The sequence below is a fragment of the Pelophylax lessonae genome (assembly GCF_965119305.1).
Source record: "Pelophylax lessonae genome assembly, chromosome: 9".
NCBI classification, from domain to species: domain Eukaryota; kingdom Metazoa; phylum Chordata; class Amphibia; order Anura; family Ranidae; genus Pelophylax; species Pelophylax lessonae.
This window is the reverse complement of record NC_138776.1, coordinates 58,672,300-58,744,388: the sequence shown is the minus strand read 5'-3', so window position 1 is coordinate 58,744,388 and position 72,089 is coordinate 58,672,300.

Here is a 72,089-nt window from a genome sequence, read left to right as displayed (position 1 = left end):
GTAGAATGTTTGTGTCCACTAATAATGATTTTCATGTCTTTTTTTTTGTGAAAATATTGTTTTGACGTATTCGTATGGGGGGGGGGGGGGGCAGCGAACCCTTGGTGGGGTCTGTCAGTTAGGCTGTAAAGGGCCCTGTTATTTCCAACAGCGGCCCTGCTTGGCATAGTTGTTTTAAAGTCTAGAAGCAATTGAAGGGATTAGCCGATCAGTTTGTAGCTCCAGTCCAGGTTTTGCTGAGGTTTTCCAGGGTCAGTGAGAGCTAGCCCCGCCCCCTGCCAGTTGTAGACACGGTGTGCTCCATGCTTCTCTCTCATCTGCACACAAGAGAAGCACTTTGTGCCAATTACCATCTTGTAAAGTGAAGTGGCATCAGGTAGTGGCACTAGAGGTGGGGGGGCCCCAAATAACACACAAAGGTACGTGCCAGGCTCTGCTAACCCCTATACCAGCCTATAGATGTATTTATGTGGGGGCTGAGCATATCGGCTGATCGGCTCCACTCAGAAGAAAAAACATTTTTTTATTTTTATTTTTTTTATAAATATTTTCCTGTTTTACACAATTTAATTTTCTTTGTTCATAAATATATTTTTTTAATTTTTTTTTATTTTTTCCCTATCTAGCTGTATGTGACTGTCGGGGGTATTGCCTCTTATCTGGAGTGACAGCGGATTGTTACTTTCTAACTATAAACACACATTATATACTCTCTGTATCTATGTGAATTGTATACATTGGCACTTTTTTGCAACAAGGGGCTCTGCAAAGTATAACGGTATGATAATAATAAAATAAATAATACAAAATTAATATATATAATTTATTATGAGCATATATATGAGCATTGCACACTGTATAGGGCAGGGGACATGCTGGTGTATAGCTATAATACTGTATTATATATCATACAATCATATATTATACAGTACTAAAGAACATAAATAATGCACTACTATAGCCAGCTCAAATGCGATACTCTGCTATAGAGGATATACATTAAGATGCTATAAAACACACACACACACACATATATATATATATATATATATATATATATATATATATATATATATATATATATATATATATTTTTTTTTTTAATATATTTTTTTCTTTCTTTTTTTTCTTTGTGTATGTAATTTATAGTACCATAACATCTATCTATCTATCTATCTATCTATCTATCTATCTATCTATCTATCTATCTATCTATCTATCTATCTATCTATCTATCTATCTATCTATCTGTCTATCTATAGTGAGAATGAGAGTACACACAGAGGTATATAGACACCAAGGGAATTATAATGTACAGCACAGAGAGCCCTGAACAATGACTTATAAATCCATACCTATGTATAGAACATTATATTAAAGCATTATATCTCCCGCACATCTATCCCCTATAGCCAGGCTGATGCCGCATACCCATCACTTACTATTCCCATATACCTTCTGATGTCTCTGTGAAGGGGGAATTTTTCCGCCGGAGAAACGTTTCCCTTTAAACAGCCGGCCAGATTGGAGTCATTTTCTATTTGATAATCCGCAGTGAATTCCCTTGGGTTAGTTAATCGGCCTCATCACACAACCCCAGGTTGGCTATTTGTATTTAATTGAAAGAAATGTTTTTTTGAAAGTATGAATGATGTATATTCATCTTGGTGTTTCTGTACATACACCGACAGACAGCACCGAGCGATAAACAGAGAGTGCTGTGTGTGAGGACAGTCCTGACTGACAGCTGATTGAGCAGACAGGCCCCCCACTGACAGCACATCACCCGACTGCTCCACACACTGCACAACACCCGACCGCCCTGCACCCGCACACTGTACAATGCACACATATTATACACCGGGTACTGGACAACATGCATAGATATTAGATACCGGACACTATATATCACACAGATATAGAACATATAACACACCGGACACTATATATCACACAGATATAGAATATATAACACACCGGACACTATATATCACACAGATATAGAATATATAACACACCGGACACTATATATCACACAGATATAGAATATATAACACACCGGACACTATATATCACACAGATATAGAATATATAACACACCGGACACTATATATCACACAGATATAGAATATATAACACACCGGACACTATATATCACACAGATATAGAATATATAACACACCGGACACTATATATCACACAGATATAGAATATATAACACACCGGACACTATATATCACACAGATATATATTTAAATATTTTTATTGAATATTGCAACAAATACACAAGATAAAATACATTTTATATGAAAACATCTCATATATCGAAATCCATATAACCATGAAAATCTAAGTGAGACAGTACCAAAACATTATAGCACAATGTTAGACATCAATGAAGGCAAAGCTGGATATAGAATATATAACACACCGGACACTGGATAGCAGGCACTCAGACATAACATATATTTTATATTATTTTATATGCTGAATCTAGTATATATTCCAATTCACTTAATTCCTGTATTTTTTTATATCACCCCTAAAACCCAGAATATAGATCAGTTATTTACCAGCATACCTGCAATGTAATACATTGTATATATCGCTTATTATATATCCACCTACCCTATCTATCTATCTATCTATCTATCTATCTATCTATCTATCTATCTATCTATCTATCTATCTATCTATCTATCTATCTATCTATCTATCTATCTATCTATCTATCTATCTATCTATCTATCTATCTATCTATCTATCTATCTATCCACACACTGGCCCAGTGCTATATATTGTATGTCTATCTATTACACTGCCCTTCTGTAGTAGAAATATTTAGAGTATGTTCACCTATGGAGACTTATATATTGATTATAACCCCATTGGCAGGTGTATGGACTATGTATGTGGGAGCCACTAATCGTACAGAAAGATGACATCTATATATCACACCTGGTACTCCGTGTAGTCCCCATCATACAATATAAACTAGCTGTATCGGTTTTGTCTACCCATGATACATAGGAAACGATGTGTAATGTATGTACTAATCTCAATGTACAGTATATGATATATCTGATACTTTTCCGCATCTGTCCGGTTCCATCATGAATATTCCAGTATGGATTCTGTACATCGGCCCAGCAGATTATAAAGTCCTGTCACAGCTGAAGGTGTGCAATAAGCATCCCTATCTATAGGGTATCATATAAGGAATAAACATCCCTATCTATAGGTTATCATATACGGAATAAGCATCCAGATCTATAGGGTATCATATAAGGAATAAGCACCCCGATCTATAGGTTATCATATAAGGAATAAGCATCCCGATCTATAGGTTATCATATAAGGAATAAGCATCCCGATCTATAGGTTATCATATAAGCAATAACCATCCCTATCTATGGGTTATCATATAAAGAATAACCATTCCTATCTATATTTATCATATAAGGAATTAGCATCCCTATCTATAGGTTATCATATAAGGAATAAGCATCCATATCTATAGGTTATCATATATTGCACATCTGTAATGTACATAGAGGTGTGTGGGGAGCACTAATTCACAGGACGTATGCAATCTATATATAATGATAGAGACATATGGCATATGTGTGTTATAAGGTCTAATATGCTATATGGGACCTGTAAGGACAAAGTCGGGGGAATTGGCCTTGTTATCTCAGAGTGGTCTTTCTGAGAGAGAAAGAGAGAGAGGGAGAATTGGATTATAGCGAGAACAAAGTGTGCATGGTATATGGGCACAGTTTGAATACCATATATATGGTGTAAATAATTTTGTGTATAAATTGCAGTGTGTGTAGTATGCAGAATGTATAGATGTACTGAGAGTATAACGAGCACAGTTTATATAGTAGTGTTTAGTGAGTATGTTGTATATATTTATCACGGTGCATATAGTACACAGTTCAGTATAAGTATGTAGTGAGCACAGTGTATATAATATATATAGTAAACACAGTATATAATAAATGTGAGGTAAGCAAAGTGAATATAACATGAGTGAGTAGTGTGTATACAGTACGTACAGCGTACAGCGTATAGTATAGTAAACAAATTGTATATGTATAATAAGCACATTGTATAATACACTTATAGTACAGTGTACAGTACAGAGTATATAATATGTATAGTGAGCACATTACATATATAGTACAGGATATATATATATATATATATATATATATATATATATATATATATACTGCATACTGCACACTGTTTATACAGTGCAGTGTATATAAAATGTATAATGAGCACAATGTATATAAGTGAGAACAGTGTATGCAGTACAGTGTATATAATATGTATAGTGAGAACAGTATTTACAATAGTGTATACATATGTATTTAGACCAGTCATTACAATGCAATGCATATAATATGTATTGTGAGCGCAGTGGGGGTTATTTACTAGAATCTGGTGCAGCTCTGCACAGAAACCAATCAGCTCCAAGATGTTATTGTCAAAGCCTAATTGAAACAGTTGAAGTTAGAAGCTGATTGGCTACCATGTACAGCTTTACAGTGCTCCAGTTTTAGTGAATCGATCCCAGTGTATATCATATGTACAGTGAGCGTCGTGTATACAGTACATATATGAATAGTTAGCACAGTGTATAATATTACTGTATTTTTAAAAGAGTGTATAGAGTACAGCGTATATAATAAGTATTGTGAGCACAGTGTATATACTATGTATAGTAATTACAATATATACAGTACTGTATATATGCATAGTGAGAACAGTGTGCACAGTACATTGTAAATAATATGAATAGTGAGTACAGCGTGTAAAGTATATATACTGCATGTATAGTGCGTTGTATACAATACAATGAAGTAAACACAGTGTATAAAATATATCTAGCGAGTACAGTGTATATAAGTATAGTGAATACAGTGTTAATATTATGTATAGCTAGCACAGTGTATAATATATGCATACCGAGAACAGTGTATACAGTACTGTGCATATAATAAGTATAGGGAGCACAGTTTCTATAATGAGTATAGTGAGTACAGTGTATGTAATAATAAGTATAATTAGTGAGTAAAGCTAATACAGTAAGAGTATAGTACAGCTTATAGTGTATAGTGTGTACGGTGATCCCAGTCTATATAGTACAACATATGAATGCAGCTCATATATAGTGTCTCATTGTATATAATGCTGTGTGTGTACATTGATAGTGTAAATAGTACAGGATATGAACACACATATATATATCGATGTCACTGTGTACAGAACAGTATAGGGGAGTATAGGGGTGCAGTGTTTAATAGCCTATACTGTGATCCCAGTGCATATAGTTCGGGTTTGCTGTGCAGTGTATATATTATATACTATGACCCCAGGTGTATATAGTACCGTTTTACTGTGCGGTGTAAAAATTATATACTATGACCCCAGGTTCACATAGTACTGTTTTGCTGGGCAGTGTATATAGTATATACTATGATCCCAGGTGTGTATAGTACGGTTTTGCTGTGCGGTGTATTTATTATATTATATGACCCCAGGTATATATAGTATTTTTTTTGCTGTGCAGTGTATATATTATATACTATGACCCCAGGTATATATAGTATTTTTTTGCTGTGCAGTGTATATATTATATACTATGACCCCAGGTTCATATAGTACTGTTATGCTGTGCAGTGTATATATTATATACTATGACCCCAGGTTCATATAGTACTGTTTTGCTGTGCAGTGTATATATTATATACTATGACCCCAGGTGTATATTGAACTGTTTTGCTGTTCGGTGAATATATTATATACTATAACCCCAGGTGTATATAGTACTGTTTTGCTGTGCAGTTTATATGTTACGGACGATATGTGAAATTAGGATTTTTAAAGAATACTTTTAGGCAAAGCATGCGATGTCTGTGTTATCTTATTATGCTATATACTTTCCCTAGGCATTGTATAACATCTCGGTTACTAATGTTTTAAATTTGCCTACACTGTATGTATGTATATATTGCTTAGACATTCTATAGAATGGCCTGTAACATTTATAGTATATACCATTAACCTATTGTATATAGTGCTGTTTTGGTGTGCAGTGTGTATAGTATATATATATATATATACATACCATACTCCTTGTGTATATAGTATAATTTTGGTGTGCAGTGTGTATAGTATATATATATATATATATATATATATACATACCATACTCCTTGTGTATATAGTATAATTTTGGTGTGCAGTGTGTATAGTATATATATATACATACCATACTCCTTGTGTATATAGTATAATTTTGGTGTGCAGTGAATATAGTATACTTTAGGATCCTATCCTAGTACAGCCAGTGAGTACAACGTGCATGATGTATTGCTATGTCCGGTGTAGACATCTGCATGTCGGATATGTATGGTGGCAGCGCCCTCTAGTGGCTGCACTTTGCGGCAGCAGCCTCTCCGCTATTCAAAGCTCAGCATGTTCTGCTGGGACTTGTAGTGCTACAACAGCTTTGTGGCTTAGAGAAGTGACCGCGCTCTTATTCCGGAATTGGAAGTGAGTTCGATATAATGTCATTGTGCCCCATCGTATCCATGCCATACTTATATATTCAGAACCCACAGCTTGAGCCAGTTTATCACAAGGACGCCCAGTGTGTAGCAATATGTCTCACGGACCCCCACCCCCAGTGTGTAGCAATTTGTCTTAGGGACCCCCAATGTGTAGGAATCTGTCTCAGGGACCTCCAATGTGCAGGAATCTGTCTCAGGGACCTCCAATGTGCAGGAATCTGTCTCAGGGACCCCCAATGTGTAGGAATGTGTCTCAGGGACCCCCAATGTGCAGGAATCTGTCTCAGGGACCCCCAATGTGTAGGAATCTGTCTCAGGGACCCCCAATGTGTAGGAATCTGTCCCAGGGCCCCCCGAATGTGTAGCAATCTGTCTCAGGGACCCAAATGTGTAGCAATCTGTCTCAGGGACCCCCAATGTTTAGGAATATGTCTCAGGGACCCCCAATGTGTGACAATCTATCTCAGGGACCCCCAGTGTGTAGCAATTTGTCTTAGGGACCCCCAATGTGTAGGAATCTGTCTCAGGGACCTCCAATGTGCAGGAATCTGTCTCAGGGACCCCCAATGTGTAGGAATCTGTCTCAGGGACCTCCAATGTGTAGGAATCTGTCTCAGGGCCCCCCGAATGTGTAGCAATCTGTCTCAGGGACCCAAATGTGTAGCAATCTGTCTCAGGGACCCCCAATGTTTAGGAATATGTCTCAGGGACCCCCAATGTGTGACAATCTATCTCAGGGACCCCCAGTGTGTAGCAATTTGTCTTAGGGACCCCCAATGTGTAGGAATCTGTCTCAGGGACCTCCAATGTGCAGGAATCTGTCTCAGGGACCCCCAATGTGTAGGAATCTGTCTCAGGGACCCCCAATGTGTAGGAATCTGTCTCAGGGCCCCCTGAATGTGTAGCAATCTGTCTCAGGGACCCAAATGTGTAGCAATCTGTCTCAGGGACCCCCAATGTGTAGCAATCTGTCTCAGGGAACCCCAGGGTGTAGCAATCTGTCTCAGGGAACCCCAGTGTTTGCCAGTCTGACTAAGGAATTCCTAGAGTTTTTCAAGCTGTCTCAATGACCCCCAGTGTGTGCCAGTCTATCCTAGAGACGTTCAGTGGGTGTCAGTCTATCCTATGATCCTCCAGTGTGTGCCAGTCTATCCTAGTACCCCCCCCCCCCATTGTGTAACAGACTATCCTAGGAACCCCCAATACGTGCCCGTCTATCCTGGGAACCCCCAGTGTGTGCCCGTCTATCCTGGAAACCCCACATGTCTGCCAGTCTATCCTGGGAACCCCCATTTTGTGTCAGTCTATCCTAGGAACCCCCAGTGTGTGTCAGTCTATCCTGGGAACCCCCCCAGTGTGTGCCAGTCTATCTTGGGAACCCCCACTGTGTGACAGTCTATTCCAAGGACCGCCACTGTGTGCCAGTCTATCCTACAAACCCCCAGTGTGTGTCAGTATATCCCAGAGACTTTTAGTGGGTGTCATTTTATCCTAGGACCCCCCTGTGTGTGCCAGTCTATTATAGGAAACCCAGTGCATGCCAGTCTATCATAGGAACCCCCGTGTGTGCCAGTTTGTTCAAAGAACCCCCAGTGTTTACCAGTCAGTCCCAGTGGCCTCTAATGTCAGCCAGTTTTTCCACGGTGTGTGCAAATCTTTTTGGGGGACTCCCAGTGGGTTTCAGCTTGTCACAGGGACCCATAGTATGTGCCAGTCTGTCCATTTGTACCTCAAATGTTTCCCAGTCTTTCTCATGTACTTCCAGCGTGTGCCAGTCTATGCCAGAGACCCCGGTGTGTTCCAGTGTACTCCAAGGAACTCCAACGTGTGTCAATCTTTCCCAGGAACTCCCAGTGTGCTCCACTGTCACAGTATGCATCCCAGGGTGTACCATTATGTCATTGGGACCCCCAGTGCGTACTTATTTGTCCCAGGGACTGAGAAGGTGTCCACCCAGGGATCTCAGATGTATGCAGATCTGTCCTCTGTACCCCCAGTATGTTCCAGTCTGTCCCAGTGACCTCATTTGTCCCAGGGACTGAGAAGGTGTCCATCCAGGGATCTAAGGTGTATGCAGATCTGTCCTCTGTACCCCCAGTATGTTCCAGTCTGTCCCAGTGACCTCTGAAAGTTTGCTCCAGGTACCTTCAGTGTGGTCCAGTCTGTCCATGGGAATCCTTAAGTGGTCCGTCCCCCCCCCCTACCCCCCCTACCCTGAATAAGGAGCTAAGTTTTAGGAAGGGACCCCCCTTTTTTAGGCAAACCAGAACAGGAATAAGAGAATGGTATTTACTAATATTTCAGGTCAGTACAGAGTCCGGCGGGTAAAATCAATATTACATGAAGATATCATTCCTTGTACTCCAATCTTGGGGCCCTTCATCGGCCAATTGTGGCCTCAGGAACCCTTTCTAAGCTCTGCCAATATGACATCTTTTAATAATAATATTATTATTATTATTAATAATAATAATAATAATAATAATAATAATAATAATAATAAAAAGACAAATAATGCGAATAACTAGCATAATAATAATAATAATAATAAAAAGACAAATAATGCAAATAACTAGCATGATATTATTATTATTATTATTATTATTATTATTTTATAGCTATGTGTTCAGATGTTTGGTAGTGTCTCAGTTTACAGTGGTTTGCATTCTTTTGGAAAACATATAACTTGTACTTTTTTTTTTTTTTTTTACATAAACATGATTTAAAGTATTATCTATGGGAGAAATAAATCATGTTTCTGTCGTGGCACACTCTTATGGAACCGATATTTATAGTCTGGGCATATATAGGGTACTTTATGGGCATAGAGGAGGGGAGTAATCAATACATTCTATGGGGATAGAGGATGGGGAGTAATCAATACATTACATTCCTAACGTTTCACTTCTCCAGCGATAGAGATGGATTGGAAGCAGCAGAAAATATCGCCGAACAATTTGGACAGATTAGTCTGGGGTGAAATATCGGGCGAAGTGTAACTAACTTTACAGAAATATTGAGGGCATAAAGGAAATTCGTCTACGAATCCCGGATACAGGGCATCGCTATATATTCAGTTCGGCAGAGATCTGGCCGAGTTGGTTGCTTGTTCAGGTCGTAAATCGTGTGTGTGGTCACCAAGTGATGGCAGAACAATGACTCCGATTACCGCACTCAAAAGCTGCAATTAGAGATAATTCTGCGAATAACAACTTAATTACTGCACAAACAGGAGCCGATTTCTTGTGTTTGTCTAATCATAAATGTGTCACCAGAGCCTAAATTACAGTCACCTTATAAAGAGTAAAATAAATCATTAAAAATAAGAGTGAAATACAATTCAGAAATGACAGAGCAACAATTCTTATTCGTGACTCATTCTCTAACCTGAATTTCTATGTAATAAGTAGTGTCATATTATTATTTATTATTATTATTTTAATATTGTTACTTTAATATTGTTATTATTATTTTCATCATCCTCATAATCATTTTACTATTACTATGTTATTATTATTATTATTATTATTATTATTATTATTATTATTATTAATAATAATAATAATAATAATAATAATAATAATAGTAATTTTACTGTTATTATTATTATCATCGTCATCATCATTTTAGTATTACTAATAATATATTATCAACAAAATAAACAAAAAATATTTTACTAATTTAAAAAATATATATTTTACGGGATTAAAAGCAGAAATAAAGGCAAAAATGAATTTTCATAGATGAAGTTAGGGAAGAGTATAATGCCTGTCAAGTTTTTTTTTTTTTTTTTTGTGCCATGTGTTCCATTGGTGACATTTCCCTTCACTTCCTGAACACCAGTAAGAGGAAATCACTCTAGAGAAACCCTGGCTAGCACCAGGGCCACCAGTAGTGTCACCTTTGGAAGAGTTCCCATCTATTGTTGTGCAACCCAAAATTTTGGATTCTCTTTTACTTTCAATTTTGCTGATAAGAGTAAACAGGACAAATAGAGAGGGTTAATCTGGGGGACCCAGACAGCTAATCCTTCTCCACTCTAGCCACAAAAAAAGTTTTGCCTTTAGTTATATTTTAAATAATAACCACAATAAAGTAAAATTATTAGTAGAAATAAATAAAAAAAAAATACTACAACTAATACTATTAATAATAATATTGTAACAAATAATAATAATAATAATAACAATATAGTAATAATACGAAATAATAATAATAATAACAACAATATATTAACAATAAGTAGTAGTAATAATAATAATATTAGTAGTAGTAATAATATAGTAACAATAATAAAATAATAATAATCATAATAATAATACAGCAAACATAAATAAATAAATATAATAATAATACTAATAATAACAACAACAACAATAATAATAATAATAATAATAATAATAATAATAATAATAATAATAATAATAATAATAATAATAATAATAATAATGATAATAATAAAATTAATAATAATATCTCCTGCTGGGTGCTGGAATTGTGTTTTCGTCTCTCCGGTTAATATCCGATTCCGGATTGAATTTCGTTGTTGTCACCTCTCTGTCCCTGTCGGTCTATTTCTATCCTCCCAATTATCGGTGTCACCTGTTGTCCCCAGATGTCCGGGGAAGGTCGGGCTTCCAAGTTTCTGGCCGACCTCCGATATTATCTGCAGCTTCTAAGCTGACAATCAGAAAGGGAACTTGCAACTTTCTTTCCTGATAGAAATCGTTTGTGAATTACTTTTAGCCGTTTATTTCCATGTGGAGAGTTCTTCGATTTCTTCCCAGTTTGTAGAATTGCTGCGATGTCCTCCCACTGATAGAACAATCTGCAAACTGGAGGCCGATCTTCCATTGGACCGGGAAAAGATAAACGAAAGATAACGAAATAATCAGTAGGGAACTAACCATGCGATGGATATTTTATAGCTAGGATTGGGTGGGTCGTTCCTGACGATTTGTACCTGGAATAGATATCAGATTATAATCGCCCGGTTTGTGCTGGTAAATGTTTTAAAAACAGAAATTCTGTCGCAAACAGAAAATAATTTCCGGCGATGTCTCCTGTTGTCACCCAGCCTTCCATTGTAACCGGAATATTAGAATTTGGAGGTTCAGGTTGTCAGATTTTGGTGGAATCTTTTAAAAAACTGTCTCTTATTTCCCCAAATTACAGAAAATTGTCCCCAAATTACAGGAGAATTTATATTTTAGTGGGAATGTCTGAGAATTCTAATGGTGGCCACACAGGAATCAATTAATCAATCAATCAATCCATACAACTAAGCAGATCCAATCACATACAAATCACATGTGTCAGGCTCACCACACACATTATAATCTGACTGTACAATCTAATTTAGATCTGGCAAAAACTGTTAAATTCAAGGCCCTGTCTGATTCTGATTGAACAGTGTATGTAGGTCTCCATATTAAATAGTTTTAGTGAATCAAGTTGATTATACAAAGATTGTATGGTGAGATTGTAACATGTATGATGAGCTAAAATTTGGGATTGTTCACATGCAGCATTTCGTAAACACAATTTTGCAAACATAAACAAAACACGCAAAAATGTCACGCTTGTTAATGCCACCTCAAATGTGACAAAAATGTGTGTTCTTCTCTTGAAAAAACACACATCAAACATGCCGTTAAAAAACACTGAAGTTTGTTACTCAAAAAGTTGCCTGAGCCACTTTGCTGAATTCTGGTGAGCTCAGGACAGCCAATCAAATGAATAAGCTGCTCTATGTATGTGGCGCAAAAAACACCGCACATGCCTAGCACGATTTAATGAACATTTACAAAACAAATGCGCATAGTAACCAATCAGCTTCTAACTTCAGCTTGTTCAATTAGGCTTTGACAAAAACAAAAAATAAACTGAAAGCTGATTGGTTTCTATGCAGAGCTGCATTCGATTTTGCAGTCTCCAGTTTTAGTAAATCAACCCCACGGATGGTGGGTCCTAAAATGTATTGGAGAGTTCTTATTGGTTGTATGGAGATTCTATTTTTATTGTCAGAGTTTAACCAATTCAGCTCCGGAAGGTTTTACCCTCTTCCTGACCAGGCCATTTTTTGCGATTCGGCACTGCGTTACTTTACCTGATAATTGCGCGATCATGCAACGCTGTACCCAAATAAAATTGATATTTTCCCCCCCCCCCCATAAATAGAGCTTTCTTTTGGTGGTATTTGATCACCTCTGCGGTTTTTAGTTTTTGTGCTATAACCAAAAAAAGAACCAAATTTGAAAAAAAAAAAAAAAAACAATATTTTTTACTTTCTGCTATAAAACATTCCCAATTCAAAATTTAAAAAAATCAAATTTTTTCATCAATTTAGGACATGGTATCCTGCTACATATTTTTGGTAAAGAAAAATCCTAGTAAGTGTATATTGATTAGTTTGCACAGAATTTATAGCGTCCAAAAACTATGGGATACATTAATGGATTTTTTATTCTTTTAAATTGTTTTTACTAGTAATGGCGGCGATCAGCGATTTTTAGCGGGACTGTGACATTGCGACGGACAAATCTGACACTGACACTTTTTGGGGACCAGTGACACCAATACAGTGATCAGTGCCAAAAAAAAAAAAAATACACTGTTACTGTATAAATGACACTGGCTGGGAAGGGGTTAACACCAGCGGCGACCAAGTGTGCTCCTTTCTAACTGTGGGGGGAGGTGGATGCACTAGAGGAAAGGAGAGATCGGTGTCTAATTAGTCAGACCGCCGTTCTGTCATTCCTCTGAATGATCGGCGGGTCCTGGCAGCCATTGAGGCTACCGGACCCGCTGATTGGCTCTCGCTATGTTCAATCACAGTGGGAACGGTGCTCTGGCGGCACGTGTGCTCACTTGTGCCCCCGACATTTCCTGCACAAAATCACGTACATGTACGTGATTTCGTGCAGCCGGGCCACCCTGCCGCAGTATATTTGAGGTTGGCGGGCCAGAACTGGTAAAAGTAGAACAATAGGCAAAACTTTTTTTTTTTTTTTTAATTTTAGATAGAGCAAGGGAGTGTTATAATCCATCAGTTTGGTTTTTGCCATTCGTGTCCCATTGCAGAAATTTTCCTTCACTTCCTGTCCCATAGCCAAACAGGAAGTTAGTGGAAATCCCTGCAAATTAAGGGACTTCCTTGGGGACCTCCAGGTCACCTGAACTAGTGTCCGCATTGGAAGATTTCCTCACTAACACTTTTCTGGGGACAACCCAAAATTTGGGATTTTCTTTTACTTTCACTTTCCATGATAATAGTAAACAGGACAAATAGAGAGGGGAATCTCCTTAATGGGGGAACAGACAGCAATAAAAACTGACAAACCTTCTAATTCCTCTCCACTCTATTTAAAACTAGAAAAAGTTGTACCTATAGGCTACTTTCACACTTTTACGACCTGAAAGCATAACTCCCAACTGTCCCTGATTTCGAGGGACTTTCCCTGATTCGGAAACAAAGTCCCTCTGTCCCTCTTTCCTCCTCATTAGTTCCTCATTTTGGTCTGATCTATATAATTGAATATAAAATGCACTATTTATCTATCAAAAAGTGTTTCCCAGTGCTAACCCTTTCATCCAATTTCTAAATTGCTGCATTTGTAATTCCTAAAAGCCAATATAAGGGAATAGTAGTAAAAAAATGCACTTGTGGGTTTAACTAATATTTTTTTTTTGTACAAATCTCCTTTAAGGGGTGTAGCCGGATGTGTCTTATGTCTATATACTAATAGGTGTCCCTCATTCCCATCTCAAAAACTTGGGAGGTATGTGAAAGTCATGCGACTTTGATGCGTCATGAAGAAATGCTTGTGTAATTTGAGGTCTATGGACCTCCAGTTGCATCAAAGTCAGGGCAAAGTACTGCAGGGACTACTTTGAAGTCACTGCGACTTCAAGTTTCACAGCTATGAATGGCACTCGTTGGAAATGATGGGATACGACTTGTCATGCAACGTTACAGTCCCAAGTCGCAAAAGTATGAAAGGGGCCTAAGGCCCCCTTCACACTTGTATGACCTGAATGTCACGCCACTTCGATACGACTTTGCTGCGTGACATTGACGCGACTTGAAGCAATGCCTGTGTAATCTTGAGGTCTATGGACCTCAAGTTGCATCAAACTTGGAACAAAGTGGAGTACTTTGAAGTCGCTGCGACTTGAAGTCGCACAGTTATGATAGTCATTGGAAATCATGGGGTATGACTTGTCATGCAACTTTGCAGTTCCAAGTCGCAGGACAAGTGGCACAAGTGTGAAAAGGGGCCTTAGTTATACTTTAAGGTCCCATTCATGCCTTTGTGTTCCAGGAATGTGTACAGAATTGCACGTTTCTACGCACATTTCCAGAAATGTGCCCAAAGGTGACACAACGCGCATTGCACTTGTGGTGCTTTTATAGTGATTGTACGGCTTCTTTTCTATTTATTCATTTTTTAAATAAGAAACATGTTATCCTTACCTCCTCTGTGCGGTTGGTTTTGCACAGGGCAGCCCCGATCCTCCTCTTCTCGGGTCCCTCGTTGCTGATCCTGGCCCCTCCCTCCAGTCAAGTGCCCCCAAATCAAGCAGCTTGCTATGGGGTCATCCGAGCCGAGCTGCAGCTACATGTGTCCATTCAGACACTGAGCTGTGGTTCGGCCCCGTCCCTCTCTCTCCTGATTGACTAACTGACTTTGAGTGACAGCCTCTGGAGCCATTGGTACTGCGGTTGTGTCTCAGCAAATCAGGAGGGAGAGTCCCATGGGGGTGAGGGACTCGTGGACATTGCTGGATAAAGATGGGCTCAGGTAAGTATTAGGGGGTGCTGGGGCGGCTGCTACACACATACAATGCATTTGGACAAAAAATCTTCTGACTTTACAACTCCTTTAACCACTTTACGACTGCCCGCCGCATTAATACTGCGGCAGACAGCCGCTCCTGCGTGAATCGCCGTAGGTATACATGGGTCGTGCGCAGGCAGCTAGGGGGCGAGCGTGCACCACCGGCTGCGCGTTACCCGCCCCCGCTCGTCAGCGGGGAAGCGGATGCACGGGGCAGGCTGCTCCGATTGCCGCCTGACACCCGCGAACGCTCCCCGCTGAGAGAGAAGAACGGGCAGCTGTTGTAAACACAGCCGACTGTTCTTCTCCTTGGAATGATCATAGAGCCCCTGTGATCCTTCTATATAGGAACGCAGGTCTCTATGGTCATTTCACAAGCCGCGCCCCCCACAGTTAGAATCACTCCCCTAGGCTCACATTTAACCCCCTCGATCACCCATAATGTTAACCCCCTTCCCTGCCAGTGTCATTAATACAGTAACAGTGCATATTTTTAGCACTGATTACTGTAGTAATGTCACTGGTTCCCCCCAAAAGTGTCAAAAATGTCAGTCAGGGGTTCCGATCTGTCCGCCGCAATGTCGCTGTCCCGTAAAAATTCGCAGATCGCCGCCATTACTAGTAAAAAAAAACAACAAAACAATAAAAATGGCATAAATCATTCCCGTGGTTAGTAGATGCGATAACTTTTGCGCAAACCAATCAAAATATGCTTATTGCGATTTTTTTTTTTACCAAAAATATGTAGCAGAAAACGAATTGGCCTAAAATGTTAATAAATTTAGATTTTTACATTTCTTTTTGGGAATGTTATCTAGCAGAATGTGAAAAATATTGTTTTTTTTTTTTCAGAATTGTCTCTATTTTTTTGTTTATAGCGCATAAAATAAAAATTGCACAGGTGATCAAATACCACCAAAATAAAGCTCTGTTTGTGGGAAAAGAAGGACATCAATTTTATTTGGGTACATCGTCACACGACCAGGGCCGATGCTTCCACTAGGCAAACTAGGCAGCCGCCTAGGGCGCATTGCCACCTAGGGGCGCAGCCATGAGTCAGCACTCATTCTCCGTCATGAATGATCCTTGTGAGCTGAGGAAAGGGACGGCAGTGGGGGAAGAAGAAGGGACAGAGGAAGATGCCAGGTGTCTGGGGCAGTGACAGAACTACCAGGCCCTGGCTTTCCACCATTGTTGGGGGAGCCCCAAGGGGCATGAAAGGAGCCCACCGGAGTGCTAGCTGCATTATGATCCTCTTCGTCTGGAGCTGAGCGGCCTAATCCCTGGGCGGGAAGTGACTCTCTAATCTGAGCTGGTGGGCAGCTGTTCATTTCCCTGGGTCGGTACTAAGCAGGTAGTGGAGGAGAGCTGAACCTAAGCCGGAGCTCGGCACTGGAGGGCGGCACCTTTACTGGAGCAGAAGTGACGAGGCAACGGAATGGTCTGAGGAGGTTGGTGATGAAGGAGGTGCGGAACTCTCTGACTGCTGCTTCTCCCTCCACCAGTAGCCGGTTGGAGCTGTGGTGAGCACTGTGGTCCAGGAGAGGAGCATCCTGGGAGAAGGAATAAGCAGGATCATGGTGAAGGAGGGCAGAGTGCAGGCCACTCTCTTCATACTACCCAGTAAGTGTCCCCAGAACAGGGAATCAGGGTCCCTGGGTGTGACATGGAGTATCCCTGGTGTGAAAGAGAATTGCGGTCACCAGGTGTGCCATGGGGAATCAAAGTCACCAGGTGTGACATGGGGTAGAGGGGTCACAAGTGTAACAGGGGTTTGGGGTCACCAGGTGTGCCATGAGGAATTTGGATCCCTGGGTGTGCCATTGGGGATTGAGGTCCCCAGGTGTGACATGGAGGAACATCAGGGTCCCCAGGTGTGACATGGAGGAACATCAGGGTCCCCAGGTGTGACATGGAGGAACATCAAGGTCCCCAGGTGTGACATGGAAAAACATCAGGGTCTCCGGGTATGACATGGAGGAACATCAGGGACCCCTGATGTGACATAGAGGAACATTGGGATCACTGGGTATGACAGCATTACATGGAGGAACCATCAGATCAGGGTCACTGGATATGACATAGAGCAGTTTTTAACCCCTTCCCTTTTTATTATTTTTTTTTTTGGGGGGGGGGGGGGGCGCAAGTAGCTGATCTTGCCTAGGGCGTAAAACAGTCTAGCACCGGCCCTGCACACGACCGCACAATTGTCCATTAAAATAACGCAGTGCCGAATCACAAAATATGGCCTGGTCATTAAGGAGGCAAATCCTTCCGGTCCAGAAGTGGTTAATACTCAATGGTACCACAAATGCTTGTAGCAGTCCCATTTTTAGCCATGCAAAAAACTTACAAAAAAGTGCAAGGCTCACTACATAGAAAGGTGCAGGAGATACATTGGCACATTTGTCACGCAAAGGGCTGCTCTATGCAGTCACAGGAAAAATGCCATGTCACGCTATGCAGGTGTGAGTGGTTCCTAAATCATACGTCAAGAGATCACAGAAGGGAATAACATCTCAATCAATGTTCCAATTGATATTGAAGATCAATCGGTAGTGAGGGAATTTTCTCTGTGTGCTGAATTGTTTGGAAATTCCATTGATGAGATGTTACTGTTTTGCAGTCTCTTGTATAGGAGATAAGAAAGCATTCAGGCGCAATGTGACCAACAGTGGGGTTGATGAAGGCCAATAGCCTGTGCACTTTCACAGGTGCAGTTGTGCTCTGCAAGTGCAGTTGCTTCAGAGCTTAGTAAAAGAGGTAAAGCTTCATGTTAGAAAGAACACCCAATCAGGTGCAAGGTATGAAAAAAAAAAAAAAACAGCATTTTTGCTTGCACGTGATTGAATGGAGCAACTGCACTTGGAAAAGTGCCCAGTCTGTTTGCCTTTAGTAAATCAACCCCAATGCCTATAGAGAGGAGCAGTGGAGACACGCACAGACACCGCTGTTACCTCAGGGGTGATAATAATGATTGATCAAAACATTTCTATGTTATCCAATCGCGGTTGCCTGCAGTCTGCAGGTGCTCATAGACATTAGATTGGCATCTGATCTGCAGAAAATGGCCAAATCAGGAAATTGTTGTCATTCCAACCTTGAGAAATCATAACCCAAAAATAAACCTGTCAGAAGCCCAGGAAATCACATGGGGGAGATTTACTAAAACGAATGCAGACAGAATCTGGTGCAGCTGTGCATAGTAACAAATCAGCTTCTAGGTTTTATTGTCAAAGCTTAATTGGACAAGCTGACATTAGAAGCTGATTGGTTGCCATGCTCAGCTGCACCAGATTCTGTGTGCACCAGTTTTAGTAAATCTCCCCCCATACTGTGTGTATGATGCCACTATCCGTAAGCAGAGGTCATCTTCAGTGAAGATTGCATGTCAAAATACTCAATAGATCCATAGATATCGGCAGCTGAAGTTACAAGCCAATCACCACTTTTTCTGTAAAACTGGAGCCTTACTCCGCCCCTCTCATCTCTTAAACCTTCACTATGATGTCCTTCCTATTGACCAATTGGGAGCCAGGGAGGGATCCTAAAATTAGAACTGTCAAGATCTCACTATAACTTCAGCTGCCAACATCTGAATCTTGGTTACATTTGTTATCTGCAGCTCTGCTGAGGGGTTCATTCATAATTTGTTTGGTTTTTAGTGTGTGCAAGCCATTGGTGAAGGCAATTTTACTCTAAAACCCAACTCCCCCTATCCCCCATGTGGCCCCCCAGGTGAAATTTACTTTTCAGGGGTCTTCAGGCCGGTCACGTGATACAGCAGGGTCCCCCTGACCTCTTCTAGGCAAAGGTGTCATTGATTCTCTCTGCACTAGTGAACAGTGAATGAAGGGTGCCATGGTGTGATGCCCTGCATTCACTGTATGTCCTCAGTCTTTCCACTTGGGTGATTATTCATTTTTAACCTGAAAGACTGACATCTTGTGGTGAAGCAGAAGTACTGCAGTGTACACCTCTGCACTGAAGGTGTTTTTTTTTAGCCTGAGCTGCTGCCTGCCTGGAAGACCTTTTTATTATATAAAAAATTAGCCCAGGAATATGGATGGCAGCACCATGCAAGCTGTGTCTGGCATCTCCTCCTAGAGTTTGTAAAGTGGACCTGTTATTAAAATCCACACAAATCAGCATGGCACGTGCCTGTTTTTACATTATTACATAAGCTGAAGCTCCAGAAAATTCTGCTGTCTAGCTGCCAGATACATTGTGGGTGTTTCAGGTCATTAAAGACCCCCCTAGGTCTATTGCTTTCAGTTGGGCAGACTCAGTCTAATAGATTTGCAGTGGAGCTGTAAAAAGCACATTCACCATGCAGCACCATGAAGGAGATCTGGTGTGTGCAAAGAACAGATATCAAAAAGTTGTGTGAAAAGTCATTTGAATTATCCAATTAGATAAAAAGCAAATTCCTGCCAATTTATTTTATCTTGACCTGCAGCAGATATTAAATGCGTTTTGGATCTAAGGGAAAGTTATGAATCAGGTGGTGAGAAGTAAATTGTGTCAGTTGATGAGTGGAATGTATAAATTGGGGATGATCTATGCATTTACAGATTGTTCTCTTCCAACAGGGAGATCCATGGCTCCCTTCCAGGACCTCGCAGTAAGGTTATCACCATCACCCGCCATGCTCCATCACCCGCCATGCGCTAGGTACAGGCACAGTGCTTTGGATCCATAAAAGAGTGAAGGATTAGATCATTTACAAGGAAATGTTCCAGACGATTCCAGTGGTGGTAAATTCTCTGGAATATTTCAGACGGGTTATCTCTTCCTTCCCTTCTCTCTGGGACGATTGGCATCTTTTCCCAACCCAAGCTGGAATATTTCTGTGTAGTAACATCTCTTCCTGTGATCAGAGAAGGTCATTATCCCCCCACCCTCCAGGGCAGGGATCCTACTTGGGCAACGTCATATGCGGTCACTGCTAGACTCAGCAGTCTCTACTGATTGCAGTGTGGTGAGAACACGGCTGGCCCAAGACATTGTGCTGCCTGGGTCCAAGAATGAAATGCTGATCCCCCCCCCCCCAAAAAAAAAAAAAATATATATATATATATATATATATATATCTCGTCCAATAAATGGCCCCCACATAAATTATTTTATATAAACATAACAATTAGAAATAATTATATATACTGTTAATCTTCTTCCATAACTCACCATGGGACCGGTCCACCAAACACTCACCATCTGTCCTCAGTCCTCCTGTCACTCCTGTGTCTGCCGCTCCCACCACCCTAGAAGATCCAGCCTGCCCTCCATCAGATGGAGTGCGCTGATGTCTGATGTCATTACACACACTACGATCATGTGGGGGGCGTTACACGAAGGGGACGCTCCACTGCCTTATACTCATCAGTTTGCACTACGGGTGGCAGTATGAGATGGGGAATTGCCGCATGTAATGTACCGCAAACTGATGACACACCAAACTGCTGGAAAAAAAAATCTTGGAAGTCAAGTTGCTGCCCCTATCCAAGTTCTCACTGGGTCCAATGGACCCAGTGGGACCTATGGTAGGGCCGACCCTGGGTGAGAAACTGCCTATATGTGCAGGGCCAGGCTGAGGGGTAGGCAGAAAAGGCAGCCACCTTGGGTTGGGTTCTTCAAAAGGATGAGAGGGGTGCAAAAAGGGCAGGGCCTCCAACCTATGCTGTTAAAGTAGCTCACAGCCCATGCGGTGGGAGGCACTTAGGCATTTTTGACTTGGGTGATAAATGACTTTGTTCATATACTCCCTGCAGATATCAGACGATGGAGAATGGTACAATTAGATCCCAGTGTATGTGGCCACCTATAGGGCAGCATGCTGAAAAGGACATGTGCTCATTTGGCCCCTTTCACACGGGCTTTCTGATCAGGTCAGCCTGTCAGTTTTTCAAGAGGACCTGATTGGATGCTCCATGCACCTCTATGGGGCAGCAGATGTCAGCAGTGACATCTCCGCTGACACCCGCTGCTCTCCGATCCGACCCTGTCCATGAATTCCAGACAAATGGAAACCCTATTTTCCATCCATCCGGAGGATCGGATGAAAACGGACAGGCAGTCAGTTTTCAACTGATCTCCCATAGAGGACAGCGGGGATCTGACAGCTCCGTCTCTGCAAAGTAAGCAGAGACGGACCTGTCATCCGCCTGCTCAGCGGGGATCGGTGAATCAATCCCTGCTGAGCAAAACAGAGTCCGTCGGGGGGAAAGCCCGTGTTAAATGACCCTTTGTTGTTTTTTTTTCTACCTGCACTATGAAGCCATTAGGCCCTTCATAGTCCTGTGGTCCTATGCAATGCTGATTTACTAATAGAGAATATTCACATTGGAAAGTGAATGTTAACCGAGCTTAGTTATTAAAGCGTAACTCCATTTTGTTGAGAAAAAACATTGCAAGAATTATAACAAACTGTTGCAGATTCCTAACTTTTGTTATTCTGAAGAAATCCCTGTGTGCTTGTCTGTGTCCATGTGGGAAAGTGAATTTAATGGGAGTGGTTTTATAATTATCAATCAGCTGCTCCACCTGCAGGGCACTAATGAAGAAAGCTGCTGGGCCTGCATCCCTTTAGATGTGATTTCCTATTGGGAGTATCTGACCAAAAATGACATTTTTGTTGCAGGGGATATCTTAGTGCAGACTTCTGGGAAAATTGGTGAGCCAATCACACAAGCAGGAAATGATGTTTCTGGGGTGTGGTCAGTATACATTCTGTGTACAGAACACCTCCAGGTAGCCATATTGCATTTTACAGAAAATGACAGCGGCTGCAGATTGAAAAAGAAAGGTGATTTTTAATAATATTCAATTACAATATGATTTGTGTCGCTATTGTATACAGCAGTGTTTCTCAACCTTTTACCAGTTTTGGCACCCTGAAAAGTACTTTCAGTCTTGAGGCACCCTTGTCCTAGGCTTGGTCACATTACTGTATGTTGCCGAACACATGCAAAATTGCTCCCGTTCCTGACACACAGACAAATGCTCTGCTCTTTAGGGGTGCCATTAATTAGTGGTACCCCACACATGGGCATTTGTGGGGTGCTTTTGGTGTGGTGCAATTTAAAAAAAAAGGGTCAGAGACTTCTTTCCCTGCATTTCTGCGGATAGGGAAGGCCATTGAAATGAATGCCCTACAAGCAGCACGCAGCCACACAGATGTGAACCAAGGGCTTGTTCACATTTCAGGTTGGAGGGGCGGTAAAACCACATGGTTGAGCTGTTTTTAATCACTTCCAACTTTTTCTCCTTTAGCTGCAGAAGCAGCAGCTGGGGGTGTACACATGCTGTAGCTGAAGCTGGAGGTATACCCAGGGTGAATTGAGCTGCACTGCAACTATCCTGCAATTGTGTGTATTGCACGGTTGCGGAGTAGTGATGCTGCATTTATGGCAGTGTTGCCAACCGTCCGTAGATTTACGGACAGCCCGTAAAAACAGGGCACTTTTCTCCTGCCCGTAAATGCCCGTAGCAGGAGAAAAGTGCCAGTAAATCTACGGCGGCGGCAGCAAGGTCAGAACTGCGCATGCGCGGCGCGCAATTCCGGAGATCCCCGAGCTCTCTCGCACTCGCAGAGAGATGCAGACTCGCACTAGATGATGATCGTCGCCGGACGAGTGCCACGGCCCGCCTGCGCCCGCCCCTGCCTTCGCCCCCGCCGTCTTTTAAATTTTCCCGCCGGCTGCCAGGCGCCATGCCAGTAACAGTGTGGAGTGGAGTCTGTGCTGCAGCTGTGGACAAGAACTAGAAGATGCTGCTGGACGGACGCGACGTACGGATGGATGGTGGAGTGGAGTGGACAGAGCAGACAGGCTGTGACAGCAGAGGCAGAGAGAGCACACAGAAGAGCAGAGGACTGGTCTGGTGAGTGGGGTTCCGAGCCTCCGACACTCAGCTAGCAACGCAGACTGAAACTGAAGTAGTAGAGAGATGAGTCAGGGGGCAGAGGACATCACTGTCCAGCTCCTGTGCCCCCTTCACCTCTCCACAGGCAGTCACACAGCTTCACTCTGCAGTAATGTCACTGATATGGCTATGGAGAGGTGAAGGGGACTTAGGAGGAGGACACTGATGTGGAGAGCTAAGGGGGACAGAGGAAGAAACTACTGTGAGGGGGTGAGGAGGGCACTTCCATTGTCCACGCAGGCTCTGACCATCTCCTGTATTATGTCTGCAGTCTCTGACCACCCCCTGTACCATGACCGCAGTCTCTGACCACCCCCTGTGCCATGTCCGCAGTCTCTGACCACCCCCTGTACCATGTCCACAGTCTCTGACCACCCCCTGTACCATGTCCGCAGTCTCTGACCACCCCCTGTACCATGTCCACAGTCTCTGACCACCCCCTGTACCATGTCCGCATGTCTCTGACCACCCCCTGTATCATGTCCTCAGTCTCTGACCAGCTCCGGTACCATGTCCACAGTCTCTGACCACCTCCTGTGCCATGTCCGCAGTCTCTGACCACCCCCTGTGCCATGACCGCAGTCTCTGACCACCTCCTGTGCCATGTCCGCAGTCTCTGACCACCCCCCTGTACCATGTCCGCAGTCTCTGACCACCCCCTGTACCATGTCCACAGTCTCTGACCACCCCCTGTACCATGTCCGCAGTCTCTGACCACCTCCTGTGCCATGACCGCAGTCTCTGACCACCTCCTGTGCCATGTCCGCAGTCTCTGACCACCTCCTGTGCCATGTCCGCAGTCTCTGACCACCTCCTGTACCATGTCCACAGTCTCTGACCACCCCCTGTACCATGTCCGCAGTCTCTGACCACCTCCTGTGCCATGACCGCAGTCTCTGACCACCTCCTGTGCCATGTCCGCAGTCTCTGACCACCTCCTGTGCCATGTCCGCAGTCTCTGACCACCTCCTGTGCCATGTCCGCAGTCTCTGACCACCTCCTGTACCATGACCGCATTCTCTGACCACCTCCTGTGCCATGTCTGCAGTCAACAGTGCAAGGGGGAACTCTGTGGACCCTGATGTAAAAGGGAGCTCTGATGTAAAGGGCAATGCTGCAGACCCTGATGTAAGTGGGAACTCTGATGTAAAGGGGAATGCAGTGGACTCTGATATAAGGTGGTTTCTGGTCAACAGAGCACCCGCTTACATCAGAGTTCCCCCTTAAATCAAGATCTGCAGCATTCCTCTTTACGTCAGTTACACTGTAAGGGAAATCCTGCACACACTGATATATAGGGGAACTCTGTGCTGGCTGGGTTATATTTATCTGACCTTCATGTAAATGGAGAAATATGGTTTATGACTTTTGTTTAACTTAAACACATTGCTAATAGCACTATATACATGTTTATAGTTTAATTATTCATATTTGCACGGTTTAGCACTGAAAACGGCTATTTTATGTACATTTTTTGCAGTGCCAGTAAAAAATTGGTGCCGTCCGTAAATTTTGGCGTTCTGCCAGTAAATTTCACTCCGGGGGGTTGGCAACACTGATTTATGGGCTTAAAACAGGTGGTAAGGAGGGGACATATTGCCTCTTTAACGTCTGTCAAATGCCTCTGAAAAGTGATCTGAGCATGAATTGCTTTTCAGAGGAGCAGCAGTCCTTGCTGCTATCACAAACAAGCCCTACAAAAGCAGTTCTGATGGTACAGGAATAGGGGAATCAGGATTTAAAGTAACATACCTACACACATACATATACACACAAACATATACACACACACACACACACACACACAGACACATGTATTTATGCACACATACAGACACAGGCAGACACATGTGTACACACATACAAACACATGTACAAACACACACACACACACATACAGACACGTGTACACACACATATACCAACGCACATGTACACACGCACACACACACAAAGTACACATATACAGACACATGTACACATGTGCACACACACATGTACACACACACGCACACACACGCACACACACGTACACACAAAGACACTCACATGTACACACACACACACAGACACATGTACCCACATACATGCACAGTACATACATGTACATGCATGTAGAAACACACATACATATGTACACACACTCACACGTACATACACACACATGTACACACACATACACATGTACACACACACATACATACACATCTGGGGACCTCTGGCGGCACACCAGTGTGCCGCGGCACACTGGTTGAGAAAGGCTGGTATACGCTACATTATTTTGTCTTTGTTTGCTATTTCTTTTACCCACAAAAGGGGAGTTACACTTTACTGTAAGTTGTAATTGTGTACACTAAACCCACCAATCATAAAAAAATCCTGTTTTCATTTTTTTTAAACAAGATTATGCAGATCTGGGAAGTTATGGGGTACACATAGAGGGCACCACATCCAAATAGAATTCACAAACCCCAAACTTAGTTCCAGCATGAGGTGCCCCAAGAAAGTCACATCATACAAAATAGTTAAAATATGGGGGGAAACATACCCCCTCATACAATTTTATTTGTACAAAATTATATAAAAAAAAAAAAAAAATATATATATATATATATATACACAGCCATCAAAAAAGATATAAAATCCTAAATATATCTATTTACATAGACTTTGCCTCTGTTAATAATGAGATAACACAGTCTAGCCATTAGAGAGAACTTGGCCCAGAAGGGATGTAACAAACAGATTCTACTTATATATATTGCGTTTCTCCATCAACCAATTCCTCAACACGTTTTGCAACATGTGTTATTTAACTGATGATTGCGCAGTCATGCAACGCTGTACTCAAATAAAATTTATGTCATTTTTTTCCCACAAATAGAGATTTTCTTTGGCGGTATTTGATCACCACTGCGGTTTTTATTTTTTGTGCTATAAACAATTTTGAACAAATTGTTTTAAAAAACAAAAAAAAAATGTTTTTTTTACTTTCTGCTATTAAAAATATCAAATAAAAATAAAAAAAATCTAATTTCTTCAAAAATGTAGGCCAATATGTATATATTTATGCTGGGACTTGTATGTATACAAGTCCCAGCATAAACCACTAAAATTTAAGGATGTAACCCCTTAGATCTCAGGGGTTCATGCTGAGACCTTTAGTCCCTCATTAGGAGGATGGGATCAGTGGCAGCGGTGGGGGGTGGATGAGTAGCAGTGCTGGAGGATGGGTTCAGTGGCAGTGCTTGGGGTGGGGAGGGATGGGATCATTAACTCTCACTTGCTGTCACCTGTTAGTCAGTGTCCACTTTGTCCCCCTGCCTGCATGCAAGAGAGGGGTAGAGAGAGAGGGTGTGAGAGGTGGGGGTGAAAGACGAGGTGTTAGAGACAAAAGGGAGATGGGAGAAAGAGGGGGAGTGAGAAAGAGAGAGAGAGAGAGAGAGGGGGAAGTAAGAGAGGGGAAGGGAGATAGAGATAGGGGGAGGGGGTGAGAGAGAGAGAGAGAGAGAGGGGGGATGAGAGAGAGAGAGGGGGGGAGGAGAGCGAGGGTTGTGGAAGAGAGCGAGGGGTGTGGAAGAGAGAGAGGGGGATGGAAGAGAGAAAGAGGGGGTGAGAGGGTGGGAGAGAGAGAGGGTGGGAGAGGGGGAGGGTGAGAGAGAGGGGTTGGGAGAGAGCGAGGGAGGGCTGAAGAGAGGGTGTGAGAGAGGGAGGGAGATAGAGGGAGGGAGAGAGAGAGAGGGAGAGTGGGAGGGAGAGAAGAGGGGGTGAGGGGAGAGAAAGGGGGATGAGAGGAGGGGGTGGAAGAGAGAGGGAGGAGGGTGAGAGAGAGGGGATGGAAGAGAGGGAGGGGAGAGGGTGAGAAATAGGTGTTTGGAAGAGAGAGAGGAGGGAGGGTGAGAAAGAGAGAGAGGGGGAAGTGGGTGAGAGAGAGAGGGAGTGGAAGAGAGAGAGAGAGGGTGGGTGAGAGAGGGGTTAGAAGAGAGAGAGGGGGTGGAAGAGAGAGAGAGGGGGTGGAAGAGAGAGAGAGGGGGTGGGTGAGAGAGAGGGGTGGATGGGTAAGAGAGAGAGGGGTGGGTGAGAGAGAGGGGGGGTGGAAGAGAGAGAGAGGGGTGGGTGAGAGAGAAGGGGGGTGGAAGAGAGAGAGAGAGGGAGGTGCGTGAGAGGTGGGTGAGAGAGAGAGTGGAAGAGAGACAAGTAGTGGGTGAAAGGGACCCCCTAGCCCTGCCTGCAGTCTCTCCTGTCCCCCCTTGTCCCCACCTTTGTCTGTGGGTAGGTGTGTGTGTGATGCACCTACCTCCCGCCCATCCTCGTCCTCTGGGCCCTCGGTCAGCCTGTCTTCCTTCTTGTTGATGATAGTGACAGCTGGGAGCGAAGGTTGGAGAAGGAGTGCAGGTTCTGACTTGGAGGTGCCAGGGATGCTGCGCCCACTGCTGCTAAGGTCAGGGTGGCGGTGAGGTCTTCTCCCACTCCCTCCCAGGCTGTTGGTTCTACCCAGCCTCGTGCTGCTCACCCGGGCCGCCTGCACGCTGTTTCAAGATGCTGCTGCCCTGCACCCCCAGCGTGACTGTCACCCCCATGACAAGGGGGCGGTGGCGGGGCTCAATTCAAGGGGCAGCTGCTCTGGGCCCTAGGAGCACTAGGTGCGGAAGGAGGAGGAAGTCAAATCCTCCTCCGCTTTCAACGCTGTGCCGGGAGTTGCGGCCATGACGTCTCTGTTTGCTAGATGCCAGGCAGCTCTAGCAACCAGTGGCCAGTAGTAATCAGGTGGAGGCAGAGCCGGAGCCAGCACTACAGTAGCTCAGTCCGCCCCTGTCCCCTGCATTCCAGACTGCTCCCAGTGTCAATTTCATTCTAGGACACTGTATTGTCCCGGAGTGAAGGTGCCTGGGACCAGGGACAGACCTGCAAAATACGGGACTGTCCCGGGCAATCCGGGACATGTGGTCATCCTAGCCTATCCCCACACTATATAAGGTTGCTGCTTACACAGCAGCTGTGTATAGTGTGTGATAATAGAGATTAGGCAGGTAGTTAGTGGATGGTGTGTTCAGTCAGTTTAGTGCAGTCAGTGTAGTGTACAGGCATACACTACTTTGAAAATGTATGGATATGTTGTACCCCTGGGCCCCCTTTCGGTACTCTCCAAGTTTGGTATCCCTATCAGTTAAAGTTCGGGAGCAGTGCCATGTCAAGCTGTCCAATATTTCCCATAGATGCCAATGAAGGAAGGGAGCAGTGCATGCCAAGCTGACCAAGATTTCCCATAGATGCAAATGTTAGACAGGGAGCAGTGCCATGTCAAACTGGCCAATATTTCCCATAGATGCCAATGAGCACTGAAAGCTGAAAACTGGTCTGGGCAGGTAGGGGGTGAAAATGCCCTGTATTTAAGTGGTAAAGGGGAACCCTATGACAGATTAAAAAAAAAAAACAGCACGGGGTCATAGGCCCTTCAGGTCTGGTACAGATTTTAAGAGAAACTTAATGCCAATATTAAAAAAAAAATGGCGTGGGATCCCCCCCAAAATCCATACCAGACCCTTATCCGAGCATGCAGCCTGACAGGCCAGGAAAGGGGGGGAGTGAGTGCCCCCCCTCCTGAACCATACCAGGCCATTTGCCCTCAACATGGGGAGGGTGCTTTGGGGTGCCCCCCAAAGCACCTTGTCCCGGTGTTGATGGGGACAAGGGCCTCTTCCCGACAACCCTGGGCTGTGGTTGTGGGGGTCTGTGGCATATCGGAATCTGGAAGCCCCCCTTCACAAGGTGGCCCCCAGATCCTGCCCCCCATGTGAATGGGTATCAGGTACATAGTACCCATACCCATTCACCAAAAAAGTGTAAAAAAGTAAAAACGACAGAACACAGTTTTTGACAAGTCCTTTATTAAAAAGAAAAAAAAATAGTGTCCCTCGATGTAAATCCATTATCAATCATGACGTCTGCCAGACCTGAAAAATAGAAAAAAATGTAAAAAAAATGTTTTTGCCTCTTACGAGGCTACCCACCCTATGCCTGATCTTCAGCTTTGACAGCTCTTTTATAGGCAAGGGGCAGGGCAATTGAGCTAAGTCACCCGGTGGCACAGCCCCTTTCTGACATCACATGACCTCAGAAGGGGCAGTGCCACCTGGTGACGTAACCGGGTGGCCCTGTCCAATGTCTATATAAGAGCTGCCAAAGCTGAAGATTGGGCAAACGGCAGGTAGCCTTTTAACCACTTAAGCCCCGGAAGATTTTACCCCCTTCCTGACCAGGGGGTATTTTGCAATTCGGCACTGCGTGACTTTAACGGACAATTGCGCGGTCGTGCGACGCTGTATCTAAACTAATTTGGCGTCCTTTTTTCCCACAAACAGAGCTTTCTTTTGGTGGTATTTGATCACCTGTGCAATTTTTTGATCACGCGCTATAAACAAAAAAAGAGCGTACATTTTTCAAAAATAGCAATATTTTTCACATTTTTTTATATGAAATTCCCCCCAAAAAAAATGTAAAAATCAAAAATTTTTAACATTTTCGGCCAATTTGTTTTATGCTACCTATGTTTGGTAAAAAAAAATCGCAAAAAGCGTATTTTGATTGGTTTGCACAAAAGTTATCGCGTTTACTAACAAAGGGAAAGATTTTTGTCATTTTTGTTGTTTTTTTTTTAACGCGTAATGGCGGCGATCTGCGATTTTTTTTGCGGTACTGCGACATTGGGGTGGACAGATCGGACCCTTCACTGACATTTTTGCCACTTTTGGGGTTACCAGTGACATTTCTACAGTAATCAGTGCTATACATATGCACTGTTACTGTAAAAATACACTGGCAGTGAAGGGGTTAACTTTTTTTTGAAAGGGAGGGGCTATGTGTGTCCCTAGGGGCGTGCTTTCTACTGTGATTGGCTGTGGCTTCAGATGTATGAAGAGTGATCAACGGTTCTACATAGTAGAACCGTATGATCATCCTTCATACACAGGGGAGAATGACAGGCAGCTTGTTTACACAAGCTGCCTGACTTTCTCCCTCTCCCCCGCCGATCGCAGAGTGACCGGCGGACATCGGGTCCGCCGGTCACACGCGCGGGGGGGTCTGTGACCACGCGGGAGCGGGAGCGCGCCTCCGGTGGCGCGCGCTCGCTCCCTAGACCCTCACAAGCTAGTGACGTAGCCCTACGTCATTTTGCCTGTGAGGGGCTGACCGCCGACGTAGATAGTCGTGCGGCGGTCGGCAAGTGGTTAAGAGGCGAAGCGTTTTTTTTAATTTCTTTTTATTTTTCTCATTATTTCTTCTTTGTGCAAAGAAGAGAGAAGGAACAAATTGATTTTTAGTAAAAGGCAGCACATAATAAACACATTAACACTTATTAGGCACACACTTCCTTTGATTACCCTGAGATGTTAACCCCTTCCAAGTAAGTGTCATTAGTACAGTGACAGTGTACAGTATTATCACTGATCACTGTATTAGTGTCACTGGTGAGGTCAATAACAGTTCCCACCCAGTGTCAGTTAGTGTCAGATTTCCCACCGCACAGTCCCTCTATAAGTAGCTGATCACTGCCATTACTAGTATAAAAAAAAAAAATAAATAAAAATTCCAGTGTATACATTATACCATAGTTTTTAGATGCTATACCTTTCACACAAACCAATCAACATACACTTATTGGGATTTTTTTGTTTTTACATTTTGGTCTAAATTTGTGAAGGAATCTGTTTTTTTCTTTGGATATGTTTTAAAGCAGAAAGTAAAAAAAAAATGTTTTTTTTTTATTATTTTTTTTTTAAACAAAAATAAAAAAAACCCAATGGTGTTTAAATACCACCAAAAGACAGCTCTATTTGTGTGAAGAAAATTATATAAAAATCATTTGGGTATAGCATTGTATGACCAAGCAATTACCAGGTAAAGAAGTACAGTGCTAAATAGCTAAGAATGGGGCTGCTCAAGAAGGGCGTAAAACATTACCAGAGCTCAAGTGGTTAATTTTGTTTATTGGGCGATCGGAAGTCAGTGGAGAGATTGGCAGAGAGGGGTGGTGAACACCAAGCAGTCAGAAAGGTTGATGAGTCTGGTAGCAGCATACATAATAGACTGAAGGGGGGATAGCCTGTGTACAGGTAGGCCAATGAGGGGGGAACGCAACAGTCATGGAGAGAGATAACAAAGGGCACTCCCTTCCATTCAATGCACTCCCTTCCACCAATCTCCTTTCATGACTATTGCATTCTCTCCTCATTGGCCTACCTGTACACAGACTATCCCCCCTTCAGTCTATTATGTTTGCTACTACCAGACTCATCAAATGGTTGCTTAGTGGTGTCATTGGTTAGGAAGGGGCTTATTTTGGAAACATTAGCGAAAGTGGAAGGGTTTGGACAGTGATTGAATTTCGGGTCAGAAGGAGAGGTCAGAGTCCATGATTTCACCTAGCACTCAGGCATGAGAGGATGAACTTATATTTGGACTCAATCATACCTCCTATCTTTTTGAGATGGGACTGAGGGACACCTATCAGAAAACGTATGTAGGCATAGGACACACCCCTGCTAAACCCACTTAAAGGAGAATTATGCCAAAAAAATATTAGTTAAACCCACAAGTGCTTTTTTTTTTTTTTACTATTCCTTTATACCGGCTTTTGCAACTTATAAATACAGCAATATAGAAATTGGATAAAAGGTTTAGCATTGGGAATGGGGCATTGTTTAGAAAAATAAAAATGTGCATTTTATATACAACTATATAGATCAGACCACAATGAGGTACAAATGAGGAGGAAAGAGGGACAGAGGGACTTTGTTCCAAATCAGGGACAGTCCCTCGAAATCAGGGACAGTTGGGAGCTACGCTCAATGGAAAAGTCAGGGGTAGGGGGGTATGTTCGATGATAATAACTTTGCTCCACTTATCATAGGGGGGTAGGGGGGTATGTTCGATGATAATAACTTTGCTCCACTTATCATACACAATGGTGGAGCTTAGTGCATACCATGTAGGCACCATTAGTAACTGGGAGCAGGTGGACAATGTCCCTTCTGTTGATAGTTTACAAAGCAGTATAGAAGACAGCACAGCAGCGTGTCTATAAACACCATCAGTGTTGCCCCCTGTTGGCCAGAATATCAGTAAAAACTTTTTAAAGTCATTTAAAAATATTGGCCTCTGTGTCTTTCCCATAATCATGAAAACTGCCAGTCAATCCAGGTATATATTTTCCCTGTGTAGATATGATGACCAAAACTAATATCTTTGATATCATTATGTCTAAATAGGGGCAAAAAAGTAGAATTCCCTGGAAACCACCAGGACAGGGGGCCACTAAAACTATAGCCCTTAGCATTAATCGCTGTGTTCTCCTGATGGGAATGGCTCCCAACACTCCCCCCACTGAGGGAGGGATTCCCCCATCAACACTAGCTGTGTTGATGGGGGAATCGAACGATTTTCTTTCCTGCAACCACGGCAAGAGAAAATCACTCCATCTATGGCCGTATTAAGAGCCTTGCCAGCAATGAAGTGTGGATCTTAGGAAGCCAAGATGCTTTGTTTTGAAAATTTCTTGAGAACTTGTCATAAGATAAATGTTTCTATGTTAGGTGCTGCATGCCTAGTTATCTACCATTGTAATCCTTCCAAGTATGTAATAACTCTCACAAACATCGCAGTACTTCTTCAGACAATGCTTTCATCTGCTTATCTCTCCAGAAGGACAGCACCATCTTTGTTTAGCCATTAGCCAGAGTCACAATCTTCTTCCTGGACTGAGATGCTGACATAGAGGTGACACAGTAATCTAAATTCTGGTACATGTGCAGTTCTTGGCTGTGTTCACAAATGTCTGACACAGATCCGCTCCTGTTGCAACCTCTCATTTTGTGACTTGCTACAAAGTTACAATGTTTCTCTTTGATCGCTGGGGGAGAAGAGACTGAGGTGAATTTAAAGAGAAGTATGGGTTTGGCGTTTTTCCCCATTTATACTTACCTAGGTGCATGCAGCATCGATCTGATGCATCTGTCCCTCGGCACCTCTGCACTGAGAACCGAGCGATCAAACACCGCCGATCGCTTAGTTCTGACAGCTTTCCGAGCAGAGAGTTGCTGACTGTCAGTTCCCGCTCTCTGCTCTACCTCCGCCTCGCTCATTGGAGTGCTGGGCTGTGGAGGAGCAGGAGCGGCCGGCTCAGGCTGATCCGGGTGTCGGTCCAGGCACCTGGCGGATCCTGACTCCGTGGTCGTAATGACGCGGTGCCTAGACTGACATCTGTAAAATGAGCAGAGAGCGGACTTCAGCCCACTCTCTGCTTAAAACGGGTCACAGGAGTGCAGAACAAACTGCACTTCTGTGATCCATAGGAGATGTACAGGTAAACAAGCTTTGGCTGTACTTCTCCTTTAAACATGGAGCTCAGTTCTATGTGATGTCAAACTCTCTAGTCAGGTGACACTTATAAAATCTCATGTTTAACCAGTCCCGCTCTGCTCATTACTTAAAATCCACACTTCATGTTTACTCCATAGAGCAGGAATCACTAAATGGTGAACCTGTCCAGACCACCGCCATGCCACTTATTAGCTAGGCGTCCTCTTGTGGGTTTCTCACCCGGCTGCCGCTGTTATGCTTACAACCAGGTCTTTTTTTTTGCGGGAACGTGGGGGAACGCAGTTCCGGCACCTCCAGCACTGAATGTATGTAATGGCAAGGGGTGGGCTGTAGGGTCTACTATTGCTGGGTATATATATATATATCTAGTGTCCCCAAAAGCCCTTTTAAGGGCTGGTAATTGAGGATTTTTTTTTATTTATATGTATACATATATATATATATATATCTAGTGTCCCCAAAAGCCCTTTTAAGGGCTGGTAAGGTAATAGAGTTTTTTCTTTATATATATATATATATATATATATATATATATCTATTGTACACTGCAGTTGCCTGCCCGCTGTGTGTGAGAGGCCACAGACCTACCACAGACTGTACTGTGTGCACACCACACTCATTTCGGGTGGCACAGGCACAGTACCTTGCATTTTAAAAAATATTTTTTTTTTCCTCTGTCATAATTGCAGTGAGTGCTGTGTCAGGTCCACAGAGTGCACTGTACCCACTGCAGTGCACTGCCCACCACTGATATATATACGGTGGCACAGCATCTTGTTGCAAATTGAAAAAAAAAATATTTTTTATTATTGCAGTTGCCTGGGCTGCCAGTTACTGTCAGGTCCACAGAGTGTACTGTGCCCACTGCAGTGCCACTGTGTGCCCACCCACCACTGATATATAAGGTGGCACAGCAGCTTGCAAAGAAAAAAAAAATATATATATTTTTTAATTGCAGTTGCCTGGGTGCCAGTGACTGCTGTCAGGTCCACAGAGAGTGTACTGTGCCACTGCCCACCCACCACTGATATATAAGGTGGCACAGCAGCTTGCAAAGTAAAAAAAAATATATATTTTTTTTTATAATTGCAGTTGCCTGGGTGCCAGTGACTGTCAGGTCCACAGAGTGTACTGTACCCACTGCCCAACACTCCTATAGGGTGGCACAGCACCTTGCACTCATAGTACAACACATTAAAAAAAAAAATGACAGGCAGAGGCAGGCCACCCCGCAAGGGCCGTCGTGGTCGTGGTGCTGTGATTTCTTTAGGCCCTAGAATAATGCCCAGTGTTCAGAGGCCACCACAGACCCTGAACTCAAAAAATTCTGATGCCATAGTTGACTGGCTTACACAGGACACCCAATCGTCTACAGCTTCCGCTCGGAACCTTAATGCACCATCCTCCTACAGCTCAGCTTCGGGCACCTCTCAATTTACCACTCGCCAGCCCGCCGGCACCACCACCAACACTAGCACCATAGCCGCTTCACTTGATCCGTCAGAGGAGTTATTTTCACATCAGTTGGAAGAAATAAGTGATGCGCAACTATTAGTGCCAGAGGATGTAGATAACGGGGATATGTCTCAGTCAGGCAGCATTATACACATGGACGTACATTGTGATGATGATGATGATGATGATGATGTTGTACCTGCTGCTGCTGCCTTTGCTGAGTTGTCAAGTGAAGCGGCTGATGATGACGATGTGTCTGTGGATGTCACCTAGGTGCCTGCTCGAAGAGCAGAAGAAGAGGGGGAAAGTTCAGATGGGGAGACAGAGAGGAGGAGGAGACGAGTTGGAAGCAGGGGGAGGAGGTCATCGCAAGGAGCTAGTGGCGCAGTCAGACAGCATGTAGATTCGGCACCCGGGGTCAGCCAGACAGCACGCCAATCAACGCAAGCTGTTGCCACCACCAGAATGCCGTCCTTGCAAAGCTCAGCAGTGTGGCATTTTTTTTGTGTGTTGGGTAAACCTGCTGGCGGCTGCCAAGCATGGAATGCGTGGCTCTGCTGCAGAGGAGTTGGTGACACCGCCAAGACTTGCAGGCAGGCCTGCTGCCACCTCCTCTACTCCTCCTACTCCATCCTCTTTGCTAACCTCCTCGGCTGAGTCCTCTTCTGCTGTTGCGTCTTGCTCCACACCAACTGCACCCCCCCAGCTCCCCAGGGGCTATTCCACATGCCGGATACGACAGTGTCACGCTGTCTTGGGGTTGACTTGCCTGAAAGCAGAGAGTCACACCGGACCAGCACTACTGTCCGCCCTGAAAGCACAGGTGGATCAGTGGCTGACCCCGCACCAACTGGAGATCGGCAAAGTGGTGTGTGACAACGGGAGCAATTTGTTGGCGGCATTGAATTTGGGCAAGTTGACACATGTGCCGTGCATGGCACATGTGTTGAATCTGATTGTGCAACGTTTTGTGCAGAAGTACCCAGGCTTACAGGACGTCCTCAAGCAGGCCAGGAAGGTGTGTGGCCATTTCAGGCGTTCCTACATGGCCATGGCGCACTTTGCAGATATTCAGCGGCGAAACAACATGCCAGTGAGGCGCTTGATTTGCGACAGCCCGACACGTTGGAATTCAACACTGCTAATGTTCGACCGCCTGCTCCAACAAGAAAAAGCGGTCAACGAGTATTTGTATGACCGGGGTGCTAGGACAGCCTCTGCGGAGCTGGGTATTTTTTTGCCACGTTACTGGATGCTCATGCGCAATGCCTGTAGGCTCATGCGTCCTTTTGAGGAGGTGACAAACCTAGTGAGTCGCACCGATGGCACCATCAGCGACATCATCCCATATGTTTTTTTCCTGGAGCGCGCCCTGCGAAGAGTGCTGGATCAGGCCGTAGATGAGCATGAAGAGGAAGAGTTGTGGTCACCATCATCACCACCAGAAACAGCCTTACCATCGCTTGCTGGACCTGCGGCAACACTGGAAGAGGAGTGTGAGGAAGAGGAGTCAGAGGAGGAATGTGGCTTTGAGGAGGAGGAACACCAACCACAGCAGGCATCCCTGGGTGCTCATTGTCACCTATCTGGTACCCGTGGTGTTGTACGTGGCTGGGGGGAAGAACACACCTTCAATGACATCAGTGAGGACGAGGAATTGGACATGAGTAGCTCGGCATCCAACCTTGTGCAAATGGGGTCTTTCATGCTGTCATGCCTGTTGAGGGACCCTCGTATAAAAAGGCTGAAGGAGAACGACCTGTACTGGGTGGCCACGCTACTAGACCCCCGGTATAAGCAGAAAGTCTCTGATATGTTACCCAATTACCGGCAGTCGCAAAGGATGCAGCAGCTACAAAATAAGTTGAAAAGTATGCTTTACACAGCATATAAGGGTGATGTCACAGCACAACGGGAATCCAACAGGGGAAGAGGTGAAAGTAATCCTCCTCCTACCACCACAACCACGCCGGCAAGGACAGGACGCTTTACAGACGTCTTGTTGATGGAGGACATGCAGAGCTTTTTTAGTCCTATGCATCGCCACAACCCTTCGTAGTCCACCCTCAGAGAACGACTCGACCGACAGGTAGCAGACTACCTTGCCTTAACTGCAGATATCGACACTCTGAGGAGCGATGAACCCCTTGACTACTGGGTGTGCAGGCTTGACCTGTGGCCTGAGCTATCCCAATTTGCCATTGAACTTCTGGCCTGCCCCGCTTCAAGTGTGCTGTCAGAAAGGACCTTCAGTGCAGCAGGAGGTATTGTCACTGAGAAGAGAAGTCGCCTAGGTCAAAAAAGTCTTGATTACCTCACGTTTATTAAGATGAATGAGGCATGGATCCCGAAGGGACTGACAGTGGGGGATGCATTTGACTAAAAAAGGCCTGGTGATGACTGAGATGCCTTGGCCTAAAAATGGTCCACACGCTGCTGTCTTTAATCATTCTCTGCATGCCGGATGACTTACGTGACGTCTCCGCCACCAACTACGGTTCAAGCCGCAATGTTTTAGTGCACTTTCTGCCTTGAAAACCTCAATTTTTCAGGCCGCTGCTACAGCAGCGGCTGCAACAATACCTTCTTTTTCATGCATGTGTACATGCCTAATTTTTCTGGCCTCTGTGGCTGCAAAAGAACAAAAAACAAAAAAAAAGGCACATACATGTGTCAATTCCCCTTCGTGATCGTTACCTTGTCGTGGTGAAGGGGCTTGCGTATCACAATGAAGCGATCATCACCTCTAGGAGTGTATTGGCACACCCCAGATGATAAGGTCGTTGCTTCATTGTGAACAGACCAAAAGCGATCCGCAGGATAATTTTTCATAGAAAAAACATTCATTTTCTTTCATTCTTTCTGCGGAGCTGGGTATTTTTTGGCCGCGTTACTGAATGCTCATGAACAATGGCTGTAGGCTCATGCGTCCTTTTGCGGAGGTGACAACCCTGGTGGTCAGTCGAACCCAAGGCAACATCATCGACCTCATCCCATATGCGTTTTTTCTGGAGCGTGCCCTGCGAAGAGTACTGGATCAGACTGTAGATGAGCATGAAGAGGAAGAGTTGTGGTCCACTCCCCATCACCACCAGAAGCAGCCTTGTCGTTGTCAATTGCTGGACCTGTGGCAACGCAGAGAGAGGAGTCTGAAGAAGAGAAGTCAGAGGAGGAAGGTGGCTTTGAGGAGGTGGAATACCAGCCACAGCAGGCGTCCCAGGGGGCTTGTTCTCACCTTTCGGGGACCCTTGGTGTTGTACGTGGCTGGGTGGAGGAAGAGACCTTCAATGATGTCAGTGAGGACAAGGAACGGGACATGGCTAGCTTGGTATCCAACCTTGTGCAAATGGGGAGTTTGCGGTTGTGCAAATGGACTGACTGACTGTTAAACGGGGAGTTTGGTCTGTCAGAGTTTGGTCTGTCACTGTGAAGCGGGCGACGGGCGTAACCCTTACACTACTTGACCGATAAAACATCATACCTGATCGTATTCACACACTGGATGTTTTAAAGCACGTTATTCCAAACAATTTAGGAATGTTAGGTGATTTATGCCCTTTATGGATCAAAACCCGACTCTGCGTCAACTACGTAATTTTCCATGGAAGTTTTGCCATGGATCCCCCTCCGGCATGCCACAGTCCAGGTGTTAGTCCCCTTGAAACAACTTTTCCATCACTATTGTGGCCAGAAAGAGTCCCTGTGTGTTTTAAAATTCGCCTGCCTATTGAACTCTATGGCGGTTCGCCCGGTTCGCCGGTTCGCGAACATTTGCAGATGTTCGCGTTCGCCGTTCGCGAACGGCGAATTTTAGGTTCGCGACATCACTAGGGGTCAACTGTTGCTGGGGGAATCTATTGTTGCTGGGGGGGGGGAGGGTATATTGCTGCTGGCTGCAGGGGGGTCTATTTTACAGCTTTTCTTGTTATCATTAACAAATTACATACAAATTACCTAGCACTGCAGAATGATACTTGGCTCTGTATTCCCTAAATGAGGTGGTGCTTGGAGGTGGGTAGGGGGTGGAACCAAGCAATGGTGCTTGGAGGTGGGTAGGGGCAAAGACCTGAGGTGACTCAGAAGGGGGGGGGGGAGTTCCAGTACCTTTATACTGAGAACAAAAGCCCTGCTTACAACAGGGCACAGGCAGAAGGTGCTACAGATCTGTACAGTGAGCAAGTGTCCGATGTACTGCTCTCGTTTGCCCTGCTGTGAGGATAACAATGGGGGCCAGATGGGAAACCCACGAGAGGACAACTAGCTAATAGACGCCTCCATCCTGCCCTGTTATGGTAATACTGTGCAGGGGATGCTGCCAGTAAAAGGGGTACTTTGATGTAAGAGAGGAAAGGGGGGTTATTACTACATCACTAAGGTGATGGGAGGCTGTAATGTAAAGGGGACTGCAGTGCAAAGGGGCACTGTGAGGTGAAGGCTAAAGGAGGACACTGTAGGACTGCTTTAAAGGGGGGACTGTGATTTTAAGGGGGTCTGTGGACACTGATGTAAAAGAAGGGGGGGGGAGGCTGCAATGTTAGGGGAGTTGTGATGTGAATGGGGGGCAGAGGACAATGATGTAATGGGGACTATAATTGTGGAAGGGGGCTGAGGACACTGATGTAAAAGGGAAGGGGGGGGCGGGACTGTGATGTTAAGGGGAGTTGTGCTGTGAATGGGGGGGGGGCAGAGGACACTGATGTAATGGGGGCTAATATTGTGGAAGGGGGCTAAGGACACTGATGTAATGGTGGGCTTTGATGTAAAAGGGGAGCTGACGACACTGATGGAAAGGGGGGCTATGATGTGGAAGGGGGTAGAGGACACTCATGTAAAGGGGGGACTGTGAAGTAAAGAGGGGTTGTAAAGGGGACTGAGCAAACTGATGTATAAAGGGGACTATGATGTCAAGGGAATTTGATGTGAAGGTAGGCTGAAGGCACTGATGTACAGGGGGGATTGTGATGTATAGGGGGGCTGTAATAGGTTATAGTGCAAACATGAAGTTCAAACCTCTATCGGAAGAAAATTTTACTGACTGGACCTCTGCAGTTTTTAATTTAAGACCCCTGCCATAGAGCATATGTGCATTGTGGTGCACTGTCCCACAGCATATACATGTTGGGGTGCACATAACAATTAATGCAAGGTGCATATATCGTGCCCTTCTAAACATATGCTATCTGGGACAAGGGTATACAGGGCCAAGAGGCCAAACTGCACCCCCACCCGGTGCACACCCAGCTATCTTCTGTAGCTCTGGGTCCACCAAATAGGTTTCATGTGGACCAGAAAGTGTGGGACCTTCATGCTGTGTGTTCTCGTCCTTGTGCTGTTTGGAAAGGTGCTAGACCAGCAGCTCACCCCGCTGCACCCCCCCACCCTCAAAAAAATACTGCTTCCCATTTATTCCAGCCCTTCATGTTATCATATGCAGTGTGTTGTTAAAAAAAAAAGCCTTTAAGTGCCGGTTCACACTGGTGCGATGCGGGAACCCTGCGAATCCACTGCGGCTTCCCGCATCGCACCCGACTTGCAGGCAGTTCACACTGCTATATGCGAACTGCTGAGAGTGTCCATACAAAGTTAACGACACCCCCAGATTAGTTTGCATACCACAGTGCAGAGACAGGAATCAGATCGCATAGGTGTGAACACCCATGCGATCTGATTCTGGTGCGGACCAAAAAAAGGGTCCTGCATGATTTTGGTTTGAAGGCGATGCAAATTAAATTTGCATCGCACAGATATCGCATGTGATTTCCATAGCAGTGCGGTGTTAATCACATGCAATGTCTGACATCGCTATAGTGTGCACTAAAAGAGCTGAAATACTTTTCTTGGAGAAAGAGCTGCTCTGGACTTCCATCAGTGCTTCTTGCATGTCTGGGCATTTGGTCATATGGTTGGCTGTGTGGCAGCAATAGGGTTACTGAGGCCCCTGTAGTGTTTTTGCACCACCGAAGCTGACTGTAGTGGAGAATTGGAGAATGTAAGTAGCCCAGACATTATTATCAGTGGTGTTAGAGGTATCAAAGCTTCTTCTGTAGAAACTCATCCTGGATAAATGGCCCAAATCTCCTTTAAACTCCATTTTCTGACAATTGTAATTAATCCGAAGTGCCATCTGTTATAAACGTGGAACAAAGTTCCAATTTCCGGTGGATTTACCTTGCGGAGGGACAACGATTATAAAGGAGATGGCTTCTCTCTCTGCTCCCCCCAGTGCAGGCAGAGGGGGTCTTCGGACAGGAGACACAGAGCCGGTATCCCCTCTGCACAATATAATAAGCCCAGGATTAAGTGGCACTGTCATGCCTCTCCGCACAGGCCTGCTGATGCCGGGGACAATCATATCTATGGGCAGACAATTGCTGGCTCCGCGCTTATCTCCAGATTTATTAGATTACAGGTGAAGCTGCACATAATGCCGTGTCCAGTAACTCTTCACTGGCGGAGAGAAGATTTCTTGAGTGTAACAAACTCCATGTTCACTGTTGATGTCTCCACCACTGTTATTAAAGGTCAGCTGATAAACTGAATTTCAAGTTGCCTTGTAATATTTTAGAGGTGAGATAAAGGGGTTAATTTACTAAAGGCAAATAGGCTGTGCATTTTGCAAAATGCAGTTGCTCCAGAGCTTAGTAAATGAGGTAAAGCTGCACTTTGCAAAGGATACCCAATCACATGGAAGAAAAAAGAACTGCTTGCACGTGATTGGATGATGGAAGTCAGCAGAGCTTCTGCTCATTTACTAAGCTCTGGAGCAAGTGCACTTTGCAAAGAGCACCGTCTATTTGCCTTGAGTAAACCAACCCCTAAGTCAGAGACAATGTTTCTTTACCTATAGTAAAAGTTTAAAGTAAAGTATAAAGTTTGCGAAAAGCCCCCATCTGAGCCATTGATAGTCACCTCTTTAGCATTCTCCACTGCTCCTTCCTCCAGCTGGCACCAAAATACCTGGTGTCAGAATCCAGAGCGATATCACCTCCTTTATCATGGGACAGTGCTCTGGATTAGTGATTAGCATACTTGCCAACTGTCCCGCTTTTGCCGGGACAGTCCCAGCAAAAAGGAGCCTGTCCCGGGTAATTTACATTGTCCCGGCAAGCGCCGTTGTTCGGGCTGCCTGTAAAAAAAATGGTTGCGGGCCGACATCGTATTTGCGCATGCCCCATTCTGACGCCTGCCAGGCTCGGGAAAGCTAGTAAAAGCTTGGCTGGGTGGGCGCATGTGCAGTTATGTAATGGCGCCACCTGGCACCATTGTTAAAAGGCAGTTGTTCTCAGCAGCGCCTCGCTGGCGCCGGCCGCCACAGCAGAGCAGAGAAGGACCCATGGAGAGTGAAGACACATTCACAGACATGAAGGTAGGTAGGTAGGATGAAAGCAACAATCTTATGTGCAAAAAATATCTGGTAACATGACATGTGAATAAAGTGTCAAATGTGCTCAGGTGTGACCATACAAAAAATGTTATATGTAAATATAAATAAAGTGCAAGGTGTAAATAAGTACGATTAAACCTAATTATACTAGATAGTATAATTAGGTTTTTTCATACTTATTTACACCTTGCACTTTATTTATATTTACAGATTAAATTTTTTGTATGGTCACACCTGAGCACGTTTGACACTTTAGAATTGCAGGGAATTGTAATGAGAATTTTAAACTTTAGGCAGAAGTAGTGCAGCTGAATGGGAGAATAATTCCAACTCTGCTACTTTGGCCTTAAAGAGGAAGTAAAGTCAAAAAAAAAAACGAGAAAAAAAAAGCCCTGTAAAGAGAAAGGCATAATGAGCTAGTATGCATCGCATACTAGCTCATTATGTAGTACTTACCTTAAAACGAAGCCCCCGCCGTGCCGCCCCCTCAGCGTCAGGACGGCGACATGTCCTGCCGTCCCGCTTCCGGGTTTGCGTCCTCCGGCCATCTGATTGGCCGGAGGCGCGATTACATCACTCCCGCGCATGCGCGCGGGAGCCACCGTTCACGGCACTGAGCTATGAAGGAACGGCACGGGTGGCCGTTCCCTCAGAGCGCCTGCGCCGATGACGTCATCGGCAGTTTGCGCTGTAAATATCTCCTAAACGGTGCAAGTTTGGGAGATATTTATAGCACCTATAGGTAAGCCTTAATATAGGCTTACCTATAGGTAAAAGTTATACAAGAGGGTTTACAACCTCTTTAAGTTTGAAATCCCCTTTTCAATTTCCTGTAATTCTCTCTTTATTGAGTAAACCCTATAATAGTAGGTGGAGACTAATTATGTGGAGTGGGCAGAGCGTGAGGGAAGTGGGTGTGGTAAGTAATTGATAGCTGTGCTGCAAAGTGTCCCTGGAATTTTTTTTCAAATGTTGGCAACTATGGATTAGCTGCAAGATCCAAGACACCCGGAAGCACTGGGTATTTTCCACCTGCTGAGATGCAGAATGAGAGAAAAGTATCAGTGGGGGAGGGGCTTTCCTTGCCCTCTGGCACTTTACCCTGAATACACAAAGTGAGAGTGTCTCTTTAACCACAGCCTTTGGAGCCATGGGCACAAAAAGGTGCTATAGTTCACTAATCCAATAAAATGAACAGAGAGTCCAGTTGCTCAAAAATGACACCTTGTGAAGACACAAAAAAATGCAGGGAAATCTCCCCAATGTGGGAGGGGCAGGGACACAAAATACTGTAAGGATATGTCATCATAGTGGGATGGGGCAGAGACACAAACTACAAAGAAGGGGTAAAGCTTGCCATGTGATCTCTAAGATATCTAACATGTCAAATGATTTAACCTGCTGATACCTATCACAGGTGTACATTTATGAATCTGAGCATTTTTCTCTCAGTTCTCTTCGCGACAGTTCTCAGAGGAAAATTATCTCCTCTGGCACCCTGTTTATAAAGCGGAGAACTTCCATTCTCTGAGAGAGAACAGAGGAGAAGTTTTTTTTTTCTCTAACAACGGCTGAGATCTGTGTAAAAGAGAATGGGCTGCCTGTAATCTCATGAGAATAGTTTAAACAATTAAATACAATGTGCTAAAATATTTACCGTGCTAAAAAATACTATGGAAATTGCTATGAAGTGCTGAATGCAATAATGGCTAAAGATAAATATATATAAATGTAAGTGTTAAAACAATTTAAATAAATTCATACAATATTGGACAATATTACGAGATTACAGTACGAGAAAATCACTAAAACGAATAACTCTGATGCCCGTTTATTAAGCAGCAGTAAATTACCACAGCATTCTTAGAGGAGACCCCCACCTCATGTTATTAAAATAATTATTCCCTCTACATAAAAAAATATATATATACACATAACTCAACACACAGCCATTAATGTCTAAACATCTGGCAACAAAAGTGAGTACACCCTTAAGTGAAAATGTCCAAATTGGGCCCAATTAGATATTTTCCCTCCCCAATGTCATGTGACTCCTTAGTGTTAGAAGGTATTTTCGCTCTCACTCTCTCATACTGATCACTGGAAGTTCAACATTGCATCTTATGGCAAAGAACTCTCTGAGGATCTGAAAAAAAAAAGAATTGTTGCTCTACATAAAGATGGCCTAGGCTATAAAAAGATTGCCAATACCCTGAAACTGAGCCGCAGCGCGGTGGCCAAGACCATACAGCGGTTTAACAGGACAGGTTCCACTCAGAACAGACATCACCATGGTCGACCAAAGAAGTTGAGTACAAGTGCTCAGCGTCATATCCAGAGGTTGTCCTTGGGAAATGGAAGTATGAGTACTGACAGCATTGCTACAGAGGGTGGGGGGTCAGCCTGTCAGTGCTTAGCCCATACGCCACACACTGCATCAAATTGGTCTGCATGGCTGTCATCCTTAAAGATGATGCACAAGAAAGCCCGCAAATAGTTTGCTGAAGACAAGCAGACTAAGGACATGGATTACTGGAACCATGTCCTGTGGTCTGATGAGACCAAGATAAACGTAATTGATTCAGATGGTATCAAGCGTGTGTGGTGGCATCCAGGTGAGGAGTACAAAGACAAGGGTGTCTTGCCTACAGTCAAGCATGGTGGTGGGATTGTCATGGTCTGGGGCTGCATGAGTGCTGCCGGCACTGGGGAGCTGCATTTCACTGAGGGAACCATGAATGTCATTATGTACTGTGACATACTGAAGCAGAACATGATCCCCTCCCTTCAGAGACTGGGCCGCAGGGCAGTGTTCCAACATGATAAAGACCCCAAACACCTCCGAGACGACCACTGCCTTGCTAAAGAAGCTGAGGGTAAAGGTGATGGACTGGCCAAGCATGTCTCCAGACCTAAACCCTATTGAGCATCTGTGGGGCATCCTCAAACGAATGGTGGAGGAGCGCAAGGTCTCTAACATCCACCAGCTCCGTGATGTCGTCATGGAGGAGTGGAAGAGGACTCCAGTGGCAACCTGTAAAGCTCTGGTGAACTCCATGCCCAAGAGGGTTAAGGCAGTGGTGGAAAATACTGTTCGCCACACAAACTTTTGACACTCAATTTTGTTGCCTGTGGTTTAGACATTAATGGCTGTGTGTTGAGTTATTTTGAGGGGACAGCAAATTTACACTGTTATACAAGCTGTACACTCACTACTTTACATTTTAGCAAAGTGTAATATCTTCAGTGTTGTCTCATGAAAAGATTGAATAAAATATTTACAAAAATGTGAGGGGTGCACTCACTTTTGTGAGATACTGTATATATATATATATATATATATATATATATATATATAAAACATCTTGCCACATGTCTTATTGTATTCCCTTTCTCTGAAAAGTTTGTACCTTATGCTATGGTCATCACCAGTATAGTACTTGTACATTAATAACATATCCCCTCTCAAGCGTCCCATCTCCTGAGAGAATAAGTTCAATGCTTGTAGTCTTTCCTCATAGCTGATGTCCTCCATTCCCCTAATTATCTTTGTTGCCCTTTTCTGGACTCTCTCCAGTTCTAGCAAATCCTTTCTAAAGACCGGTGCCCAGAACTGGCCGGACCAGAGTCTTGTAAACTGGGAGAATAATCTCTTTATTTCTGGAGTGAATCCCCTTTTTTATACATCCCAGTATTCTGTTGGCGTTGCCTGAAGCGGCTTGGTGTTGCATACCACTGCCAAGCCTATTGTCCACTAGGACCCCCAGGTCCTTTTCCATCTTTGATTCACCCAGAGGTTCCCCCCTAGCAAGTAGCTTGCTTTCGTGTTTCTGACGCCCAAGTGCATTAACTTACATTTTTCAACATTAAACCTCATCTGCCATGTAGTTTCCCACCCCATTATTTTGTTCAGATCTGCTTGTAAGGTTTCCACATCCTGCATAGAAGATATTGGCCTTCTTAGTTTAGTATCATCCGCAAATACCGAGATTGTACTAGATATCCCCTCCCCTCCCCCCCTTATTCATATTGTTTATGAATAAATTAAACAGGATTGGTTCCAGGACAGATCCTTGGGGGACCCCACTTTCTAAACCCGCCCAATCTGAGTACTCCCCATTTATCACCACCCTCTGGATTTGCCCCTGGAGACAGTTTTCTATCCAGGTACTCACCCTATGGTCCATACCTATGTACCTTAGTTTGTACAGTAAGCGTTTGTGGGGAACTGTGTCAAATGCCTTTGCAAAGTCCAGATACACCACATCCACAGGCCTTCCTTTATCTAATTGGCAACTCACTTCATCGTAGAAGGTTAATTGATTTGTCTGGTAAGAACGATTTTTCATGAATCCGTGCTGATTACTACTAATAATACCATTTTCTTTACTAAAGTCTTGTATATAGTCCCTTTACATCCCCTCCAAAATCTTGCAGACTACTGATGTTAGGCTGACCGGCCTATAGTTACCTGGGATATATCTCTGCCCTTTCTAATATTGGTACCATGTTGGCTTTTTCCCAATCAGCTGGCATCATACCGGTCTGTAAACTATCCGTAAAAAGATCAAGAATAATGGTCTTGCTATTACCTGGCTGAGTTCTTTAAGAACCCTCGAGTGTAAGCCATCTGGTCCCGGTGATTTATTTATATTAAGTTTCTCTAGTTTAGTTCTAAGTCTATCTTCTGTTAACCATGGGGGTACTTCCTGAGGTGTATTATTTAATTTATCATTACAAGCTGGGTTAGTGTAGCCCCCCAATTATTTTGTGAAGACTGAAGAGAAGATAATATTTACCAGTAACACTTTCGCTTTCCCTCTGTCCTCTGTGGCCATATTCCCTTCATCATCTTTTATGGGGCCAATGTGTTCTGGCCTCACTTTTTTACTATTTATATACTTAAAGAATTTATTGTTTTTTTTTTTACTATCTTCCGCTATATGTCTCTCGTGTTCTATTTTAGCCACCTTGATTTCGCCTTTACATTCTTATTGCACTCTTTGTAAAGTTGGAATGCTGCCAATGACCCCTCAGCCTTGTATATTTTTGAAGGCCTTTTCGTTAGTATTAATGTGCATTTTTATGTTGGAGTTTAGCCACCCAGGGTTTATTTTAGCTCCTTAAATTTATTCCCCTTGGGAATGCACTGGCCAATCCCTTTGTTTGTGTAATCAAGGGAAAAATCCTGCGCTAGATGACAACAATAAGATGAAAAGCAACAATAGCAGCTAGAACACTGGACCTATAGAAATCCGAACAGTAATATACATCAAATAGTGCAGCGCTAAAAACCTGTAATTAATGAATCACAGAAAAAACATTGCTGCAGTGCAATTAAAACATACCAGAGGGATAAAAGTCCATAAAAATCCTGAAAAATTAATCTGATGTAAGAAAAGCCAGAAAGTCCAAATAGGGGGTGAAATCCCAAGATAAGGTGAGCAGGGAGGAAACACACCCGTGAAGATGGATTAAAGGTGGCTGCTTACCACAGGGAATGGGCCCCCAACTTAATGGACAGGCCACTTAGGCATATGATGAAAACACTCAGGATGGGCTCTCTCCTCCGCAGTGGTAGACTAAGATCACCTCCATGCGTTTCTTAAATCTCCCAATAAAGCATACTCAATCATAGATCAATGAATGGCTCCAATATATATGGTAATGCAGAGAGAAGGAAGGAGACCATAGCGTAATCCAGTTTTCATATATGTGCAGATTTATTAAAGGCACTACTTACATTCGGTGAGTCAAAATACAGGCAATCATTTTAAAATTTGCGGCGTCCCGCAAGGACAAAGTTGGCTGGCGTCAGGGGGGCGTGGTAAGCTTGGTGTCCGGAACCGCCCGACCGGTTTTGTCAGAGTGACGTCGTCAGAGTGACGTCGTCAGGGGCGTGGTCATCACTGACGACGTCACTCTGACGAAACCGGTCGGGCGGTTCCGGACACCAAGCTTACCACGCCCCCCTGACGCCGGCCAACTTTGTCCTTGCGGGACGCCGCAAATTTTAAAATGATGGCCTGTATTTTGACTCACCGAATGTAAGTAGTACCTTTGATAAATCTGCACATATATGAAAACTGGATTACGCTATGGTCTCCTTCCTTCTCTCTGCATTACCATATATATTGGAGCCATTCATTGATCCATGATTGAGTATGCTTTATTGGGAGATTTAAGAAACGCATGGAGGTGATCTTAGTCTACCATTGCGGAGGAGAGAGCCCATCCTGAGTGTTTTCATCATATGCCTAAATGGCCTGTCCATTAAGTTGGGGGCCCATTCCCTGTGGTAAGCAGCCACCTTTAATCCATCTTCACGGGTGTGTTTCCTCCCTGCTCACCGTATCTTGGGATTTCACCCCCTATTTGGACTTTCTGGCTTTTCTTACATCAGATTCATTATTCAGGATTTTTATGGGTTTTTATCCCTCTGGTCTGTTTTAATTGCACTGCACCAATGTTTTTTCTGTGATTCATTAATTACAGGTTTTTAGCACTGCACTATTTGATGTATAATCCCTTTGTTTAGTATGCTCTTGAAGCACTCCCATTTTTCCTCCGTGTTCTTTGTTTCCAGGGTTCTATCCCATTTGATATTGTCCAGCAAAGAGCGCAGTTTAGGGAACTTGGCTCTTTTGAAATTCAGTGCCCTTATATTACCCTTGTGTTTCTTATTACTATGATTTATACTGAAATTAATTGACCTATGGTCACTGTTTCCTTATCTGCCCCGTATTTCTATTTCGTGATCAGGTCCGTATTGTTGGTAGTCAGTAGGTCTAGTACTGCATTGTTTATTGTTGGTGCGTTCTCCTGGTAAAACGCCATAACTTAGAACCTGGTGGATTGGAAAAGGAAATGGTTAAACAGAGTGGGACATGGTTAAATACTCCCCGTGGGAGTTTACGTACCTCTGTGACCCAACGGAGAGCAGTGGATGAGGCAAAGTCTAACCTCGACAGGGTCTTAAAGGAAGTGACATGTAAATTCTTTGGTGTCTGGGTGCAGGTGTCTCCAGACATCCACCAGAGCAAAGGTAGAGACCCACTGTGTTAGGGCAGCCACACCCCAAGACACCCCCTGCAGTCTATCTAGGTCTGGGCAAGGAACAAATTTAAAGTCACCTATCACAAAAATGGCTACAGTGTCATAGATTAGTACTAATTGCATGATGTCATTGAAAACAGGAACCAATGCCAGGGGTGGCAAATAAAGTCCCACGAGAGCCACATCGTTTCATGAATACAAGCGTACAATATAACGTATCTCCCATCCAGATATGTACGCACCTCCAGTACCCTAAATGGTAGGGACCTTCATGATAAAATACTTACTCCCCTGGCATAGTTAAAATAGATCGCATGCAAATGCTTGTCAACCCAGGGTCACCAGAGACTTATGATTTTGGAGCCTCCTGCAATATACAAATATGTGGATTGTATTTCTGGAGAAATTTAAATACTAGAGACCGTTTGACCACCGAGTTAAGACCCCAGACATTGCATGAAATCACGTTAAGTTGGGACATAAGAGTTTAGGTAAATATAAAAAATACTAAGAATGAAACAGCATAGACCACTGGCTTCAAGAGAAAGGATCCAGATGGTGATAACCAATACAAATTACAGATTCTGACATGATCTGTACTAGATACTTCAGTTGAAAATAATTAATGTAGCACACTACAGGTAGGTGCTAGGTAAAGTATAGTGGGCCTTCGCTGCTTAACAGCAGGGCCATGATTTCACCTGGACTGTCATGTCTCCCAGGTGAGGTTACTGTGAGGGGAGTCTCCCCACTGGCTCTGTGAGAGGATTCTCATAGGGCGGTGGAGGAAACCCAATCAGTGGCTCAGTCAGGCTTGTATCTACCCCAGAAGGCAGATTCTGGCAGTGGGTATAAGTTTGAAGGGACCAGATGACGCAGCATCTTTGGCGGGAAGCAGAGTCCCAGGAGGGAGAGTACGGCTGTCTCTCCTTCTGTCAGAGGAAGCGGGTGTCCCGGGTTGCGGCCTGGGAATCCAGAGAGTGTGAAGCTGAGCAGCAGAGGGGATCTGGTGTGCCGAGAACCAGCGGAGAGAGAGAGAGAGGGGTCCAGTTCCAGGAAAGTCTACAAAGGTCGTGAGTACTGTGGACTGCCCTTGGAGGTCTGCTTAGTGTCAGAGGGGACCACTCCAGAGAAGGTTCTAGGGATCCAGGAGTCAGCTAGCAGTTAAAGGGGGTGCCTAGTCTGAGGACCCTGAAGTATTAGAGAGGGTACCTAGGTAGAGGACCCTGAAGTGTGAAAGGGGGCACCTGTAGTTTGGGCCCTGAAGAGTCAGTGTACAGTGGGAAGTGTACAAGGTTAAGAGTTGCAGCAGCACAAGTATCTACACAGAGCTATCTCAGCCAGTGCAGGGCTAGAGGGAGCTGTTCAGTGACTTTTGAGCTAAAGCAGTGTCAGGAGTCGTGTTCTACAGTCCTGAATCTTCTGAGTTAAAGTCGAGGTTCCAGCACAGTTTCAGTACTACAGTATCTATAGGCATCAGGAAGCACTGGTCGGCATTCAGCTGGCGTCAAGACAGCACCAACAGGCATTTTTCTTCAAGTGTCCCAAAGTGTACCTAGTTGAGCCAGAGGAGTATCCCACTCATTCCCTTCTCCCACCCCCTAAATACAATAAAACAAACCAAAGATGCCAGAATGGTCATTGTCTCAGTTCTCACACCTGGGTTCACAACTCAAAAGGGTTGGAGGTGTCTCCGGTAACAATGGCAGACCCACATCAGGCACAAGGTCTGGAAAAACGGCTACACTATAATGTGTGAAAGAAATATAAAGCACCAAACAAACCAAAAACAAGGAAATTAAAACATTTTATAGAACAGCCCCCAAACCTCCCCAAAACCCTGGGAGCAGAGTAACCCTCCCCCCACCCCGCATCCTCATCCTAAACATGGAGTACATGAGTCCCTGAACAACCGGACAACCAGTCAGTTAAAGTAAAAGCATCGGGGTGTGAGCCAGGTGGATCGGCTCACTTAAATAAGCAACTTGAGAACAGTAGAGGAGCTGGCAACTTACTTAGCAACACAAGGTATATGCAGATATTATAAGTACTCCTGGGCAAAATCATAGGTGGACCATAAGCAAATAACATTTGGAGCCACTTGGCCACCAGAAGTAGTAATGTAATTTCCAAGGCAGTGAAAGTTCAATAGTCATAGACATTCACCTGCCATAGCAGGGGCACAAACTTGAGTGAAAAAAGACTGGTAGACTTACAGGCACAAATTGATGCTGGTGAGGGGGGGGGGGGGGCACATCTGTATCAAAGGTGGGAACAACAAAATTTATAATGAAGGTATACTGGACAGCCACTGAAATATCTAGTGAATATTTAAAATGAACAGACACACCAAGAGCAGTTTTGATAAAAAGCATGAAACAAAACTTTACTGGACATCAAAATACATAAAGCTTCTTACACATAAAAGTTACCATAAACATTAACAAGACTCAAACACATACTGCTATTCCCAATATCCCAATGAAAGTTCAAATAACACTTAACTATGGCAACAGTTTGCACTCTATATCAGGAACAGGACAGTGAGGAGTTTTTTTTTGCTGCATGCTTTCCTTCCACAGCTCCAAAAAACAAATCTTCCTCCCCCATCCTAGTGACTCTATTTATAGTCCTGTATACGGATGTGATCATTCCTTTTGACCACTCACAGGTCGTTTTGTAAGTGATTTCAGCAAGACATATTTGCACTTCCCCCAAAACCACATGGTCAATTGGATATGCGGCAGCCATCTTTACACACAACATCAAAGCTCACTAGACCACCTATGGGTGAGAGATATTATTACACATGTATGGGAACATTTGTCATGAATCAGTTAAAAAATATCCACAACTGATACAACACCCTAACAGGAAAAAGGTATAGCAAAGAGGGGGTCTCCACATCACAATAAAGAAAGGCATTCAAGGCCGAGCAGCAGTATAGAGGCAAAGTAACTTCTTTTCTTTCTGTTCATCAGTGGGGTGGCGGAGTTTCGATCCAAGAGGAGGCCTCACGAGGGGAAGTGAAGAAGAGGACCGTCTCCCCATCCTGGACCCGGAGACGAGCAGGAAACAGGATGTTGTAACGAATGTTGTTTCATTTGATCACATGATTTCCTGAGTTTCTGTGTTTCCACCAAATAATCAAGGAAAATAAGCACTTTTAGATTTTGATATCGCAATTCTCCCTGAACTCTGGCAGCATGGAGCACTTCATTTCGATCCTGAAAATTGAGCAGTCACAGGATGAAGGTATGGGGGGGGGGGGGGGGACCCTGCAGGACCAGGCTTGGGTGGGATGCGGTGCGCTCTCTAAACAATGCAATATGTTGAGAACCGGGCGTCAGGCAGCAGGGTGCGAATATCTTCCACAAATACTGTAAGGTTAGTGCCATCCACTCCTTCTGCTAGCCCCACAATGCGAAGGTTGTTCCTTCTGTTGTGGTTCCCAGCATCATCTGCCTTGTATTCCAGAGCCCGGAGCTTGGTTTGCAGGGAGTTGGGATGGTAGAGGTATATTTAGAGACTGCATCCTCAGCCTGGCCCACACGCTGCTCCATCTTCAACAACTGGAACCGGAGCTTGTCAATGTACTGCCCGAGTAGACCCACATTGAGCTGCACCACCTCAATCTTCGCCATGAGTGTAGCCTGGCAAGTGGCAATCCCAGACATAATGTCCGCAAAACCAGGTTGGGAAGAGGCGTCCGAGTCCGGCGGCTTAGTTTGCACTTTGTTTTACTGTCGCTACATTGATGATTTATTGTTGGTGGTCTCCGGAGACACGCTTAACTTGGACGATTGGCTTTCCTATATGAATGACAATGATTTCAATTTACGGTTTACGGGACACTCTGACAGTGTATCTATTGATTTCATAGATGTGACGTTAACAGGTGAGGGCAACAAAGTAACTTCCAGTTTGTTCAGAAAACCATCGGCGGGTAACACCCTTTTGAGTGCAGACTCTAGTCATCCTAGCCATACTATACGAGGTATACCTGTGGCCCAATTCCTGAGGCATAGGCATATATGTAGCAAGGGCATTGATTTTAATAAGGAAGGGAAGGATATGATCCTACGATATAGGGAAGGAGGCAATCCCGAGTCCACTTTAAATAGAGCTATTAAGATTCAGTTAACACCCCACAAGAGAATTTATTAAGGGATAAAATTGGTAAAGCTGAGAGGTGTAAACAAAACAGGTCAAAGGGCAGATAAGTTCATGTTCCTGTCTTTTCCACTCCCTTTAGTGAAGAGTTTAATAAAATTAAAGGCACCGTTCTTAGATTGCTCCCTGTGTTGTATAATGATCCGGTCTATGCCCAGATTTTGTTTAAAGGCATTAGGACAGTATCTTGTACAGCCCCTACCCTTGGTGGGGTTCTCTCTCTGAGTTTATTCATTAGTAATGAGCCTCATAATTATTGGTAGCAGTTTAAGGGTACCTTTAGATGCAGTTTGAGAGGAAGCTCATATTGTATACATATTAGAAAGGAAGGTTCTATCCAATCAGCCACAACTGGTAAAGAGTGTAAAATTTCCTCTTTCATTAATTGCAACACTCGATTTTTGATCATTACATGTGGATTGTGCCATATTCAATATGTGGGTAGAACCACGCGTAGATTAAAGGACAGATTGCACGGCCACCTGTATGACATAGAGAAAAAATCATAATACCAAGGTAGCTAGGCATTGGTGTGAATATCATAATAAAGATGCATCCAGTTTGGTAATACAAGGCATTGAGAAAATTCAGACATCTACTAGGGGTGGTGACAGGTTCAGGCTACTTTGTAAGAGAGAGGTGCTGTGGATATTTAGGTTAAATACCAGAAGGCAAGCGGGCCTGAATTATGAATGGGGTACTTCCCATTATTATGAATGGATAATTAGATTAATTAGTAAACCTCTCTTTTAGTCTGTTCCATCTCACTATATCGGCCTGTATATTCATCTTCCGCCGGTTCACACTAATATCTTTCTCCCCTTTTTTTTTACTTTATTCATTTATTTATTATTTGTCTTTATTTATTCTATGCTACTTTGGTGAAATTGGGGGGCTTTTTGCATCTAGAGTGTCCTTTTTGAACTTCAATGAGTGACATTTTTTAGCTTACAGTGGTGATCGAAAGTTTGGGCACCCCAGGTAAAAATTTGTGTTAATGTGCATAAAGAAGCCAAGGAAAGAGGGAAAAATCTTCAAAAGGCATCAAATTACAGATTAGACATTCTTATAATATGTCAACAAAAGTTAGATTTTATTTCCACCATTGACACTTTCAAAATTACAGAAAACAAAAAAATGTTGTCTGCAATGTCACCAGATGGCCCCACCCCTTAGCTATATAAGAACTGTAAAACAACGTTTTTCTTTTTTTGGGTCCAGCGGTGATGGCGGGCATCATGATTGATGATGGATCCACATCTGTGACATTGTTCTTTTTATTTTTAATAAAGGAATTGTCAAACAATTTCTTTTTTGGTGAATGGGTAGGGGTATTATGTACCCCATACTCATTCACATGGGGGGGGGGGCAGGATCTGGGGGCCCCCTTGTTAAAGTCATTAAAAATGTCAGTTTTGCTGCAGCAGGTTATATACATGTTTGTTAGAGATGCACTACTTTACAGGCAGAGAAAGGGAAACCCCCCCCCCCCCCCCACTAAATTTAAAGGAATTTTTCATTTTTATTGTTTCACTATAAGTATAATTAAAATCACTGCTCCTTTCAAAACAAACTTTTTAAAAAATATTTTTTGCATTAATACATGTCCCCCAGGGCAGTACCCGGGTCCCCATACCCTTTTTTGGCCAATAACTTGCATATAAGCCTTCATAATGGGCAATTTTGATTTTTCACATTCGGGTCCTATAGACTTTAATAGGGTTCGCGATTCAGGTCCGAACTTTTGTGATGTTCGAGACTTTGGGCGCGAACCGAACTGGGGGGTGTTCCGCCCAGCTCTACTGACCACGGTAATCATGGCTGCTGATCCATGACACTGTGGTCAGTTTATGTGCCTCTGTCATCCTGCAGTCTCTCCCTTTGCCCCTCTCCCCCTCCCTCCCTGCCTGTCAGCTCAGGAGTCTGTGTGTACAAGCCACCCCCTCTCCGCCGCTCCTCTCCTGCCGCTATTCCGCTGCGACTGTAAAATTACTAATTACAAATCCTGGAATCTCCTCTGTTACAACAAGATATACTGTGCAGTGTCTGTTTTTTAAAAATTATTCAGCAAAATACCTTATTTCAGAGCGCAGCTGTGTGCTCACATGACCTCTCCTCCCGGCTGCCATCAGGGGGGAATCGTAGACTCTCCCACTGTATTCCTTATATCGGGGAAGGAGAGTGCTGGGAGGTCACGTGACCACACAGCGGTACTGTAAAATACGTTTTTTCGCTGCTTAATTTTTAAAAAATCACAAGTGCGATTTTTGTGTGGTTGTTCTGCCATTGGTGTCAGTAGTTTTTCGTTTTTTATTTTTTTCCCCTGTGTTTTTGTGGGGCAGCCCACTGAAATTAAATTGCTGCCCTATACGCAGTAGACAGCTGCACAGATGTGAATTAAGGGCTTGTTCACATGTGAGGTTGAGGGGTGGTAATACAACATGCTTTAGCTGAGTTTTTACCACCCCAACTGTTCACCCCATAGCAGAAGAGGCAGAAGCTGGGGGTGGACACATGATGTTGCTGCGGCTGGAAGTATACCCCCAGAGGAATGGGGCTGCACTACAACCACCCTGCAGGAAAGTATGAGCATATACTTTAGTAAATCAACCCCATTCTCAGTGCACACACCTGGTGCAACCTGTGTGCAAATGTGCAGAAACTGCATTAATGGCATTCAAAGGATCGAAGAAGACCGCAGTTACATCATCTGTCTGTGGTTGGAGATCACAATACAGTAAATCCAGCAATTACCCCTGAAAGTGATAATCACTAATGTAAATGGAAAATCCTAGGAGACGGGCATATGAGAGCTGATTTATTTTCTTTTCTCTGTAAGGCAGAGAGTCAGTAATTGCGGTTCATTCTGGAATATTTCCATTGCCCCGTCACATACCAATAAATCAAACTTTCCATGTATCCCCTGAATACAAATCTGCATTATACAGGAAATACAAGTGTTTATCTCAGAAACCTCAGAGTATCTTCTGTCTGTGTATAGGTGACAGTTTGGCAAGAAAAGGCTGTGTCACCATGTGTATGAATTTTGAACCCTAAGAAGTGATTTGATCAAATATCAAAAAATGGCCATATGAAAGCATTAAAAGAGTTGGATCCTCACCAGATCGCTTGTGATTAACAAGATACTTTTGAATAAGTATATGGGGGTCTGATAAATGTGTTCTCTATATACGCATATATATACATATATATGTATATATATATCTATACAGTATATATATATATGTACAGTATCTCACAAAAGTGAGTACACCCCTCACATTTTTGTAAATATTTTATTATATCTTTTCATGTGACAACACTGAAGAAATTACATTTTACACAATGTAAAGTAGTGAGTGTACAGCTTGTATAACAGTGAATATTTGCTGTCGCCTCAAAATAACTCAACACACAACCATTAATGTCTAAACCGCTGGCAACAAAAGTGAGTACACCCCTAAGTTAAAATGTCCAAATTGGGCTCAAAGTGTCAATATTTTGTGTGGCCACTATTATTTTCCAGCACTGCCTTAACCCTCTTGGGCATGGAGTTCACCAGAGCTTCACAGGTTGCCACTGCAGTCCTCTTCCACTCCTCTATGACGACATCACAGAGCTGGTGGATGTTAGAGACCTTGCGCTCCTCCACCTTCCGTTTGAGGATGCCCCACAGATGCTCAATATGGTTTCGGTCTGGAGACATGCTTGGTCAGTCCATCATCTTTACCCTCAGCTTCTTTAGCAGGGCAGTGGTCTCTCGTCTTGGAGGTGTTTGTGGGGTCGTAATACTGCCCTGGGGCCCAGTCTCCGAAGGGAGGGGATCATTCTCTGCTTCAGTATGTCACAGTACATGTTGACATTCATGGTCCCTCAAAAACTGTAGCTCCCCAGTGCCGGCAGCACTTTATGCAGCCCCAGACCATGACACTCCCACCACCATGCTTGACTGTAGGCAACACACACTTGTCTTTGTACTCCTCATCTGGTTGCCGCCACACACGCTTGACAACATCTCAACCAAATACGTTTTTCTTGGTCTCATCAGACCACAGAACATGGTTCCAGCAATCCATGTCCTTAGTCTGCTTGTCTACAACAAACTGTTTGCGGGCTTTCTTGTGCATCATCTTTAGAAGAGGCTTCCTTCTGGGATGACAGCCATGCAGACCAATTTGATGCGTTGTGCGGCGTATGGTCTAAGCACTGACAGACTGACCCTCCACCCCTTCAACCTCTGCAGCAATGCTGGCAGCAATTATACGTCTATTTCCCAAAGACAGCCCCTGGATATGACGCTGAGCTCGTGCACTCATCTTCTTTGGTCGACCATGGCGAGGCCTGTTCTGAGTGGAACCTGTCCTGTTACACTGCTGTATGGTCTTGGCCACCGTGCGGCAGCTCAGTTTCAGGGTCTTGCCAATCTTCTTATAGCCTAGGCCATCTTCATGTAGAGCAACAATTCTTTTTTTTCAGCTCTTCAGAGAGTTCTTTGCCATGAGGTGCCGTGTTGAACTTCCAGTGACCAGTATGAGAAAGTGAGAGGGATAACACCAAATTTAACACACCTGCTCCCCATTCACACCTGAGACCTTGTAACACTAACGAGTCACATGACACCGGGGAGGGAAAATCGCTAATTGGGCCCAATTTGAACATTATTATTTAGGGGTGTACTCACTTTTGTTGCTAGCGGTTTAGACATTAATGACTGTGTGTTGAGTTATTTTGAGGGGACAGCAAATTTACACTGTTATACAAGCTGTACACTCACCACTTTACATTGTAGAACAATTCTCCTGCGCTCGAGTGAAATGTGATGGAGGGAAGAGGGATACTTCGGACTTGAATGGGTAAGACTTGTGGTCTTGCTGCCCCCTCAGGATCAAGGGTATCCGAAACCAACTGGGAAACAATAACAAAAAGAAAGGGGCGCCCATTTCTTTTTGTTGTTGTTTCCCACTCACTACTTTACATCGTAGCAAAGTGTCATTTCTTAAGTTGTCACATGAAAAGATAGAATAAAATATTTAAAAAAAATGTGAGGAGTTTACTAACTTTTGTGAGATAATGTATACTATTACCTCTGCTTTTTCACTGTTATTTTATTTTAAGAGCTAATATACACTTTTCTCTTAACTGTAGGAAACAAAGTTTGAGCCTGTGATGACGCTCACCGCCTGATGAACACCAACCACCTACCTTCTTGTTTGATCAAAGAATAGACATTTGTGGTCAGAACCAGTTTGAACCAACAACTGTCATGGCGGACTGCTGCTAGTTCCCTTTTTGTGTCAGTCACATGATGTTAACCTCCATTTAACTATTAGCTTGCTATTCAGAAGATATGGACAAAGACTGGATTGACTATACGATCACACCTAGATTAAAACCTAGAACACACCTATGTCTTATGCATATTTATTACTGTAAAATTAGTGAACCTAATGCTTGTTAGCTAGACAATATAATTCTGCTTTTGCCCAGTTCACTTCAAACTGAGCATCTGTAAGACCCCTTTCACACAGGCTTTCCGATCAGGTCCGCCTGTCAGTTTTTCAGGTGGACCTGATCAAATGCTCCATGCACCTCTATGGAGCGGCGGATGTCAGCGGTGACATCTCCCCTGACACCCACTGCCATCTGATCCGATCCTGTCTGTGAAATCCAGGCGGATGGAAACCCTATTTTCCATCCATCTGGAGGATCAGATCGGATATGATCGGATGAAAATGGACAGGAGGTCCGTTTTCATCCAATCTCCCATAACAGCTCTGTCTCTGCAAAGTAAGCGGAGACGGAGCTGTCATCCGCCTACTCAGTGGGGATCTGTGGATCGATCCCCACTGAGCAAACTGGAGTCCGCCGGGCAGAAAGCCGGTGTGAAAGGACCCTAATGCCTCGTACACACGCATCAATAGTTGGCCGTGAATTTTCGGCCAACATCCGATCGGCCGATTTTTGGCTTGTTAGTATGATGCTTTTGACAACCGACTCCGAATTTTCGGCCGAAAAAAAATCTGGTGTGCAGGCTATAAAATTTTTGTTGGCCGTCAACATAACGGCCGATTTTCCGTCAGTCAGTACAGATTTCGGCAGACAAAAATCTGATGAGCAAGACTGGGCATGCTCAGAGAAGAAAAAACACATGGAAATTAAACCAGCACATGACATCACTTCTGAAGTTGGTTTTTGTTGGCCGAAAAAATTTGTGCGCAGTCTAGTTCAACCAACACAACAACACTGGACAAAAGGCGGCCGATCTGTCGGCCGATAATTGTTGCGTGTGTACGAGGCATAAGACTGTATCCTCCCATTGCAGTGAATAAATACACCTTTTCTTTCATCAACTTGGACTATCTCATCTTAAAGGTCTTGTCTGAAGATCCCCTAACCGGAAGCAACACTTTCAAAGGGTTGTGATATTTAGGATGGAGAAACAAATGCTAATCTTTCATGCAATCTTTAGGCGTGTGTGCATTTATTGCATGCATATTCAGAATCAACAATCCTAGTGCTGGTTAGTTGCATATGTTGAATATTTCACGTATGATGTCATAGGCGTGATAACATTTAAGTGAATCAGTTTTATTTTTTATTTATTTATTAGAATGTAAAAGCATTCAGAAACAAGGTGTACACAGTCATCTCATCCTTCCCCCAGATCTCCCAGGTTCTGCTAGGAGGGATAAGATGAATTCCTATCACCTGGCAGTATGAAGCAGATTACCTCTCCGCACAGGAAACCTTTTCACCCCAGACTGTAGACCAAACAATTTCCCTGCTCGGGATATGATATCCCGTCCCTAATATTAAATAACATTAATGAAAAAACAAGAAAATTAAAAGGAGGCAGAAAGTCAGCTATACCTGTGGGGGGAGACCAAGGCCGAGAAACTGGGGGAGGATGTTGGGTAAGAACTGTGCTGTGCAATGTTCTGTTCTGCCACAATTCTGTACTGCAGTGATTCTGCCTTCACTGCTGTGGGAGGGGCAGAGACACAAACTACTGCAGGGAAATCTCACCATTGTAAGAGGGGCAGAGACACAAACTACTGCAGGGAAATCTCACCATTGTAAGAGGGGCAGAGACACAAACTACTGCAGGGAAATCTCACCATTGTAAGAGGGGCAGAGACACAAACTACTGCAGGGAAATCTCACCATTGTAAGAGGGGCAGAGACACAAACTACTGCAGGGAAATCTCACCATTGTAAGAGGGGCAGAGACACAAACTACTGCAGGGAAATCTCACCATTGTGGGAGGGGCAGAGACACAAACTACTGCAGGAAATCTCACCATTGTGGGAGGGGCAGAGACACAAACTACTGCAGGGAAATCTCACCATTGTGGGAGGGGCAGAGACAAACTACTGCAGAGAAATCTCACCGTTGTGGGAGGGGCAGAGACACAAACTACTGCAGGAAATCTCACCATTGTGGGAGGGGCAGAGAAACAAACTACTGCAGGGAAATCTCACCATTGTGGGAGGGGCAGAGACACAAACTACTGCAGGAAATCTCACCATTGTGGGAGGGGCAGAGACACAAACTACTGCAGGGAAATCTCACCATTGTGGGAGGGGCAGAGACACAAACTACTGCAGGGAAATCTCACCATTGTGGGAGGGGCAGAGACACAAATTACTGCAGGGAAATCTCACCATTGTGGGAGGGGCAGAGACCCAAAACTACTGCAGGGAAATCTCACCATTGTGGGAGGGGCAGAGACACAAACTACTGCAGGAGAATCTCACTGTTATGGGTGGGGCAGAGCCTCAAATTGCTGTGGGGAAATCTCAACATTTAGGTCTCTAAGAGACAGGAGAATTTGTTGCAGGGATTATATGTATATTTTCTGCACTATGACATCCATCACTAAATATCATGTAGTTCTGGAATGTGGAGCGGACTGTTAAAGGGCAATTCTCCCGGCAGGTTCACACCATGACAACCCATCCAATATCCAGCTAATATAAATATGACCATTTGAATCTAATAATTCTTCTTTAAAGGGGGCTAAATGAAAGCCAGATGAGCAGCCTGGTGCAGGTTGCAGAAATCACTCATTACGGCTCTTTTAATTTAGCAGAGCTGCTTCTATTGTAGACAGTAATGAGAAGCAGCCTGGCAAAGCCTCTACAATTTATTTTCTATACACACAAGTAGAAAACGTTTCAGTCCGGGCGTAATAATGGCGTGGACGGTGCTGGAAAGAGGTGTCCCGGCCTTTTATTGAAGCGCATTTAATATAAGTCAGGGTGTTATAGGCGGTATATTTTCCTAGCTATTCCGCCATCTGGTTCCTATATGTGTCCAAGGATGGCAAACATATGCGTTACCTTCCAGCGAACCTTTTCTGCCATTCCTCGCAAAGAATTTCTATGAAGAGAGAAAATATGTCAGACTGACCGGGATGTTCTCAATCAATTCAAACCATATTGGCCTTTTCATATAAAAGCTGCTTGTGTTATTCATGGCTGTCAGCCCCCTTATAGCCCAGAACATCTGGGGGTAAAGGCGCTCACATCCAAGCGGAGGTGGAGAACAATATGGAGGTTACATGGTATCCCAGAAATAACAATATATATAGATGAATCACTCTGAATGCCAAATGGGACTGTTAGAGGATTTAGACTGAAAGGGATCTGTGGGGTGATCACACCATATACCGAATGCTCCTGATATCAGAGGAAGTAGAAGTGTCGTTCAAACTCCATTATTAGTGTGAGGGAGAGGCTGTCTATACTGTCAGTGTAGGTCATGTGATCCTTGATATTAGTGTGTGGGAGGGGCTATGTGTAGTGACAGTGTAGGTCATGTGATCCTTGATATTATTGTGTGGGAGGGGCTATGTGTAGTGACAGTGTAGGTCATGTGACACTTCATGATAATGTTTGGGAAGGGCTGTCCGTAGTGTCAGTCTATGTAATGTCAGTGTGTGGGAGGGGCCTTTTCTGACATTGTTGTGGGTCATATACCAGTTAATATAAGTGTTTGGAAGGGTCTGTCTGTGATAGCAGTGCAGGTAATGTGACAGTTGACAGTGTATGAAAGGGGCTGTCTGTGATAGCAGTGCAGGTAGTGTGACAGTTGACAGTGTATGGAAAGGTCTGTCTGTGATAGCAGTGCAGGTAATGTGACAGTTGACAGTGTATGGAAGGGGCTGTCTGTGATAGCAGTGCAGGTAGTGTGACAGCTGATAGTGTATGGAAAGGTCTGTCTGTAATAGCAGTGCAGGTAATGTGACAGCTGATAGTGTATGGAAGGGACTGTCTGTAATAGCAGTGCAGGTAATGTGACAGCTGATAGTGTATGGAAAGGTCTGTCTGTGATAGCAGTGCAGGTAGTGTGACAGCTGATAGTGTATGGAAGGGACTGTCTGTAATAGCAGTGCAGGTAATGTGACAGCTGATAGTGTATGGAAAGGTCTGTCTGTGATAGCAGTGCAGGTAGTGTGACAGCTGATAGTGTATGGAAGGGACTGTCTGTGATAGCAGTGCAGGTAATGTGACAGCTGATAGTGTATGGAAGGGACTGTCTGTGATAGCAGTGCAGGTAATGTGACAGCTGATAGTGTATGGAAGGGTCTGTCTGTGATAGCAGTGCAGGTAATGTGACAGTTGACAGTGTTTGGAAGGGTCTGTCTGTGATAGCAGTGCAGGTAATGTGACAGTTGACAGTGTATGAAAGGGGCTGTCTGTGATAGCAGTGCAGGTAGTGTGACAGTTGACAGTGTATGGAAAGGTCTGTCTGTGATAGCAGTGCAGGTAATGTGACAGTTGACAGTGTATGAAAGGGGCTGTCTGTGATAGCAGTGCAGGTAGTGTGACAGCTGATAGTGTATGGAAAGGTCTGTCTGTAATAGCAGTGCAGGTAATGTGACAGCTGATAGTGTATGGAAGGGACTGTCTGTAATAGCAGTGCAGGTAATGTGACAGCTGATAGTGTATGGAAAGGTCTGTCTGTGATAGCAGTGCAGGTAGTGTGACAGCTGATAGTGTATGGAAGGGACTGTCTGTAATAGCAGTGCAGGTAATGTGACAGCTGATAGTGTATGGAAAGGTCTGTCTGTGATAGCAGTGCAGGTAGTGTGACAGCTGATAGTGTATGGAAGGGACTGTCTGTGATAGCAGTGCAGGTAATGTGACAGCTGATAGTGTATGGAAGGGACTGTCTGTGATAGCAGTGCAGGTAATGTGACAGTTTATAGTGTATGGAAGGGACTGTCTGTGAGAGCAGTGCAGGTAATGTGACAGTTGATAGTGTATGGAAGGGACTGTCTGTGATAGCAGTGCAGGTAGTGTGACAGTTGACAGTGTATAAAAGGGACTGTCTGTGATAGCAGTGCAGGTAATGTGACAGTTGATAGTGTATGGAAGGGACTATCTGTGATAGCAGTGCAGGTAATGTGACAGTTGATAGTGTATGGAAGGGACTGTCTGTGATAGCAGTGCAGGTAGTGTGACAGTTGACAGTGTATGGAAGGGTCTGTCTGTGATAGCAGTGCAGGTAGTGTGACAGTTGACAGTGTATAAAAGGGACTGTCTGTGATAGCAGTGCAGGTAGTGTGACAGTTGACAGTGTATGGAAGGGTCTGTCTGTGATAGCAGTGCAGGTAGTGTGACAGTTGACAGTGTATGGAAGGGGCTGTCTGTGATAGCAGTGCAGGTAGTGTGACAGTTGATACTGTATGGAAGGGGCTGTCTGTGTAGTCACAGAGTGTGGGAGGGGTTTTCATAGCATCAGTGCAGGTCATGTGACCCTTCATATCATTGTATGGTAGAGGATGTCTATAGTGTCAGTGCAGGCCATGTGACCTTGTATGTGGGAGGGGCTGTCTTTAAAGTCAGTGTGAGTCATGTGACAGTTGTTATCAGTGTGTGGCAGGGTCTGTCAGTAATCGCAGTGCTGGTTATCTGACAGTTGATATCAGTGTGTGGGAAGGGCTGTCTGTAATCTCACTGTAGGTCATGTTAAAGTGGAACTTTACTCATAACAACTTGATAAAAAGTAATGTTCTTTAGAAAGGAACATACATTCTACAATAATATTTCTATTACCAAAATTAGTGTGTGCTTTAAATTGCCTCCAGCATTGCTCCTATTTCTTCTTGCTGAAGCCCGGAGCCCCTGAGCAGCAGTAAATCATAAAGCAGAACTAAACCCATCGGTTTAACCGTTTAAAAAAAAAACAGTTTCATTCCTGGAATACCGGGATTGCTAGCTATCACATTTGCTTGTGTCGTCAACCAAACTGTCAAAATATGGTGTCATAACTGATCACATGTGCAGCACCTTGGCAGTTGCAGATCAAACAGAAGCAGCTTCCTTTGCTGTAAAGTATAGGAGGGTTTAAATCTGCTTTAAGGATCTCAGCAGATCAGGGTCTACAAATTCATCATTCCCTAAATATGCCTAAAAATGGAGAGCAACTGAGCATGTGCAGAGCAGGGTGAGACAGCGTATTACTGGATTTCACAGTATAAACACTTATTTTTAATGTTTTACATCACTATACCTGCAAATGGGACCAGCCTGAAGGGATCTAGCAGGACTTCATTTTTTGACCAGAGTTCCACTTTAAAGTTAATTTCTGTGTGGGAAAGACTGTCTGTGATGTCGGCATAGGTCATGTTTTATACGTGTGTGGGAATGGCTGTCTGTGATAGCAGTATGGGGGTTATTTAACCACTTAAGGACCTGAAGGTTTTGCCCCCTTAATGACCAGGCCATTTTTTTTGCGATACGGCATTGCGGTACTTTAACGGACAATTGTCGTGTGACGCTGTCCCCTAATAAAATTGATGTCCTTTTTTTCCCCACAAATAGAGCTTTCTTTTGGTGGTATTTGATCACCTGTTTTTATTTTTGCGCTATAAACAAAAAAAGAGCGACAATTCTGAAAAAAAAAACCATTATTTTTCACATTCTGCTATATAACATTCCCAAAAAAATAAATAAAAATGTAATAATCAAAATTTTTCATCCTTTTAGGCCAATTTGTTTTCTGCTACATATTTTTGGTACAATAAATCCCAATAAGCGTATTTTGATTGGTTTGCGCAAAAGTTATCACATTTACAAACTAGGGGAAAGATTTATGTCATTTTTTTTATTTATTGTTTTTTTACTAGTAATGGCGGCGATCTGCGATTTTTAGCGGGACTGCAACATTGCGGCGGACAGATCGGACCCCTAACTGACATTTTGGACACTTTTGGGGTACCAGTGACATTACTACAGTAATCAGTGCTAAAATTATGCACTGTTACTGTAATAATGACACTGGCAGGGAAGGGGCTAACCCAGGGGCGATCAAAGGGTTAAGTGTGAGCCTAGGGCAGCGATGGCGAACCTTGGCACCCCAGATGTTTTTGAACTACATTTCCCATGATGCTCAACTACACTGCAGAGTGCATGAGCATCATGGGAAATGTAGTTCCAAAACATCTGGGGTGCCAAGGTTCGCCATCACTGGCCTAGGGGGTGTTTTCTAACTGTATGGGGGGAGGGACTTGTGGAATCAACACAGAGACCTGTGACTCTAAATGGGAGGATCACAAGAGCTCTGTGTTCATTCCACAGAGAACAACGGTCTGTCGTGTTTACAACAGCAGACCGTCATTCTCTTTCCATGGGGATCGATTGCGAGTGCCCGGCGGAAATCGCGGCCACCAACCCCGTAGATCGGCTTCCTCGCTTCCTAATGGGGGCAGGTAAGGTGGTTAGCGCAGTTGAGCCAGCCTGCTGCAGTATATCTGCAGAGGGCGGTTGGCAAGTGGTTAATAAAAACTGAAGGGTGTAAATAATCTGGTGCAACCCTGCACAGAAAGGAATCATCTTCCAGGTTTTATTGCCAAAGTTTAATTAACCAAGTTGAAGTTAGAAGCTGATTGGCTACCATGCACAGCTGTACCAGATTCTGAGTGCTCCAGTTTTAGTAAATCTCCCCCTATGGGTCATGTGACAGTTGATATCAGTGCATTGGAGGAGCCGTCTGTGATAGCAGTCCCTATTAGCTATCCTTGTTCCTCATTCAGCGGTTTGATTTAATGGCCTCATATCTCGTTGTCTCATCCTCCTCCTTTGTTCACAAACTGGTGATCCCCGCACACCTATTGGTGCTCCATTCTTTATTCATCGCTCTCTATTCTCACATGTTCCCCCCCCCCCCATCGGGGTGACTTCATACAATTCCCACTTTCATTCTGTCTCCATTCTTCCTAAGCCGTGTTTTGAAAACATATGGTGGAAAGCGGGAGCCAGCCGCATCAATCACGGAGGGGCTTGTCATTAGGAGAGAGTTGAATTCCTGGCCATTGGATTTTATTTGGGCGAATTGTAATTAGAGGTTGTGAGAGCGAGCCAAACTGTGAAACAATTCAAGAAATGTCTTTTCCGTGAACATGCCGCACTTCCTTGGCTGGAATTCCTCGCTCGGAGCCAAGATAAAAGTTATCTGTTTGGAGCTCTGTGACACCGCGCCGCTTATTGAGGAAACTCATTTGGGAAGATTCTTTCTGCTGATGAATTCAGGGCTGCGGGGCTCGAGGACTTTCACTGCTTTTGTCTCGGCCTATTATAAATCTCTCCGTCCCATTTCTTCTTCGTCACTTGCCTAATCCCTTGGCCTTCTTTTCATGTGCTGTAATTATTAACATCTGCTTTATAAGTGTACAGGCTGAACGATGACAACAGCTGCTCTGTGAAGGCCCTGAGGCTGCACTTCCTGTTCAGTCTTCTCCTGAGTCCAGTTCATGTCCCCGTCTCTGGGGCTCTGACCTTGATGAGAGGGCCTGATATGGAGGGCCAGTATTTCCCTGCGGTAGGGTCACCTCTCTGGGTCCATTGTTTTCCAGGATGCTACAGTCCAAACCAGGCCTTTCCTCCTCACCATGTCCAACCATCCCGGATCCCCCCAATTGCTCAGCATTGGATTGATCTACTAAAACTGGAGAGTGATAAATCTGGTGCAGCTTGCATGGTAGCCAATCAGCTTCTAACTACAGCTTGTTCAATTAAACTTTGAAAAAAAAAAAGAAAAGCTGATTTCTATGCTGGTTCTATGGCTGATTTCTATGCACAGCTGCACCAGATTTTGCACTCTTCAGTTTTAGTAAATCAACCCCCATGTGTCCATTCTTAGCTTCTGAAAATTCTGAGTGCTTGCTTTTGCCATGGGAGTTTGAGCACACGGTTTCTATCAGTTGTAACACCTGAAACTTCACATAAAGTAGATCGAAAACTCATACCTCCCAACTTTCAGAGATGCAATGGAGGGACACATTGTAGCATGAAGAATGTAGACAAAAAGCAATCCCCTGTCACATGCCCTCTTACACAGACTGTCAGGACTCTGGAGGCGAGCCTGACGCGCGGAGGGTAGCCTCTAGCTCACCGAGGGATGGAGCACAGACGAGTCACCCAGGCAGTAGACGCAGGCTAACCCGAGGTGCAGAATCTAAGTGCCAACCGGTCTTCACCAGAGCCTCAGATGGTGAGGATGGATCTTGCTGTGTGTTTAGCACCAGGTCGCGGTCCTCGGGGTTGCCCTGCCAGGAGGTGAACAGGTCCGGATCTGGATGGCAGATAAACAGACAATGATAATGCAAAAGAGTGGTCACAAAAAAGCCGAGGTCAGGGCGGGCAGCAGACAAGCGAGGTGAGAGACAAGCCAGGAGGACAAACAGGAATCAAACTGGATACAACAGGTTTCAGGTTCAGGAACACAGGAGAAGCTGCAGATCAGACAGCAAAGACACTGTGCTGCTGAGGTGCTTAAATAAGGCAGCCTGTTGCCAATTAATGAAATTAGTCTGTACTAGGTTAAACTTAGATGGCAGATTAATGACAGCACTTTCGTGTGCACAGGGAGCGTTTCTGACACAGACCATAAAGAATGAAAAAAAAAAAAACCTATGTAGCTCTACCCCCTTAGGAGCCACTGAGTATTTTGGGTACCCTGTTCACTACTGAGCCCTAAGCAGAGAATTGCCACTGCTAACACCACCATCACCTGGCTGTTACACAAAGAGTAAACACATACACACTGATGAGATAAATGTGTAACTTGTATTAGTGTCATAGAAATGGCAAAAGAGGCAAAAGAAAACTGTTGGCTGAGAAAAAGGCAATATAACACAGTACACTACCACTTTAAACCAATCCCACCCATCCTGCAGGACTGAAGATTTAACATAAGCTCCCAAAATTAGAACTTTTCCCCATGTGCACAAATAGGAAGAGAAGAAAGAACTCTAGCTAGCTGGCTCACTTGCGAGTTCTCAGTGGAAAGTGTCAGGGTTTAACTCTTAGGAATATAGACAAATACATTTCTAGCATATACCCCAAGCACATGAAGAACTCTTCTGCCCACTAGTTGGGGCCCTTATGTTGGTGCACAACAGGGACTTAGTCTCTTTGAAGAAAACTGATTTGCCCAAAGGGTGGTAAAATGACAAATGGAGTTCCCTTTAGGAAACACTGGTAAGGTAAAGAGTCACATTAAAGTGGTAGTAAACCGTTTTTCTTTTGTTTCCTTTTTTAAACCTGCAAGGCAAAGTTATACTGTGCTAGTACGCATCGCAATGCTAGCACATTATGCGAAACTTACCTTAAAATTAATCCCTCCAGCTGCATGCTGTCACTGCTGACAGGGCTTCAATCTTCACCCAGACTTCCTTCCGAGTTGGCGGGCTTCAGTCCTTTGATTGGACGAGCCGCGATTACGGGGCGATGGCAGGGCGATTACAAGCTCCAAAGGAACGACACAGTATGCCGTTTCTTCAGAGTGCATGTGCCGTTGACGTCACTGGCAGCTTCACAAGTAAATATCTCCTAAACGGTGCACGTTTAGGAGATATTTACTGTACCTATAGGTAAGCCTTACTATAGGCTTACCTATAGGTAAAAATTGTCCATGGGAGTTTACTCTCACTTTAAAGAGTAACTCCACTTTTGTTGAGAAAAAAACATTCCCCTTTGGGTGATCTATGTACATTGCATGGATTTTAACAAACTTTGTGGCAGATTCCTATCTTTTGTTATTCTGAAGAAATCATTGTTTGTTCCTCTGTGCCTCTGTGCTGACTGGGTCAAATGGGAGTGGTTTCATAATTATCTGTAAGCTGTGGCAGCTGCAGGGCTCTAATGAGGAAAGCTGCTGGGCCTGTATCCCTTTAGACGTATTCCTATTGGGAGTATCTCACCAAAAATAACATTTTTGTTGCAGGGGATGCCAGAAATCTGATTTGTATCTTAGGCAGACTTCTGGGAAAATTGGTGAGCCAATCACACAAGCAGGAAATTATGTTGCAGCTTCCTATTCTTGAAGTATCTGGCATAACCGTGGGAGCCCCCGCAGCTGGAGCACTCATGTCGGAAACGACAGGCTGTGCCAAAACTGCACGTCCCTTCGTTGAACTGCCAACATTAGCCTTTTCTATGTGTGGTCGACCTCGCCTGAGCCATCTTCATCCAAAGCCCAATATCTTTATGATCCCAACCCAACTGAGGCCTCAAGGCCTTACGCAGACAGAACTGCTAATCCTAGCGAAGCCACGCTGAACCCCTGTAGACCCTATGGGCCTCGCTAATCGCATACAAATAGCAAAAAAGTGGAGAACAGTTCTCCGGCTCTTTTTTACCAGTGACGCTCGCTAAGATAGCAAAGGCCTGAAGCCAATTGGATAAAGTGTGAGGGATAAGCAGCCAGCGACACTCTTCCTCCTCCTCCTTCTTGCTCTTGTCCACCTTCCCCTTTTCTATGTTAAACCTTTCCAAGGGCAAGAGGGAGAAAATCTCCACATAGTCGCCCCGCCAGATCTTTTCCCTGACTTCTGTCTTAAGATGAACCCTCAAACAGCCCTCAAAGCACACACAGACCTCTCATTTCGTTGAATCTGCGAGTTGAACCCCATCATCTCCCGACTCTTTGGTCCTGCTTCGAGCCAATAGTCTTCCCTGTCTGGGACGCAGACTCAACACCTGTCGCAGAAGAAGAAGCCAACTCTGTACCTTTAGCTACGTCCTTCCTCCTCTGCTCTCTATTCTGTACCGTGGCGCCAACTGCCGCCAGCAACATAGAACGAGGTATGGTAGAAACACCACAGCCTAAGCCACTTGGCGTTGCCCCGGCAGGAGTCCATGCCCCTGTCGGCCCCGTAGTGGGCCCAGAAGTTCCAGGCAGAGCACAACAGGCCAACAAATCCTGAAAACCCGCAAAAAATTCCACCAAACCCACCACACCCCCGGGGTACTCAACCGGAAGACCTACATTAAGCCCACTAGGGGCCCCATCCTGACCCCCTGCACAATCCCCCACACCCTGCGGTAAAGAGGTGGGTAAAGAGCGAGACTTATCAGGCTGCCCTCGCGCAGAACCACGACCAATCGCACTTCCGGGTCCCAGCTGGCTCCTCAGAGCAGGGCGCATGTCTGCCGGCTGCCTGTCACCATCATCACGGGAGACTTTGCCGGATTCGCTGGACAACTTCCATTGCGGTGCTGCTGCAGGTGCCTCGCTTGCTGACGACTCAGCTCCAGGGCACCCCCCGACACATCTTCTTCCATCTCAGGCGCTTCAGGAAGCAGGCGGGAGCTGCGTGATCCGCATGCACCCCCAGCCGTTGAAGGGGGCCTCTGGCCCTTTAAGGGGGTGGAGCCACTCCCCTGTGTAACTGTCACTCTTCCTTAAGACCTGGATGGCTGCAGTGATGCTGGAGAGGCAGCAGAGGGCACCAGACCTCTTCTGCTGCCCGAAGCTGTTCTCTTCCCCCCCGCCAAGCCTCTCTCCCTGACACAGGGGAGAGAGCTGACCGCTTCAGATCCCTGAAGGGCTGCAGTGGAGGGGAAGCATACGGCATCTGCTCCTGGTGACTTCCAGACCTCCAGGTATGCCTCACAGCCTTAGAGGGGATAGGGCTCCCACCACTGCCCACTGCAGAATGCTAACCACACTGAGCTGGCTTCCGCCCTGCTCATCAGCAGAAGGGCCAGCCACCAGCTCCTGGATCAGCGAAGAGGGGGTGGAGGGAGGGAGAGTGAATGGCGCCCCCCCTCCTGTGGGTCCCGCCGGGGACGGGATTCCTTCCAGCCCCTTTGCTGGAGCCAGAGGAATGCGGCCCAGCAGATGAACTGGAGCGCTCCTATGTGGACGCCGGACCCAGGGGGTGTGAGAAGACGCTTGACATCTGAACCAAATGAGTTTATCTTGGTCTCATCAGACCATAGGACGTGGTTCCAGTAATTCATGTCCTTAGTCTGCTTGTCTTCAGCAAACTGTTTGCA